The 72089-nt window shown below is 40.5% G+C and overlaps 1 protein-coding gene and 1 pseudogene across 2 annotated transcripts; both read right to left on the reverse strand.

Moving 5' to 3' along the window:
* Nucleotides 1-6458: 6458 nt before the first annotated feature.
* LOC308512026 (KATNB1-like protein 1) lies at nucleotides 6459-7484 on the reverse strand (annotated as a pseudogene). The gene is made up of 2 exons: nucleotides 7061-7484; nucleotides 6459-6921 (listed from the first exon to the last, which is right to left on the reverse strand). The product of its transcript is annotated as a KATNB1-like protein 1 (transcript).
* Nucleotides 7485-53179: 45695 nt separating this feature from the next.
* LOC308511649 (meprin A subunit beta-like) lies at nucleotides 53180-59623 on the reverse strand (the record flags this gene model as incomplete). The annotated part of the gene is made up of 2 exons (XM_081081627.1): nucleotides 53180-53375; nucleotides 59505-59623. The coding sequence occupies 2 exons, from the start codon at nucleotides 59621-59623 to the stop codon at nucleotides 53180-53182; spliced, it is 315 nt and encodes a 104-aa protein (XP_080937753.1).
* Between the last annotated feature and the right edge of the window lie 12466 nt (nucleotides 59624-72089).

The raw sequence follows: 72089 nt of genomic DNA on the forward strand, positions 1-72089 counted from the left end.
TGTTGCCCACCCCAAGTCAATATTACAGCATCCTGCTTATTGTAGGTAGAGAATTTATGACAATCTTAAATTATCTTTTCTTGTTTGTTTGTTGTCTGCCTCCTCTCCCTTCTCTAATATAAGCCCCATGAGGACAAAACCTAATCTAAGATACCCCAGAGTATAGAAGAGTTCTAATCACATAGTAGGCATTCGATAATTTTGTGGTGAATAAATGAAAAATGATATCCAATGAACACGACTGGGTGCACTTTATGCTAAGGACCAAAGAGAATAACACTGGTTCCTTTTTATATGGAGTCTGAAATTCATTTACTGTGACCCTATTCTTTAATGGCCTCTTGATATATCTATCTTGAAAGAAATCCAAGACCAGAAGAGGAATAATGTGAACAATAAATAAGGCATAATGGGTTCTCAATCAGAACCAGTCTACCGATTATCCAAATGCTTTACTTCTATATCCTTCTGACTGCCTATCTTTTGGTACCTTTGTGCCCCCATACGGAAGATAAGAATGAGAAATAAAATCTGATACTCAAACTCATTGGTTATGTTTCCATTTGCAGATTTAATCAAAAGTTTGTTAGAGAAAATATATTCTGAAAGAAAATCTGATTTTTTTAATAGAGATTTAAGATATCCACATTTACCCTTGTGCCACTTCTTAATTAAGACTAAAGATAATTAAGCATTGGGTATTTAAGATCTGGCAAATATTAGTCACCTATCCAAGGAATAAATGAGTCAAAGAAATGGAACGGAAAGAGATCAATAGTCTTCAGCCCCCTGTCCCATGATCATAAAGAGACTGTTTCCAACCCCTCTACATCCCAAATAATAGTCTTTTTCACCAAAAATAGTTACTCTAGACCCTTTTTGAGTTCTTTTGGATCAGCTGTGAAGAGAATTTTAACTTTGTCAGCATTATTTAATTTATGCTAGACTGGCCTGCAAAATTCAGAGAAAAGTTTAACACTTATAACTGAAAAACCCCTCATCCATTAATATATATAAAAGGATTGAAACAACTCATTTGAGAGCACAACTTTAAAGCAATCAAGTACTTATTAATACACAATACAATATTTAAAATCTGCTTTTAACAGTAGCATAATAGAGCCTTAATTTCCTTTAAAAGTTCATGTTAATTAAAACTTTCTAGGCTATGTTTAAATTACCTCTAGCCAAAAGCACAGAAGTCTAATGAAAGTAACTATTTTAAAGATTTGAGGAATATTTGTCTTTATATAAAATATATGCATACACATGCATTTATGTGAGTGTGTTGGAAATTGTATTGAAATATTAAAATGCAGTCACCTCCCTGGGGTTCTAGTAAATACCATGAAACAGTACCCTGAGGTACTATAAACCAGAAAGTGAATGTATCTGGCAAAGATACACATTTTACAACTGTTGAGTAATTTAAATCCTGGGAGAATCTGACTCATGTTAATCACAGTTTCCTCCATTGGCACTACACCTAATAGAGAAACCATATGTTTTAAACTTTTCTAGGGAAAACACTGACTTCTTTTCACTCATACGTGGAATCTAATGAATAAAATAAGCTAAAAAATAAACTAGAAATAAACTCACAGATAGAGAGTAGACTGACAGCTATCAGAGGAGAGGGGGGTTGGGGTAAAAAATGTATAGGGGTTCCAGAGTGACTACCATCAATAAACCAACAAGTAAAAGTGTTGGCAAGGATGAGGAGAAAAGAGAACCCTAGTACACTGCTAGTGGGAATGCAGATTGGTGCAGCCTCTATGGAAAACAATATGGAGTTTCCTCAAAAATTAAAATTGAACTGCCATTAGACCCAGTGATCCCGCTTCTGAGAATATATCCCAAGAATCCCTAAATACCAATCAGAAAGAATATAGGCACCCCTATGTTCATAGCAGCGTTATTTACAATAGCGAAGATCTAGAAACATCCCAAGTACCCATCAGTAGATGAGTGTATAAAAAAGCTGTGGTACATCTACACAATGGAATACTATGTGGCTGTAAAAATGAAGGAGATCTTACCCTTTGTGAAAGCATGAATGGACCTGGAGATTATTACTAGTATGCTAAACAAAATAAGCCAGTTGAAGAAAAACAAATATCACATGATCTCACTTATATGTGGAATATAATGAACAAAATAAACTGATGAACAAAATAGATCCAGAGGTATGGATACATGGAATAGACTGACAAATCTCAAAGGAAGAAGGGGATGGGGAGTGGGAAGAGATTAACCAAAGAACATATATGCATGTATAACCCATGGACATAGGCAATATGGTGGGGAGGGTTTAGGTGGGGCAGCAGCTGGATGGAGGGGACAAAGAGAGGGGGAAATGGGGACATCTGCAATTCTGTCAATGATAAATAAAATAAAGTAAAATAAAAGTAAGCCCCCCCAAAAGGTGAAGGGACTATGAAAGAAAAACACCCTCATAGACACAGACAACAGTATGGTGACTACCAGAGGGAAAGGGGAGTGGGGGAGGTAGTAGAGGGTATAGGGGGAACAAATGGTGATGATAGGAGATTTGACTTGAGGTGGTGAATACACAATACAATATACAGATGATGTATTATATTATTGTATGCCTGAAACCTGTATAATTTTATTAACTAATGTCAATCAAATAAAAAGGGAAATTTTTTCAAAAATGGAAATTTGCTAAATACATTACCTATATAGAATGCTATGCCTATGCAAGTAGTACACAGATTAAAAATAAATAAAATAAATTCATAGATCAAAACCTTTTTCAAATCACAGGTCCTCACTTTTAGGTAGTAAATATAATTGCTATTTATGTATCAACTTTTATCTATAATAATAAAAACATAATATGCAAATTTACCAAACGGCTGAACAGCGGAACTACCATCCGGATGACCTTCTGGACAACCTTCCAGATGAAGCCATGGCTGTGAGGGCTGAGGCAGCCGGGGATGCAAAGGCCTACTCTTTCATGAATTTTGTGCATTGGGCCTCTAGTTTTAAATAATTTCCTACATGAAGCACTGATAAGAAAGTGAGCACAAAACTTAGTGCGTTGAGCCTGAGGATCTAGGGCAAGTTTCTATCATTATTTCTTTTTATTATCCACTAGGGGCCCGGTGCACAAAATTTGTGCACTGGGTGTGTGGGGGGGAGTGTCCCTCAGCCCAGCCTGCCCCCTCTCACATACTGGGAGCCCTCAGGCGTTGACCCCCATCACCCTCCGATCGCCTGATCGGCCCCTTGCCCAGGCCTGACGCCTCCGCCAGAGGTGTCAGGCTTGGACAGGGGACCCCCATCTCCCCCCGATCACTGGCTCTGGCCCCCGCCCAGGCCTGAGGCCTCTGGCCCAGGAATCATGCCTGGGCAGGGGACCCCCATCTCCCTCTGATCGCTTGCTCCACCCCCCGCCCAAGCCTGACACCTCTGACCCAGGCTTCAGGCCTGGGCAAGGGGACCATCATATCCCCCCAATCCCCGGCTCCGCCCCCCACCCAGGCCTGATGCCTCAGCCAGAGGAGTTGATCCTCATCACCCTCCGATCACCAATCACCGGATCGGCCCCTTGACCAGGCCTGAGGCCTCCGGCAGAGGTGTCAGGCCTGGGCAGGGGACCCCCAGCTCCCTGTGGTTGCAGGCTCCGCCCCTGCCCAGGCCTAACACCTCTGGCCTAGGCGTCTGGCCCAGGCAGCGGGGACCTGCAGTGGCAGCGGGGGGCGCCGCGATCGTGGGCTTCGCTTTAGGCCCAGGCAAGGGACCCCTAGCTCCTGGGACTGCCAGCTTCGACCGTGCCCAGCTCCCATCGCTGGCTCCACCCCTACTTCCTGCTATCACTGGCCAGGGCGGCAAAGGCGCCTGATTCTCCGATCATGGCTGGGGGGCAGGGCAAAGGCGGCCCCAGGGCCGCCTTTGCCCTGCCCCCCAGCTCTTAGCTCCCCCCCTGGGTTTCGGATCACTGTCAGTGTCAGGGGGCTTCTTCCTGCTTTCCCTTTTGCCTCCCTGCATTGTGCCTACGTATGCAAATTAGCCGCCATCTTGTTGGCAGTTAACTGCCAATCTTAGTTGGCAGTTAATTTGCATATAGCCCTGATTAGCCAATGAAAAAGGTATCGCCATATGCCAATTACCATTTTTCTCTTTTATTAGTGTAGATGTGCTCTTATTGGGTAGATACAGCTACTCCCACAGTTTGATTACGAGCTCTGTATTATTGGAGACTCACTTTCCTCATTTAAAAATGGGGATAATAATAATAATATTTGCCTTAGAGGTTTCTGCTATGAGCATTAAATGGGATAATGGATATGAAGTGCTGAGCCCAGTGCTTTGCAAGGCATATTTTTTTCATTGGGTCTATTTTAAAGAAAATATTTAATATAGCGATATAGCTTCTTCAATTAGTTATACCATATCTTTTTATCAAGCACTTTTTATGTGTCATACATTTGAGCATAGAGGTAAGTGCTGATATTATAGTTTGGGGGAAGGCACAACAGATAAGCAAATAGTTTAATATCCATATCCAAAGAACAATGAAAGGCTTAAGTTGGCATACATGCATCAAATATTTTAATAATTTAAAAGTGCAACACTATAGTAAAAGACTCCTGGTCACTTATACTTATTCACTTTCTTTTTAAAATGTTTAATTGAATTATAATTTACATACTATAAAATTCATTCACTTAAAGTGTACAACTGAATGCTTTTTAGTATACTCACAGTATTGTGCCACTATCACTATAATTTTAGAACATTTTCACCACCCTCTAAAGAAACTCTGTACCCACTAACACTTATTCATCATTTCCCCCAAATGCTCTCCCTCCTATACGTGCCCTAGAGCACCATTAATCTACTTTCTGACTGAATGGTTTTGCCTATTCTAAATATTTCATATAAATGAAATCATACAATATGTAATCCTTTGTGACGGGCTTTTATCACTTAGTACATTGTTTTCACGGACCATCCATGTTGTAGCATGTATCAGTCTTTAATTATTTTTTATAACTAATATTCCATTATATGGATAAATCATGTTTTATTGGCCCATTTATTCATTGATGGACATTTTTGAGTTATTTCTACTTTTTAGCTATTTTGAATAATGCTGCTATAAACATTCATGTACAAGATTTGATTGGGCAAATGTTTTCAATTTACTTGAATAGCTAAAAGTATAATTTCAGATAATATAAGAACTCCATGTTTAACTTTTTGAGAAACTGCCAAACTTTGACCTTTTTACATTCCTGCCATCTGTGTTAAGTAGGTTCCAATTTTTCAACATCTTTGATAACACTTATTATTTTCTGTCTTTTAATGTAGCAATCCTAGTGGTGTGAAACAGAATCTTATTTTGCATTTCTCTGATGGCTAATGATTTTGAGCATCTTCTCATGTGCTTATTGCCATTTACATATCTTTTTAAAAAAATTTCTAAAGCATTGTATGTAATTAATTAAATCATACTGTAGCAAAAAAAATAGAATTCTTACAAAACCAGATTTTTAAAAATCAAAAAAATGGGAATATATAGTAAATTTACTCAAATGAAGCTTAAAAGATATAGAACTGAAAATATTAGAAATATATATATAATGAATATACATTAGCCAACTATATGAACATTTCCGGCTAAGCACTCATACAAATACATATTCACCTCTTTTACATAGAAATAACACATACATACATGATATGACGATTCTGGCAAAAAAATTCAGAGATAGTAAAAATATTCCCAAGTTTTAAAGATGGTGTGGAATAAGTTTTAACAACAACATTCTACATGAATGGAAACCCCTGATTTAATTCCATAATTTTCATGCCAGAAGCATGGTTGGTTTTACTTCTTTCTAAGAACAGATCTTGGTATCATATACATTGGCTTATTAATAATTAAGGCATTTTGTTTACACAGTATCTCAGTGTGGAAAAAACTTTTAGTATTGATTTTTTGCCGATGTTTTAAACTTTCAAAGCCTTTCAACATAAGAAAATAGCTGCACACATTTGAGTGTTTTCTTATAAAACACAATCTTAAAAAAGTAATGATGATTGGTCTTTGCTTTTCCTTGTAATAAATTTTGTCATATTTTTTCACATAGTATAAAGTATATTCTTATGAAGGGTTGCATTAAGATTCAGTAGTTCTTCAACAATGTTGCCAAGTAACCATATGAATCCCAAATGCAGCAAAGGTGAACAATCTTCATAGCGCACTTTCACCTTATTAAAGTTGAAGCTGCTCCTTTTGGATATTTTTCTACTTCAGTGTGAAGTAGATTGTTAGGGTTTCATTAGTGGTTTCATATGTGGCTTTAAAAGAAAAAGGTTTTGATTTCTTTCACAGTTCACAGTTCTCCAATGAGGCATGTTTGGAAATCATATAATCCAGGGATGTTTTGAATAACCAAATGCTCTTTAGTAGATGAAGTCTTTCAATGCAGCTGTAATAAATAAACATCTACATCCTTAGCTATATTATCAATATATCCTGGAACCAAAGTAAGATGGTTTTCTTGTTCCCACAATCCGCTTAAAATGTGAATATTTCCATCATTTATAATTTCTGTTTTGGATGATAGTTCTGACTTCAACCTTTTGGTGACTGCTTGAAGCCAGTTTAAACCAAATTTGCTTTTAAGTAGTGACTTTACAAGAGGCAACAAGTGTACACAGCAGCCTAGTGAGATGTATTGTTTTTCTCCCTATAAACTATTGGTAAGCACAGGAAGGCAATCCACCACCACTCCAAGGTCTTCTGTCTTCACCAAATAAGTTATAAGTTCACTTATACTTCTCTTTTTCCAGAAAGTTAAAGCTACATTCAATCTCAAATTCATGCTGAACAAAACTTGTGCCATGTTTCATGATCCAAAGAAACCTCAGAAAAAACCCCCACTATTTTTTTTGTTTTTTAATTTATTGATTAAGGTATTTCATATGTGTCCTTATCACCCCATTGCCCCCCACCCCCCTATTCATGCCCTCACCCCCCTGTTGTCTGTGTCCATTGGTTAGGGAGATCAACCAAACCCACTGTATTTTGATGATGCACTTTCTGTCTGTGAAGAACCAGAATCACTGGAGTTAAGCCAAATATGTTTGACAACCATGGTGTAATTTTTCAGGCGGGTGGCCTGAACAAGCCAGTTCATTTTCTTTATTTGCCATGTCACATCCCCCACTTCTAGGGGACTGTTAACTTTTAAAACAAGAATTTGGAAAAGGTAATGAACTTTATTTCTGTGGTAGATCAGCTTACGTAGTTTATCTGGGCTTTTCACAACGTGTCCAACTGTTCTATTTATGTAAGCAGCCAACTGTTTTGGAAATTTCTTAACCTCCTTCATGTTCTTATTAGTGAAATTAGAGATCCTTTTTCTGGGATGATCAATGGAATGATTCTCAATATTATTATAAAATTTCCGCTTTGTTTTAACATTGTGGGTTTCAGATGCCATATCTCTTAAATACCAGCGCCTCAGTCCAGCTCTGGTGCTGACCAGCTGCGCCTGGAAGCCTAGAGAGTCCCTGGGCTCCAGGCTGAGCCTCACTCAGGGCCATTCAAGCTAGGCCATGCGTGGGGCACTGGGATTGCTCCCCCTTGGGCGTCTCTCAGGCTCCACCCAACTCTCCCATTTATATATTTTCTTTAGAGAAATCTGACAAAATTGTAATTTATTTATGCTTTATTTTTTAGTTGTAGGAGCTCTTTATTTATTCTAGCTACAAGTCCTTTATTAGACAGTAGAGGCCCAGTGCATGAAATTTGTGCACGGGGGGTGTCCCTAAGCCTGGCCTGCACCCTCTCACAATCCAGGACTGTTCACCCGCCTGCCTGCCTGGTCACCCCTAACCCCTCTGCCTGCCTGATCGCCCCTAACCACTCACCTGCCTGCCTGATTGCCCCTAACTGCTTACCTACCTGCCTGATTGCCCCTAACTGCCTTTGCCTGCCTGCCTGATTGCCCCTAACCACTCTACATGCCTGCCTGATGCCCCTAACCACTTGCCTGCTTGTCTGATCGCCCCTAACTCTTCTCCTGCCTTCCTGATCGCCCATAACCATCTCTGCCTCTGCCTCTGCCACTGCAGCTGCATCTAGAAGGACGTCCAGAAGGATGTCCAGCTGTCTGGTATAATTAGCATATTATGCTTTTATTAGTATAGATATAATTTACCAAAAAATTTAGGGCTGTCTTTGTACTTTCCTGATTGTGTCTTTGAAGCACAAAGCATATATTTTGGTGATTTCCAATTTAACTATTTTTCTTTCATCATTTGTGCTTTTGGTGTCATATCTAGTAAATTATTGCTTAAACCAAAATCATGAAGATCTATATCTGTTTTATTCTTTGAAAAGTTGTATGGTTTTAGCTCTTACATTTAAGCCTTTGATCCATTCTGAGCTAATTATTGTATACTAGAGGCCGGATGCACAAACTCTGTGCAAGGGGCTTGGCCCCACCGCCGCAGTGGCTGCCTTAGCCCCCGCCCGCCTCAGTGGCCGCCTCTGCCTCAGCTGCCGCAGCTTCATCGGGAAGGTCTTCCGGAAGGACATCCGGTCTAATTAGCATATTATGCTTTTATTATTATAGATGGTGTCAGATAGGTGTCCAATTTCATTCTTTTGCACATGAACATACCGTTGTCCCAGCACCGTTTCTTTTAGAAGACTATTATTTCCCTCATTGAATTGTATTGGTGCCCTATTGAAAACCAATCGACTGTAATGTGATGGTTTATTTCAAAATACTTAATTCTATTCCATTGATGTATATGTCTATCCTATGTCAGCACCTCATCATTGTGATTATGGTAGGATTATTGAGCAATGTGAGTATTCTTTATTTTTCTTTTTCAAGATTGTTTTGACTATTCTCATTCCCTTGCATTTTCATATTTTATGTCATATTTTAGAGTCAAAATGTCCCTTTCTTCCAGAAAAGCAGTTGGACATTTGATAGAGCTTACATTGAATTTATATATCAATTTGAGGAATATTGCCATCTTAATAATATTAGTCTTTCAATTCATGAACATGGGATGGCTTTCTGTTTATTAAGGTCTTATTTACTTTGTTTCAGCAATGTTTTGTAATTTGTAATTTTGTGCACTTCTTTTATTAAATTTATTCTTAAGTATTATATTCACTTTGATGATATTATAATTGTAATTATTTTCATAATTTAATACTAGGATTTTTTATATCCATGTATAGATATACAATTGATTTGTGTATATTATTCTTGTATCCCACTCAATTTCAACCACAAGCTGAATGTAACCTGAGGTTATATCCAATCTTTTGGCTAGTGTGGGCTTGTAGGAATGTGTTGGGTATGCTATGCTTCCCCCTTTAAGAGTTCAACCCCTATAGTTTTTTTCTCCAGTATTGAGAAATGCACATATTTATAAAATAATTTACTTCTCATCCAATATTCATATGTGGTCATAGTGATCTTTGTAAAATGCGATTCTGAAGATGCCCTTAATTTTCTGAGGCCCCACAGACAAAATTATTTTTGGACTCAATCTTACCTACTTTCCTCCAGTTTCAATGAGAAATATGTCCTTCCAAGTCCCACATCCTACCTTCAGTTCTTTGACCCTAAATTTTCTCAGGAATAACATTATTTCTTCAGTTCTTCACACTTGATCTTTTTAAAAGTGTGGACCACACTACCTCCACTTCTTTACTACTCACTCTCTTCTCAGTATCCTACTATCTGCCTCTGTCTTCCACTAGTCTACTTAAAATGTCTAGAGCTCAGAATAATAACTTCCATTAAAATAAAAAATTTGGAAGTCATTTATTCCGATGGTTTTAACTAGCATCTCCATGGTGATGTGTCCCAAATAAATATTTACATCCAAGGCCTTTCTCTTAAGCTGCAGACCTATATATTTAACTATATACTGTATTTCTCCACCCTCATGACCCACAAGTTTGTGATAGTAAACGGGCAAAACTTTTGTCTCCAAATATGTTCTCTTTTATTACCTTGTCTTAGTGAATGATATACCCAGTACCCAAACATTAACCTGAACACCCAGTTACCCAAATCAGAAATCTAAGACTGTATTCTGGACTCTCCCTTAACTCACATCTTATCAGACCTATTGATTTTGTTTACAAAATACTTTTCACCTCTATTAGTACTAAATCATTTCAGACCATGATCAGCTTTTGCCTTGATTATGATTGTTGTCTCTGTCTTCAATCTTTTCAACTATTTCTTTCACTCACATTCAGTGTGCACACAATAGTCAGTGATATTTCTAAAATGCAAATCTGATCATGACACTCTTCTACTTAAAATTCTTCAATTATTCTCCCCAATTCCTCATCCACTGTCAAAATCTTCAGGATGAAATTCCTTACCGTGAGTTAGATAATCTTTGAACTGGACCATGCTTTTTTACCCCAGTGTCCTCTGTGTTCTAAATATATTGAAACTTGCATATATCATATGCAGTTATTAAAATAAGCCATATTTTCACTCACTTCCATGCCTTTTCATGGATTCTTGCACCTTGATTATCTATTCTGTTCCTTTGCCTCAATAAATCCTACTCATTTCTGGGAAGCTTTCCTTAACAATGTCTGGGTTAGGCACATATGAGATCATATAGCATCCTGTGAGTACTTCTTGATTACACAAATGATAACATTGTTTTGTCTCTTTTTTTCTCCCCACCTGACTGTGAGTTTGAGTACTATTAGTCTCCTGATGCTTGCATATCTTTCAAAAATACACAAGTCCCACTAAAGCTACACCATTGCTTACCTTTAACTAAAATTGTTTTTATTATCTTTAGTTTGATTTTCCCACTTTTTAAAGAGTAAAAGTATTAATAGTAGAGTGGAGATCAAATAATTAATATTAAAACTGTTGCCCATGACTTAAAAACACATGTATATGTGTTTTATTTGTGGTCTTTGGTTTATAATTAATTTACCAAATAGCATCTTCAAATATACACAAATCATCTAACATGTACTATAATTGTTGAAGGCTTACTAGGTCCTAGGCATTCTGCTTAGCACTAGGTGTAAAGAATATAGGTGTATATCCTAATGATTCAATGTAGTATACACTATAGAAACAATGTGTAAGAGACGTTGTGGGTGCAAGTGAACAACAACAACAAAAAGACTGGGAGGAGGAACCAAGATGAGATGGTGGCATAGGCAAACACAAGTATTCACATCCTCCAATAACCACATCAAAACTAAAATACAGAAAAAACCATCATTCAGAACTGCCTGAAATCTGGCTGAATGGAAGTCCTACAACCACAGATTCAAAGATGAAAGCACATTGAGACTTGTAGGAGGGGTGGAGGTGCAGAATGGTCTGGTCTGACACCCAAGTGTGGCGTGTTTTTAATTGGGAGGGATATCTTGGCTGAGGAGGCTTCCCGTGAGGAACAAAGGGTCCAAGCCCCAGACCAGACCCCTCAGTCCAGGGTTCTAGTGCTGGGAAGAGAAGCCCCACAACTCCGGGCTATAAAAGCCGGTGGGGTAAGTGGTTAAGTGACATGGAGGCTGCTGGAGACCCAGACAGTTCCTCTCAAAGGGCTGGCACACGGTCTTACTAGGATTCACCCCTTCTGAGCGCCAGCACTGGCGGAAAGGCTTAGTGGCGGTGGGGGGTAACCAGTGACATATGGGAAGGAACTGGATTGCCTGACATTGGGGTAAGAACCTTAGGTCAGCTTTATCCCAGACAGGAATGCTCACAGGGGTCATTGTTCCTATGCTAAGACACCCTACCACAGAGCTGGCTGGCAGGCTCCATGTCTGAGTCTCCATCAACCTGGTTCACACTGTTCCTTCCAACCTGGTGATTCCCTGTGACCCCAGTTTACAGCCCCACCCAAGCTATTTGCAGAGGCTTTTTCATATGAATGGCCTGTTCTGGCTCAAGATTCAGACTTTCCTAAAATCATTCAAGCAAACAGCAGATGGATTTAGTGTGCCCCATATCTCTTGATAAGTGGCACCAGGCCCAGCACTAGTTGAAGCTTGCCAAGGTTCACAGCTTAGCCTCTCCTGGGCATCTCTGAGTCCAATACAAATAGAAACCATCTGCAGATCACTCTGTAGCTTCTGCCGAATGGCCCCAGGCAGGGCACAGGCAGTGGCTGACTTTTCTTTTTTTGTGTGTCTATAATCCATATATTAGCAATACGTGTCCCAACTGCTACTAGGCACTATATGAAGTCCTGTTCTACGTAGGTTCCTCCTGAAAGGCAGGAGTAAGAGTTATTAAGAACTTTTTTTTGCTAAATACACCGAAATATTTTCATCCCTTCTGAATTGAATTAGTTGTCCTTCAGCCAGACCAACAGTGGTCAGTGGTCAAGAGCCCTGTTACAGTGAATGCTGCCTTCGAAAGACGGCCTCAAGGCGTTCCCTGGGTTCACTCACCCATTCTTCCCTCTGGGGCCCTCTTCCCGCTGGTGTGATGGAGCCAGTGCTTCACACTGACCCCTAATGTTCTTCAGTTGAACAGTGTTGTGTTAGTTTCAAGTCTCATAAAACATTGATGAGTATCAACAATTAGGGGGAAAGATGGTTTTGAATCAAAATATAAATTTGGACTATCCTTAGCCCAAGCAATTCCAATTCATTGAAATTTTTTCAACATATTAGTTGAACAAATTCAAAAGGAGTGATATAAAAACTTGTCTAATGCAGACAAAATATGTAGCCAGTATAAGCACTCTAAGACACCACTGGCCTTTTATTGCTGGGGTCCGACCCCAGCAGGTCCAGGGGTCCCCAAAGGTGTGGACGGAGTCGGCGAAGAAGGAATGACACGGAGACAGCGTTCAGTTGATCAGCAGCCTAGCCAGGATCTCTAGCCAAGTTCTGGTCAGGATCTCCAGCGAAGTTCTGGTTAGGATCTCCAGCCAGGTTCTGTGTCCATGTTCTCTTGCTAGGTTCTCCAGCCAGGTTCTGTAGCCATGTTCCCTCGCTAGGTTCTCCAGCCATGTTCTGTGTCCATGTTCTCTTGCTAGGTTCTCCAGCCAGGTTCTGTAGCCATGTTCCCTCGCTAGGTTCTCCAGCCAGGTTCAGTCACCAGGTTCTAGCCAGGTTCTCTTGCCATGTTCTATCCAGGTTCTGTAGCCAGGTTCTGTCTCTAGGTTCTTCAGCCAGGGTCTCTCACTAGGTTCTGTCTCTAGGTTCTGTGGCCAGTTTCTGTCCAGGATCTTTTGCCATGTTCTCTCCAGCGAAGTTCTTCTGTCTCTAGGTTCTGTTTAGGTTCTGTGTCTAGGTTCTGTCTCTTCGTGGCTGACTTTTCACCTTCCAGGAGGCCACAAAGCCAGTGCACCCGGTGGACAGGTTTAGACCACGCCCGATTACAACCCTACTCATCCATGAGAAACATATTCAAGGGACAGACTCAGTGAGCATCAAAACCCCACTGAAGCAAGTCCTGCTCCACAGGGGTGTCCCTTGCACAGCAGCTCTTCTGCTGTAGTCACAGCAGGTCCCCACAGCCAATTGGCCTGGAGGTCAATTCCTCCTAGTGACACCAATAGCAATCAAGGCTCAACTACAACAAGACAGTGCACACAGCCCACACAGGGGCACACATAGAATGCCTGGTTCAGGCTGAGCCACTGGGCCCTACAGGACACCTACTACACAAGGCCATTCTACCAATTCCAGGATACATAGCAGCTCTACCTAATATATAGAAAAAAAACCCACAGGGAATCCTCTGTCTCTGATGTTTGGGTTTTGTGACACTCAGAACCCATTTGCTGTGCTGGGTCAGTGTGAGATAAGATTCTAAGGCTAATGTCCCAATCCACCCTTTTATGAGTAGTCTTTCATTTACTGTGCTGTTTTTCTGTTTCTGTATTTAAGATCTCTTCTTATATGCAAGATTTCATGTTGTTAGTCTACTCAGAAAGAAAAAATATGGGAAATAAAACCTTCTAAACCCCCCAAGTCTTTTTCCTAGAGGTATCAGACCTGTAGACGTGCCCTCCAGCAGGCTGCCTACACAACCTCCAAAAAAGATATTAATGTTGATATTTTAGTATACTATCCCACAGTATTTTGCATAAGTAAATTAAATTAAGCTGTTTAAAATAAATGAATGTTCAGAGTAGCAGCTAGTATTATTGGTATTTAGAAGCCTAAACACAAGACACAATAAAGTTTCTAATATAGTTCTGCCAAACAAAACAAAACAAAAAAAACATCATTCTTGTTTTTATTGGCATAAAAACAGACATATGGATTAATGGAACAGAATAGAGAGCTCAGAAATAAACCCATGCCTTTATAGTCAGTTAATATTTGACAAATGTTATGCTTATATGTATGCATACAAGTCCTTTGGTTGATCTCTCCCCCTACCCCCACCCTCCCCTACCTTCCCTCTGAGGTTTGAGCATCTGATCGATGCTTCTCTGTCTCTGGATCTGTTTCTGTTTCTCAGTTTATGTAGTTCATTATAACCACATATGAGTGAGGTCATGTGATATTTATCTTTCTCTGACTGGCTTATTTCGCTTAACATATTGCTCCCCAGTTCCATCCATGCTGTTGCAAATGGTAGGAATTCCTTCTTTTTTTACAGCAGCATAGTATCCCATTGTGTAGATGTGCCACAGTTTTTTAATCCACTCATCTGCTGATGGGCACTGAAGCTGTTTCCAAATCTTAATTATTGTAAATTGTGCTGCTATGAACATAGGGGTGCATATATCCTTTCTGATTGGTGTTTCTAGTTTAACAAAAATTTTTGAAGACAAAAATCTGGTTTTACTATGCTGTACACCTGAAACTAATACAAAATAATATTGAATGTAAACTGTAATTGAAAAACACAAAATACATTTTTAAAAGAAAAGGAAAGTTTTACACAGATACACACACACAGACAGGAAATACCATGTGAAGATACTGGAAGAAGACCATCTATAAGCCAAGGAGAGAGGCCTCAGAAGAAACCAACCCTGTCAACACTTTACTCTTGGACTTGTAGTCTCCAAAATTTTGAGGCAATAATTTTCTGTTCATTAAGACAGAAAATATCTGGTTTTATGAATCTTTGCAATGTGCCAGCTTTCCCCAAACCTAGTATACTGTTTTATGAACACTCAAGATATATTTTGAAATTGAATTGTAAAGAAGCCTCAAGCCAGTCAATTATCATGCTTAAAGAAAAATGAGGGTGGTAGAAGTGCTGACTTGTCAAATCATCCTTGACCTCCCTAAAACATTTGACCATGGTAACTTAAAGTTATTGAACCTGTGTTTTATAGTTTCTTTTCTATAAAATTCATAGGGTTGTTGTGAAGATTAAATAGTACTGTATGTAAATATTTAGTATATTTCCTGGAACATAAATGCTAACCTATGTTAGTTATAATTACTGTTTTTAAAAATTAGTCAGGAGGCAACTGTGGTTTAGTGAAAAGAAGATTGAACTTAGACTTCATAGTCCTGGTTTTGAATCCTGGTTCTGTCGCTTAGTTCTGTGGCCACATGTGAGTCACTAAATCTATCTTGTCCTTGATTTTCTCATTTTGAAAAATGGGGTAATAAGAAATGCAGGGAAGTCATGAAAATTAAAATAGATATCCTGTGTTATAGATATCATTTTTAAAGTTTTAAAAAATATTTTATTGATTTTTTTAAAGGAGAGAGAAAGGGAGAGGGAGAAACATCAATGTAAGAGCAGAACATTGATTGGCTCCCACAGGCTCCCCTCCCCCATTGGGGATTGAGCCTGCAACCTGGGCATGTGCCATGACTGGGAATTGAATCGGCAGCCTCTTTTTTAAAAATATATATATTTTATTGATTTTTTACAGAGAGGAAGGGAGAAGAATAGAGAGTTAGAAACATCGATGAGAGAGAAACATCGATCAGCTGCCTCCTGCACACCCCCTACTGGGGATGTGCCCACAACCAAGGTACATGCCCTTGACTGGAATCGAACCTGGGATTCTTCAGTCCACAGGCCGACACTCTATCCACTGAGCCAAACTGGTCAGGGCAAATCGGCAACCTCTTGGCCTGTGGGATGATGCTCAACCAACTGAGCCACACCAGCCAGGGGTAGATATCTTGCTATGATAAAGAAAATGCTTGGTATATGGTAAGTATTCAATATGTGTTAGTTCTTTTCTACTCCATTTCCTTCTCATATCCCAGAGTACCTTGTAGAAGAATCATAAGTACTGGAGAGCATCCCCTGAACTGTTTGAAGTTGAAATTGTGGAATAGACGACTATGTTACATTTAGTTATCAATGACCACAATGCTAACTCCAAGCCATAAAGATAGAATCCTGAGAACTATAGGCTGATAATTCTCATTCCTCCATTGTGACTGCAGTGGCTAATTAACAAAGAACAGTATCAACAAATGCTTAAGAAAAAAACATAACCTACTAGGCAAAAGCTATCATACTTTGTGGGAAGGACAATTATGACTGATGAAATAAAGTGGGGTTTTTGACCATTTGGAGTAAGGGAGTTGAAATGATTATAACTTATTTAGACTTTCAAAAAACTTTGACAAGTTTCCACACTAAAGGCCTTTTACAATTTAGATCACGGTGCAGTTAGAGAAAGTGTCCGTTACTGAATAGATATCTCTAAAATTTCTTTCAAACTAACATTTGATATTGGCCTTTTTGAAAATGAACTGCCAATCTTACAAGGACAATCTGCATGGAGATCTCCCAAGGCTGGATGAGTGGGTAGAACTCAGCAGATAAGTTTCAATGAGCTGTTATTTGTTAGAAAACCGGCTTCAAAGAATAACCTTGGCATTTAATATATGACACAGAGTGGAAAGATAGCAAAAAAAAAAAGAGCTCCTTTGATTCTTCAAATATGAAGGAAGATGAAGCAAATATAAAGTAGAATATGCCAAAAAGGATACAGAATCTTAAAGTTGATTATCGTAGAATCTTAGCTGTTATCTAGTCTGCTCTCCCACCTAAAAATGTCACTCCCATCTCATCCTAGCCACTTGTGGAATACTTCCAGTTTTAAGGAGTGTATCTCTTCACTAGAACAATCTATTTCATTATTTGCTCCAACTGTTAGAAAATAAATGTATTACATTGAGCTGAAATTTGCCTCTGATAATCACCAACTTTTTTTGGTTCTTCCTTTTTAAACCATGCAAAATAAATTTAGCCCTTCTTCCACTTAAATTCCCTACACATGCTTTAACTCACCTGTCATGTACAATATATGCATACATTTCCCTGCTCCTGTTAAATGTAGAATATAGCGGGGAAGCAGACATTAAAAAAATAACCACCCAGGTTTTTTTAAGATGGTGGCGTAGTAGGTGGGCCTTTCTTGTATCTCCTCCCAGAACTAACCTGGAAATAAAACTAAATTGGGGAACATTCACCCTGAACTACTAACTGAAGACTAGCTGAAAATGAGCCTTTCAAACAAGGAAGGGCAGAAATCACCGTGAGACTGGTAGAAAGAATTTGGTCCCAAGAGGGACTGCTCCCATGGCAGGCAGGTTGAGGGTGCAGACAGATTTCTCAGTTGGAGGAGGGGGTATTCCCCCTGAGAGAAGTAAGCCCTGGAACCCAGGCTGAGCTCCCCAGACCAGAATGCCAGAGTCAGAAAGAACTGCTATATGGTATCCAGTGATAAAAGGCAGTGGGGTTTCTATCTGCCAGAGAGAGACAAAGCCACTTTTTTTAAAGGACCAGATCATAGGATTTTCATTTGCAGCCACTCACCCTGGGCTTCAGTGGAGGTACGGCAGTGCAGACTAGGATAGCCTGAGGAGAGTCTGGGATGGGAGGCATTGGCGAAAGACTTGGGGGAGTGGCTGCTAGGATACCTATATTCAGTCATCCCCCTACCCAATACCACAACATCTTGACCCCTGCTGAGTAGACAGCCAGCCCCAGAGGCTTAGCCTACACATCTGGGCAGTCTCAGGAGGCCTCAGTAACTGTCTTTGGAATGGGGCTATTCCCTCTGCTTTACTAGGAACCTGACTGGTGCTTTCCCCTAATAGGACAGCTGATAGAAACTCCTGGCTTCCCGCATACCCCACTGGACTGCCTGTGAAGGGCTCCACCATGCCGAGGACAGTAAAATATTCTGGGATAGACCTTGATAGATGGCTCTGGGACAGTGGAACAACCACCATCTTCCCTGAAGTCTGAACAGCACCACCTCTTCAAGGGAGACTCACAGGTTCCATCCTCCCTATTCCACCAAAAGCCTTTTAACAAACAACCTTTTCAGTGACTAAGTCTGACATCTGGTTGGCAAGTGGAGGCAGGTGGAAGCTGACCCCAAGGTGCTTTGGAACATTTACTAATCTGCCCCTGGGCCTCATGCTGCTAACAAGCCAGTCTTGGAGCACAACGTGGCCCCTCCCATGCCCAGCCAAGCCAAGCCCAGTTGTGGCAGCCACAAACTATAGATCACTTGAAGATTCAAAAAGGTTGCCAAGAGCCAAACATAGACGGATTCTGACATTAGCTAACACCAAAGTACCTCCCAGGAGGCCTGGAACCGGCATACGAAACAGTCAGCATCAGTCAATGAATGAGCAGGATCCAAAGGGAGATCTCAGCAGGCACTAAACTCTGCCAAGAGATCTCAATTTTGTGTTTTCTCTCCACTTTTATTTTGTGGGTTTTTTTCCCATCATTTTTTAAAATTTGTTATCATTTTATTATTTTTTCTCTTTTTTTCATGTTTCTGATTTTTCTTTTTCCTTTTCTTACTCCATTTTAAATTTCTCTTTCTCTTCTTTTCCCTTATATTTTCTTCTTTCTCTTATTTTTCCTTTTAATAATTTTTCTTTCTTCTTTTATAGCATTTTCCTTTTTCTATTCTTTATTCTCATTTTTCTTCTCCCTGTTTTTCTTTTATATTATTTTTTCTTCCCCCCTTTTTTCTTCTCATATTCTTTTTCTTTTTTTATTCTTGTTCTTTTTTCTCTTTCCTAATCCTTTTCTTCTTTTTTGTGGTTGTTTTAGCTGCTATTGTTGGGTTCTTTTTTATGTTTTTTATTTTGTTTTGTTCTGTCAACACCTGTACAACAGCTCACATGCTGTGGCAGGGGTTGAGCCTCCTAGCCTGAGGGGAGATCCCACCCATGAATGGGACAACAACAATGAAGACTCAGTTATAACAGGATAACCCACATAACCCACACAAGGGACACACCCAGATTGGGAGATGAAGAAAACTGAAATGCTGGGACACACAAGACACCTTCTACATAAGGCCACCGCATGGATACTGGGAATCATAACAGATCTATATAATTTATATAAACAAACACAAAGAGACAACTAAAATGGGGAGACAAAGAACAACCCCCAAATGAAAGAAAAGGAGGAATTGCCAGAAAAAAATACCTAAATGAAATGAAGGCAAACAATTTATCAGATATAGAAATCAAAGTAATGGTTATAATAATGCTCAAGGAAATTAGTGAGAACTACAAATAGCTTAATGAGAACTATAAGGAACATAGTGGTAACAACATCAGCATGAAAAAAGACATAGAATCCCTAAATAATAACCAGTCAGAAATTAAGAATACCATTCTGACATCAAGAATACACAGGAAGCCCTAGCTGGTTTGGTTCAGTGGATAGAGCGTTGGCCTGCAAACTGAAGGTTCCCAGGTTCAATTCCAGTCAAAGGCACATGCTTGGGTTGTGGGCTCAATCCCTAATAGGGGGTGTGCAAGAGGCAGTCAATCAATGATTCTCTCTCATCGTTGATGTTTCTATCTCTCTCTCCCTCTCCTTTCCTTACTGAAATCAATACAAATATATTTTTTTAAAAAAGAATGCACAGGAAGGCCCTGGCCAATTTTCCTGAGTGGTTAGAGCCAAATGGACTAAGGGCTGCAGGTTTGATCCTAGTCAAGGGTGCATACTGCAGTCGCAGGCTCCATCCTTGGCCCCAGTCAGGGCACTTTCAGGAGGGAACAAATTGATGTGTCTCTCTCACATCAATGTTTCTCTTTCTGTGTCCCCCTCCCCGCCCCCTGCCCTTCCACTCTCTCTGAAAAAAAAGAAAAGAATAGAAAACATATCCTTGGGTGATAATTAACAACAACAAGAAAAGAATACACAGGAAAGGCATTTATCTGAAAGCATTCTTGCAGGGAGGAGCTCCCTGGGGTTTTAATTTGAAAGGTGGCCTGGAGCATGGAGAACCATTAATCATTTCTAAGGTGAACCTGATAATGGAAAGACCTCAAAGGCTCCAAGATGGCTGCAGAGTACCTGGAGGCTCTGTCTGTTTACTCCCAAAACCGTGCCAGATCTGCAGCTAAACTGTGGAGCATTCAGCTTGAAAAAACAGTTTAAGTGTAGCTGATCTGAAGTATTGTAGGCAGGAAAAGGGGAGAAAAGACAGGAGGAGATGCAGAGGGTGAGCGAGCTTCTGTACCTCCAAGGCAGGCATGGGGGAGGTGGATATAAAGTGTGGCAGCAGAATGCCCAAACCCTGGAACCATGGGGTCTTGGCCTCACACAGGGATCTCCAATCCTGAGCAACAGAAAGGGAAGGGGATGTTGCATAACAACAGGCAGTGGGAATCAGTGTGGATTCAGTCCAACTGTGAGTCTCAGACAGAACCAGCCTAGGCAAAGAACAACATCCTTGTTAAAACACCAGCCTGGGAAGGTCTGTACCTATGGGAGGACCATGCGCCATAGATTGGGGCCAGCAGATGTGTCTGATTGGTACACCTAGCAGTGAATCTGAGGAGCCCTTTATTCTCTGGAAGAACTTTGGGCAGAGAACCAGAAGGGATGCACAGTGTGACTAGCTAAAGAGTATCATCAGGCTTGCCCAACTTGAGTGAATGGGCGTCAACGCTCTCCCCATCTGAAGAACAGCTGGGTCTTCCCCATCCTATTGTGACCTGAGGCAAAGGGGATCAGCTCTGGAGTTAAAATCTGCACCTGTATGGCCAGGTCTGATGGAATGGAAGACTCAGATATTTGCCACGTCAGAACCTGGGCAGAGGTCTCACCCAACAGTGGCCAGACACACTGAAAGATTGGAGTGACAAACAGGGATGATTTTTATTGTATGTATGTATGTATGTAAGTATGTATGTATGTATGTATGTATGTATGTATGTATTCTTACCCCCTCCTACTTGCTATGGAAGCAAGGTGGTGACAGGGAGCCAGGTAGAGCTGAGGCACTGAGACCATTTCTCCAGGATGGGCTTTGGACCCAGAAACAGGCATGTCCTTAGCCCTTGAGCTGCATTATGGGGATCTAGAACTAAGCTTCCCAATGAGCCCAGCCAGCACAGCTCTGGGAAGGAGAACAAGCTATGGGAAACATCCCCAGTGTATGTTTAAACTACCCTGGAAAAATCCTAGATAACCAAGCAGAACCCAGTTCTTTGGGGGAAGGGAGAGCAGCTGCAAGCAGGGACATTCATGCTTTGAGACCTAGGGCAGGTGCAGCTTATGGGCTATGGAGACCCCACCCAAGAACTACTTGGGTTCCACCCTGCTGTGCTTCAGTCTGGTTGTTAGGACCAGGCAGGAACATCAACTGACTTTGGCTTGCAAAACTCAATGCCAGGAAGACACACAATCCACTTAACAAATGGGCAAAGGACCTGAAATAGACATTCCTCTAAAGAAGACATATAGATGACCAATAGATACATGAAAAATGCCCAAAGTTACTAATCATCAGGGAGATGCAAACTAAAACTACAACGAGGTATCACTTCACACCTGTCAAAATGGCTACTATCAATAAATCAATAAACAACAAGTGCTGGTGAGGATGTGGAGAAAAGGGAACCCTAGTACACTGCTGGTGAGAATACAGACTGGTGCAGCCAGTATGGAAAACATTATTGAGTTTCCTCAAAAGTTTAAAAATGAAACTGCCTTTTGACCCAGTGATCCCACTTCTCGGTATGTATTATGAGAATCCCAAAACACCAATCAGAAAGAATGTATGTACCTCTATGTTCATAGCAGCACAATTTACAATAGCCAAGATCTGGAAACAGCACAAGTGCCCATCAGTAGATGAGTGGATAAAGAAGCTGTGGTACATCCACACAATGGAATACTAAGCAGCTGTAAAATGAAGATCTTACCCTGTGGGACAGCATGAATGGACCTGGAGATTATGTTAAGTGAAATAAGCCAGTCAGATATAGCAAATACCATATGATCTCACTAATATGTGGAATTTAATGAACAAAATAAACTTACACATGAAACAGAACCAGAGGCATGGGTACATGGAACAGACTGACAAATGTCAGAGAGGAGGGTTTACAGGGGACTGGATAAAGGAAAATAAAGGGATTAGCTAAAGAACATATACGCATAGCCCATGGATACAGAAAATAGCGTGGTGAGGGCCAAGGGAGGGGTGACAGGGGCTGGATGGAGGTAGGCAAAGGTGGGAAAGTGGAGGACATCTGCAATAGTGTAAACAGTAAAAAAAATTCAAATAAATAACCACTCAAATGAGTATATAGTTGCAATGTCAGATGTGTTATGAAAGAAGAAACATCTCCCTACAAATATATAGCAAAGGAACTTAAACTTGACATGGCCATTGTTTCATGGATATTTCTCATATCCTTGTATATCATATGTCATAGCAGGACTAGAAACCAAAGAGGTTTTCGACCAGTAATTATTTTAAATTAACTATTTATTTTGAAATAATTTTAACTTACAGACAAGTTGCAAAAATCCTACAGTGCGTTCCCACATCACCTTAACTCAGCTGCCTCCAATGTTTACATCTTACATAATTGTGGTACATTATCAAAAGCAGGAAAATAACAATGGCACATTTTCAGTAGTTTTGCCACTAATGACATTTTTCTAGTCTAGGATCCAAACCAGAATCCCACAATACAATTACATTTCATCTCTCAGTGTCTTTCAATCTGTGACAGACCCTCATTCTTTCTTTGTTTTTCTTGATGTTAATACTTATGAAGAATTCTGTTCAGTTATTACATGGAATGTCCCTTTAAATAATTTTGTCTCATGTTTTCTCATTATTAGATTGAGGCTACTTATTTTTGGCAAGAAAACCATAGAAGTGATATGCCCTTCTAGTGCATCATATCAAAGGGTAAATAATGTCGATATGTCTTATTACCCATAATGTTAACATTGATCACATGGTTAAGGTGGTGTCTGCCAGATTGTTTTTTTTAAAGCATGGTTTTATTTATTGCATTTAAAAGCAAAGTACTCTTTAAGAATATTTGAGTAATACTTTAAACAAATAATTTCTTCACACCTCTGCCCCCAACCACTCAGTTCCACCCCCCTAACCCTCTAAGCCGTAATCAGTTTTATAGTTGTTTGTGTATTCATCCAGAGTTTCTATAAATATAATCAAACTAGAGGCGCAGCTCACGAATTCGTGCACAGGTGGGGTCCCTCGTCTTGGCCGGCAATCGGGCCAATTGGGGCTTGTCTCACGCAGTCCCATTTGGGCTGATTGGGGATGGGGATTGGGGCCCATCAGGGCTGGCTGGCCAGGGGGAGGGACCCTGGGAGGTTGGATGGCCACAGGAGGTTGGATGTGGGAGCGCACTGACCACCCGGCTGGCCAGGGGGTGGGATGCAGGAGGTTGGCTGACCGGGAGTGGGGGGTGGGGTGGGGGGGGAGAGGGGGGAGGAAACCGGGAGGTTGGTCGGCCACAGAAGGTTGGCTGTGGGAGTGCACTGACCACCAGGGGAAACTCCTGCGTTGAGCGACTGTCCCCTGGTGGTCAGTGCACATCATAACAGTCACTTAGGCATATATATATATATATATATATATATATATATATATATATACACATATATATATATATACACACACACACACACACATAGTAGGTCCTCGGGTTACGTCATAGATCCGTTCCTACGGCACAACGTAACGCGATTTTCGCCGTAAGTCGGAACCCACCTACATAAGCACCTACGTCACTCACATGGAGCACATACACAGCAGTAATGAAGTGAAACAGTAAAAGAAAATTTAAAAGAACAATAACAGGGGGAAAGGAAGATGACTGCTGACAGGAAGGCAGACTGCAAGGTAGTGTGTGAGTGAGAGAACGAAAGGAGAGTGTGTGGACATATGGAGAGTGTATATTTGCGGGTGAGGGACAGCTAAACTCCAAGGGACTATTGGGGACTGCTGGACTGCGCTCCCCTGACCAGGCAGCCTCCACTGCTGCTAGAATCTCTCCTGGAACGACCGACTCTGCCGCGGAGATCATGCCATCTTGAAGGGGAGAGTGGCTGTTATCGGAAGCCTATAAAATCCCAGGACTCTACAACCACAACACCCAAGGACCAGCTTCAAACCCAGGAACATCAGAACTCAAGCAGCACAAATATGTATACTTGGATGACCTCTGCACCTTCTCACAGAAAGGTCAGATTTTGCCTAGGGAAAGGTGAGGTCTGCGATCCAGGCTGGAGAGACAAATGCACACAATGGGATCTAGAGGTTTGGGGGAAGTCTGCGCCCCACAAAATCCGTGGCCGTTGGGGCTAGCATGATCCGTGAATGTGGAAGGGGGTCCACAGGACTGCTGGCAGAAGGGAACTCTAAAAATCAACCCATAGCTGGACTGGGCACAAAAAAGCAGCCTGAATTTTACCAGTGTGCCAGCTGCTTAGTGTCAAGGGGAAAAAGATGTGCACAGAGATGTTCACAGAGTTGTACACAGTGCTGGAGGGTAAAAGTCGTGAGTTTGTGCACTTTGGTTCATTTTTTCTCTTTAAACCCTTGCTTTTGATTACTAAGTCCAGTATATAGGATCACCCATTTGGAGACACTAAGAGACTGCAGGGGAAAGTTGTTTTTGTGGAACCTGGGGATCAGAGCGGGGAATGACAATCAGAGAACCAGCCTTGGGGCAGTCTATTCTCCCAAACCAGTATTAAGTGCAACAGGGAAAACAAAATCTAAATATTGGCTAGAGAGGACTTATAGCCCCAGAGGTCAATCCAGAAACACTGACACCCAGGGGATGAATCACAAAATGACACTTATATAAATACAAATAAAGGAGTCTAAGAAACAAAGAAATACTGCCTGCATGAAAATCAGGACTGTGGCTTACAGAGGAGCAGTGGAACACAGGGAACTTCAATACTGTCCTGACTACCTGACAGAAAAAAGGCATGCCAAACAGAACAGTAGAGGAAGTGAATGACCTTCACTATTGCACATTTTTATTTTTTCATCTTTTACTTAAGAAACTATATTTTTCTTTTTTCCTCACATGATTTTACCTTTTTAATTATTATATTTTTATTTTTAAGCAGTATTATTACTACTACTATTTTACTTTTTGTAAAAAGTGTCATTTTATTTCCTCTTTATTTTATTTTATTTTACTTTGGAATTAGTGTTCTACATTCTATTTTCATTTTTCTGTTAGCATCATTTTACTCTATCTCAACTTTACCGTTATGCCAACACTCTCTTCCTCATTTTCCCCTTTTGTTGTCCTGTTTCTCTTACCCTAATCCTGCTTTAGATTTTTCCTATTCCTTCTTTTTAACCTCTGTTAAAAATTCATCCTACTTATATACCTAATTTCCAATCCCTTGCTCTGAGTCCATACACACCTATCTCTTCTCTTTCTTCACTATCCAAAATTTTTTCTCTCTTCCCATTTTTTTGTTTTGTTTTTGTTGTTACTGTTTTTTTGGTTTTGTTTTTTTTGTTCTAGGTTTTTTTGTTTTAATTTGTTTTGTTTTGCCTTGCGTTCTCTCTGTCTTATTTTTGTTGCTTGCTTGATTATTGGTTAGATTGGTTTTTTTTGTGCTTGTTTGTGATATTGTTTCTCTTTTGTGTTTTGTTTTTTTCTTCTGTTTTTCCTCTCCTCACTTGTTATTAGTTGTTGTTTATAGCTTGCATTTATCTCTGGGTGTTTGTTGTTTGCATTTTTGGGGATTAGTGGTTGTTTTATTGGAGTTTTCTTCCCATATAAATAGATACCCCCCCATCTTTTTTATTCTTTTTCTTTCTCTCTTACTTTTTTCCTTTTCTCAATATCACTTTTGCACTCCTTTTTTTCCCCTGTTCTAATCGCCTAATTCTCTTTTCTCTGGTGGCCACCTTTATTTGGGGTTATTAGTATTGTGAATACATTTGTGTTCAGTGCCTTGTGCGTTGTGCCTTGTTGTGTTGTATTTTGTGCCTTTAAGTCAACACAAGCGAGAGAGAGAGCTACATAACCAGACAACCAGAAAAGAGAGATCATGGGGAGACAAAGAAACAGCCCACATAGGAAAGAAAAAAAGGCATCACCAGAAAAGGAACTAAACGAAATGGAGGCAAGCAATATGTCAGAGAAAGAATTCAGAGAAATGGTCATAAGGTCGCTTAAAAGAATGGAAGACAAATTCAACAATATGTATAAGAACCAAGAGGAAATGAAGAAGAACCAAGAAAAATTGAAAAATGACATCACTGCTAAAAAGAACTCAATAGAAAGCATCAAAAGTAGACTAGAAGAAGCATAGGACCGTGTCAGTGAGCTAGAAGACAAGGTAGAAAAAAATACCCAAGTAGAGCAGCATCTACAAAAAACTTTAAAAAAAGGGAGGAGAGCCTAAGGGAACTTTGGGACAACACAAAATGAAGCAACATCAGCATAATAGGGGTTCTAGAAGGAGAAAAAATTGAGCAAGGAATAGAAAACCTGTTTGAAGAGATAATGACAGAAAACTTCCCTGATATTGGGAAGAGAAAACTCACACAAATCCAAGAAGCTCACAGAGTCCCAAACAAAATGAACCCCAAAAGACTGATGCTAAGGCACATTATAATTAAACTGGCAAACACCAACAACAAAGTAAGAATCTTAAAAGCTGCCAGAGAGACAGAAAGTTGCCTACAAAGGATCCCCCATCAGACTAGCGACTGATTTTCCAACAGAAACACATCAGACCAGGAGAAAATGGAATGAAATATACAGAGTCATGAAAAGGAAGGGTCTGAATCTAAGACTACTTTACCTAGCAAGGCTATTAATCAAAATTGAGGGTGAAATCAGGAGTTTCACAGACAAAAAAGGACTAAGGGAGTTTATTACCACCAAACCATCAATGCAAGAAATGCTAAAGGGTCTGCTGGAAAAAGAAGAAGTAGGAAGCGAAGAAGGAACACAGGCATAAAGAATAAAAATTGTGACAAACAAGTACCTATCAATAATAACTTTAAATGTAACTGGATTAAATGCTCCAATCACAAGACATGGGGTAGCTGAGTGAATAAGAAAACATGACCCCTATATCTACTGTCTGCAGTAGACCCACCTCAGAACAAAGGACTCACACAGACTGATGGTGAAGGGATGGAAAAAGGTTTTTCATGCGAATGGAAATTAAAAAAAAAGCTGGGGTAGCAATACCTATATCAGACAAATTAGATCTCAAAGTGAAAGACATAACAACAGATAATGAAGGCCACTTCATAATATTAAGGGAGCAATACAATAAGAAGAAATAACTCTGGTAAACATATACACACCTAATACAGGAACATCCAAATACATGAAAAAACTTCTGGAGGATATCAAGGGAGAGATTGACAGCAATACAATCATAGTAGGGGACTTTAATACCCCACTATCACCATTGGACAAATCCTCTAAACAAAAAATCAGCAAAGAAACAGCAATCCTAAATGACTCACCAGATCAGATGGACTTAATGGACATCTTCACAACATTTCACCCCAAAGGCACAGTATATACATTCTACTAAAGTGCACATAGGTCATTTTCAAAGATAGACCATATATTGGGTCAAAGGCAAAGTTTCTTCAAATTCAAGAAGATAGAAATCATATCAAGCATCTTCTCAGATCACAATGGCATAAAACTAGAAATCAACTACAATGAAAACAATAAAAAAATCAAACACCTGGAGGCTAAATAGCATGCTATTAAACTATGAGTGAGTTACCCAGGAGATCAAAGAAGAAATAAAAAGTGTCATGGCAACAAATGACAATGAAATGCAACAATCCAAAATCTATGGAACACAGTGAAAGCAGACTTGAGAGTGAAGTTCATAGCTCTACAAGTCTACCAAAAAAAACAACAAGAAACAATGGTAATAAATTACCTAACCCTACAACTCAAAGAGTTAGAAAGAGAGCAACAAGAAATGCCCAGGGTAAGCAGAAGGAAGGAAATAATAAAGATCAGGGTAGAGATAAATGACATAGAGACCAAAAACACAATACAAAAGATTAATAAACCAAGAGCTAGTTCTTTGAAAGGATAAACAAGGTTGATGAACCTCTAGCCAGTCTCACCATGAAGCAAAGAGAGAGGACCCAAATAAACAAAATCAGAAATGAAAGAGGTGAAATAACAACCAATCCCTCAGAAATACAAATGATTATGAAGAAACACTATGAAAAACTCTATTCCAACAAAAAAGGACAACCTAGACAAAATGGACATATTCTTAGAAAAATAACAGCCCCAAAAACTCAACCAAGAAGAATCAAAAAACCTGAATAGGTCAATCATTACCAAAGAAATTGAAACAGCGATAAAAAATGTTCCAGGAAACAAAAGCCCTAGTCCAGATGACTTTACAGGGGAGTTCTACCAAGCATTCAAAGAAGAACTAAAACCTATCCTCCTCAGAGGATTCCTGAAAATTCATGAGGAAGGCACACTTCCAAGCTCTTTCTATGAAGCCAGCATTATCCTAATCACAGATGAAGACACCACAAAAAAAGAGAACTACAGGCCAATATCCTTGATGAACATAGGTGCTAAAAACCTCAACACAATTCTAGCAAATTGGATTCAGCAAATCTCTTCAGCAATTAGAAAGATCACACACCATGACCAAGTGGGATTTATTCCAGAGATTCAAGGATGGTACAACATCCACAAATCAATTAATGTGGTACATCACATAAACAAACTGAGAGACAAAAATCACATAGTCATATCAATTGATGCAGAAAAATCATTTGACAAAATCCAACACCCTTTCTTCATAAAAACTCTCAGCAAAGTGGAATAGAGGGATCATACCTCAACATAATAAAAGCCCTATATGACAAACCTACGGCCAATATCATAGTGAGTGGTCAAAAACTAAAACCATTTCCCCTAAAATGGAACAAGAAAAGGATGCCCACTTTCACCACTCCTGTTTGACATAGTACTAGAAGTACTAGCCATAGTGATCAGACAAGAAGAAGAAATAAAAGGAATCTAAATTGGAAAAGAAGTAAAATTGTCCTTATTTGCATATGACATGTTACTATACCTAGAAAACCTCAAAGACTCCATGAAAAAATTACCAGACCTAATAAATGAATTTGGCAATGTAGCAGGATACAAAATTAACACCCAGAAATCTATGGCCTTTTTATACACCAACTAGTAGCCCAGTGCACGAAATTCGTGCACTGGGGTGGGGGGGAAAGGGGGCCCCTCAGTCTAGCCTGCACCCTCTCCAATCCGGGACCCCTCAGGGAATGCCTGTTTGTGCCCACACTTTTAAGAAATTACAGTTCCATTGCTGTTTCTTTCTTCTCATGCTTAAAACCATTGGAATAAGTAGGTATTCAAGGTACGTATACATTTTGGGGAGACACCCTGTATATCTCTAGTCAGCAGTGAAAGGAACTAACAGCGGATTTGAAACCCCTAGGCAGGGAACCTCGCTCACTCCCCACATGTCTCCCCACTTCACTTTCCACCTTCGTGGGTAGCAGGAGAATCAATGTTTTCTCTCATTAACTTGGAAAAGCACGTCCTGTCACCTGCTGCCCGGCAGGAGTGCACTAGGCCCCACGCGAGCGAGGCTCAGTCAGGGCAGCCTTTACTCATGGGTGCCAGCACCCAAAGTGCACATTCCTCCTCTGCAGTCGCCCCGACTATCTCACTGTTTCACTGAGAGGACGGACAACCGTGCTGCCTCTGGGTCCTTGATCTTGAACGCTGACCGAAGGCACCTCAGCGAGGGCCGCCAGCACTCACCAGGTGTGTCTGTCTGCATCTGCTCCCGCTTCAGCACCTGCATTAACCCCCCAGAGGTGATCTCGTAGCTTCACTGGCCTCCGCGGGAACAGGGCATCACCACTCCGCCCTCTCACTGTCATCTCATAGACGCCCACACTCAGCACCCAGAACACCTATACACTCTCCAAAGAATGTGAGCGTGTCAGAGGGGACATTTGCACATCCTGTAGGGGACATAGGCATGCTGGGGTTGATGGAAGTGCTACGGAGGGGCAGGGGAAACTTGTGCGCACCTTGGTCTGTGACTGTTGCAGGTGCATGAGGGTGACAGCGCATTGGGGGATGTCGCATGCAAGGGAAGGAGGAGAGGATGTGCACACCAGAGGCCTGTGGCTTCGCAGATCTGGAAACCCCTGTGGTGCAGCCAGGAGGACCTCAATCTGGCCCACCATGGTGGCTGTCCCTGTGATCCCACACATTCTGGGCCAGGAGGCAGGACTTGCGCAGCCTCTCCTCTGTGCTGATGGCCTGCAGGCGCTGCTTCAGCTCAGCCCGCAGGCTCTGCTTGGTGTGCTCATGGCAGCTACTGCAGCCATGTGGGGAGTATAGGCGGCCCTCGCCCAGAGGCTCTCCGCAGGCTGGCCACAGGCCCGGAGTGGCCTGGGCGGGGCTGGATGCCAGGCGTCCCACCCCGCCCCGGCTGCTCCTTGCCTCCACACACTGTGCACCGGCCTGGAGCGGCCAGGGCTGGGCAGAAGCCAGGCGTCCTGCCCCGCCCAACCCTGGCCGCTCTGCCCCTGTGCTCGCTGCACACCAGCCCGGATCGGCCAGGGTGGGTGGTGCGGGACGCCTGCCCCCAGCAGCTCGGCACCTGTGCACATGCATGCTACTCACAGGATCGCCATATTTGTCGGGTTAATTTGCATATCACGCCAATTGGCTGGTGGGTGTAGATTGAGAGTAGCAGAGGGATGGCTAATTTGCATGGTTCTCTTTTATTATATAGGTTAATGAACTCACAGAAAGAGAAATGAAAAAAATAATCTCGTTTACCATTGCACCAAAAAATTAAGATACATAGGAATAAACTTAACCAAAGACTTAAAAGAACTGTATTCAGAAAACTACAGGATATTGAAAAAAGAGATAGAGGAAGGCATAAACAAATGAAAGAACATAACATGTTGGTAGACTCAACATCATTAAAATGTCCATACTACCTGAAGCAATCTATAGAATCAATGCAATACCTATTAAAATACCAATGGCATATTTCAAAGATCTAGAATAAACTCTCCAAAAATTCATCTGGAATAAAAAAGACCCCAAATAGCCACAGCAATCCTGAGAAAGAGAAACAAAGTTAGAGGGATCACAATACCAGACATCAAATTATATTACCAAGCCACAGTTCTAAAAACTGCCTGGTACTGGCACAGAACAGACATATAGACCAAAACCAATGGAACAGTATAGAGGACCCAGAAATTGATCCAAGCTATTATACTCAATTAATTTTTGACAAAGGAGGCAAGAGCATACAATGGAGTCAAAACAGCCTCTTTAATAAATGATGCTGGGAAATTTGGTGACATAGATGCAAAAAAAAATGAAACAAATTACCAACTTACACCATACACAAAAACAAACTCAAAATGGATAAGGATCTTGAATGTAAGACGGGAAACCATAAAAATCCTACAAGACTCCATAGGCAGAAAAATTTCAGACATATGTCATAGCAATATCTTTACAGACACAGATCCTAGGGCAAGAGAGACTAAGGAGAAAATAAAAAAAAATGGAACAATGTCAAAATAAAAAGATTCTTCACAGCAAAAGAAACCATCAAAAAAACAACAAGAAAGCCAACTGCATGGGAGAACATATTTGTCTATGTTATCTCTGATAAGGGTTTAATTTCCAACATTTACAGGGAACTCATACAACTTAACAAAAGGAAGATAAACAATCCAATCAAAAAATGGGCAAAGGACCTAAATAGACACTTTTCGAAAGGGTACATTCAGAAAACCAAGAGACATATGAAAACATACTCAAAGTCACTAACCATCCGAGAGATGCAAATCAAAACAACAATGACGTACCACTTCACACCTATCAGAATGGCTATCATCAACAAATCAACAAATGACAAGTGCTGGTGAGGATGTGGAGAAAAAGGAACCCTCGTGCATTGCTGGTGGGAATGCAGACTGTTGCAGCCACTGTGGAAAACAGTATGGAGTTTCCTAAAAAAGTTAAAAATGGAACTCCCTTTTGACCCAGTAATCCCACTTCCAGGACTATATCCCAAGAAACCAGAAACACCAATCAGAAAGGATATATGCACCCCTATGTTCATAGCAGCATAATTTACAATAGGTAAGATTTGGAAACAGCCTAAGTGCCCATCAGCAGATGAATGGATTAGAAAACTGTGGTCCATCTACACAATGGAATACCACACTGCTATAAAAAAGAAGGAATTCTTACCATTTGCAGCAGCATGGATGGAACTGGAGAGCATTATGCTAAGTGAAATAAGCCAGTCAATGAAAGAAAAATACCACATGATATCACTCATTTATGGATAATAAAGAACATTATAACCTGATGAACAAAAAAATAGATAGACAGGTAGAGAAGCATTGAAAATACTGTCAGATTACAGCAGGAAGACTGTGGAATGTTACAGGGGAGGGTAAGAGATCAACCGAAGGACTTGTATGCAAGCATATAAGCATAAGCAATGGACACAAGACATGGGGGAGTGGGGTGAGGGCATGTGCTGGCGGGTAGTGGAGGCCAGGGGAAGGTCAATGGGGAAGAAAAGGAAACATATGTACTACTATTTGTAATACTTTTAACAATAAAATAAAATAAAATAAAAAATAAAATAAAATAAAATAAAATATAGATAACAATTCCTGACCTTTACTTGTGGTAAATAAATAATAAAAAACATAAAAATAATAATAAAAAACATATGTACATACGTCAAAATGACGGAACGGAACTTTTTTTATATATAAATAGTGTAAATGGAAGATGGCAATGTAACCACGAAAGGACATACATTGAGTCTGACGTAAGCCGAGGACTGTCTGTACATGTATTCTCACCTCCTCCCCTTTCTTAAACAAAAGGAAATATGTTATGCTCACTTTATTTCCTGAACATATCTTGGAGAGCTTTTTATATCAATACAGAAATAACATTTTTTTTGGTAAAGTTCCATAGTATTTCATTGTATGGATATACTATAGATTATTTAACAAGCCTCTCTTGATGAGCATTTTTATTGTTCCCCATTCTATCCCATTGCAATTGATCCTGCAATAACAAAATTGTAAGTATACTAATTTGTACCTCTAGGAATTTATCTCTGAGATATACTCTCAGAAGTGATATTGTTGGGTCAAATGATGTATGCATTTGTAATTACCAAAATGCCTTTCCAACAGCCATTTTACTCACAGCTTTTCTAATAGAATACATTATCAAGCTTTTGGATCTTTACTAAAATGATCGTCAAAAATGGTACTTCAGTAATTATAGTTACATTTCCTTCATAATGTTAAGGGATGGTGAACACCTTTTCTTTTTTTAAAAATATATTTTATTGATTTTTTACAGAGAGGAAGGGAGAGAGATAGAGAGTCAGAAACATCGATGAGAGAGAAACATCGATCAGCTGCCTCCTGCACATCCCCCACCGGGGATGTGCCCGCAACCCAGGTACATGCCCTTGGCCGGAATCGAACCTGGGACCTTTTAGTCCACAGGCCGACGCTCTATCCACTGAGCCAAACCGGTTTCGGCATGAACACCTTTACATATGTTTAAGAGCCATTTGAATTTTCTTTCCAGTGAACTGTCCGTTGATCTAATTTGTCCATTTTTTTAAGTTGTCAATTACTTCATGATTATGAGGTATTCACATATTAAGGAAAATTAACCTTTTGTTATATTTATGCTGGATAGCTTTTGTTTGCTTTTTTAGATCTACTCCCCATCTTTCCTGTCCCTTTTTTCTGCCCCACATTGCTTACCCAGATCATATCAATGGGCTTTGTTGGCCTATAAGGTGTTTGATCAATTGGAAGATTCATTAGAAGATAAAGGGTGGGGGCGGGGGTGAAATTGAAGCATTTATTCCTCCCAACCCCTCCCTACCACATTGCCTTGGGATGACTACTTTCCTTGTCCAATGTAGTCTTCTCCAAGCAACACTTCCCTTTCAGGTTTCAGTAACCACTCCTCCTCACTCCTTCAAGTGTAGGGTTTATAAGAACCCTGATTTTACTAGCTCTGAGCTATCACATTATCTATGTGGTTCCTTTATTTACCCTGTCCACACATTTCGAAACAGTCCCTTTATTAAACTCGTTTTGAATAAACCATCTGTTTCATACTCGGACTCTGATTAGTACAATATGAGTTGCAAACACTTTTTACCTAGCTTTATCATTGTCTTTTATCATGTCTTTGGTGATTTAACTATGTAGAAGTTTTGGTTTGGTATTGTTTTTAATGTAGCAAAATTTTGTTAGTCACTTTTTATGTCTCCAGTATTTTCAGTTATAGTTAGAGAGAACTTCCTCATTCCAATGTTTTAAAGGATTTCTCTAGTATTTTCTTTTCTTTTTTTATGGAGTAAAAAATTTATTTAAAAAAGCAACAGTTTAAAAATTGGTTAGTTTGCTCTTAAATAGCATATTAAAAGTTGTAATTTGTACATAGCCTCATTTATCTTGGTGCTTATTTGAAATTTCCATTATAAAGTGGTACATGTATATTTGTAAGATTAATGTCAAATTGTAATTACCAGAAATAAGTTTTATAAAACCTATATACAAAGCTGAAATTGTCTAAAGCATTATCTGATAATACAGAAAATGTCTTGAGTATCTTATTTGAAATATTCCATACACCCTTTTAAGTTTTTCTACTATTTATGATATTCTTTTTTTAAAATTTTGTTTTATTGCTTAAAGTATTACAAAGAGTATTACATCTGTCTCCTTTTTCCCCCCTCTTTGACATTCCCCCGGCCTCCCCTACCCCCTAGTGTCTTATGTCCATTGGTTATGCTTATATGCATGCATACAAGTCCTTCGGTTGATCTCTTACCCCGCCCCCCCTCTTGCCCCCCAACCCTCCCCAGCCTTCCCGCTGTAGTTTGACAGTCTGTTCGATGCTGCTCTGCCTCTGTATCTATTTTTGTTCATCAGTTTATAATGGTCTTAATTATCCGTAAATGAGTGAGATCATGTGGTATTTTTCTTTCTCTGACTGGCTTATTTCGCTTAGCATAATGCTCTCCAGTTCCATCCATGCTGTTGCAAATGGTAAGAGTACCTTCTTTTTTATAGCAGTGTGGTATTCCATCGTGTAGATGGACCACAGTTTTCTAATCCATTGATCTACTGATGGGCACTTAGGCTGTTTCCAAATCTTAGCTATGGTGAATTGTGCTGCTATGAACATAGGGGTGCATATATCCTTTCTGATGTGCCTGCAACCAAGGTACATGCCCTTGACCGGAATCGAACCTGGGACCCTCGAGTCCGCAGGCCGACGCTCTATCCATTGAGCCAAACCGGTCAGGGCTCTACGTTTCTTATTACTAATGATGACTTTTGGTTTGGGAGAGATATATTTTATTATGTCAAGGAATTATCCATCTATTTCTATTTTTATTGAGTGTTTTTTCCATAAATGGTTAGTAATTTTTGTCAATTCCCTTTTAAAAATTTATGGAGATGATCATACTTTTCCTTAATATATATTAATATGATTAATTATATTGTACTAGTGTCCTAGTGCATGGATTTGTGCACATTGAAAGAAATTTAATTAGAAGGGGCAGGACTGGGCAAGATGGGACAGACACTCCCTGAAGCCAACCTCCCATGGTCCCTCCCCGGTCTGCTACACCTGGGGTGGCACTGTGTCTCAAAGGGCATCTTTGGAGTGAGTGGGGTCCCTCCGGCAGGTGGGGTCCCTTGGACTGGCCTGCAGGAATCAGGCCAAAACTGGCTCTCCTACATCCCCCGAGGGGTCCTGGATTGTGAGAGGGTGGTTCTTGGGTAACACACCCTAGAACTGAGTTCCTTCCTCACTGGTTCCAGGGTGCGTTACCTGAGAACCAATGCTGCCACATCACCACAACTTGGCAGCTCCTGCATTGAGTGTCTGCCCCTTGTTGGTCAGTGCACGTCATAGCTACCAGTCGGACAGTTGGATGGTCACTTAGCCTTTTACATATATGCTACATGCCTGATGCACGAAGATTTGTGCAAGAATAGGCCTTTCTTCCCCCGGCTGCCAGCACTGCCTTCGCTTTGGCCAGAGCCGCCTTTCCGCCTTTACCCTGGCCTAGAGCTGCCTTCTGCCTTCCTGCACTGCATAGAGCCCTGGAGCTACCGGGGTGGGGAGGAATCCCTGCGTCATCACCATGGTGACAATGCAAGCGTCCCGCCCTTCCCCTGGCCACTTGGTGCATGCGCACATGTGCGCTGCCCACAGGCCTGCCATCTTTGTTGGGTTAATTTGAATACCCACTCTGGATTGGCTGTGGACAACACGAAGGGATAGTAAATTTAAATATTTGTATATTATTAATATAGATACCCTTGCATTCCTGGAATAATTCCTATCATGAAGGGTTATATTTTAATGTGTCACTAGATAGTGTTTGTTACAATTATTTCCCCAGGATTTTAGTATATATATATTCATAAAAGTAATTTGTCTATGGCTTTATATTTTTTTTTTGCATAAAGAATTGATGTTTTGCCCTGGCTGGTTTGGCTCAGTGGAAAGAGCGTCGGCCTGTGGACTGAAGGGTCCCAGGTTCGATTCCAGTCAAGGGCATGTACCTTGGTTGCAGGCACATCCCCAGTAGAGGATGTGCAGGAGGCAACTTATAGATGTTTCTCTCTCATCAATGTCTCTAACTCTCTATCCCTCTCCCTTCCTCTCTGTAAAAAAAATCAATAAAATATATTAAAAAAAAAGAATTGATGTTTTTTATTTAAAGTATACTTGACATACAATAGTATATGAGTTTCAAGTGTACAGCATAGTTAATTAAAATTTATATTCCTTAGGAAGCAATTATAGTGATAAGCCTAGTAACCATTTGTCACTGTACAAAGTTATTATGATATTATTGACTATATGTCCTATGCTATACATTATAGCCCATGACTTATTTATTTTATAGCTGAAAGTTTGTACCTCTTACTCTCCTTTAGCATTTTTACACCACTCTCTTGTGAATTTTCTTTTTAAATGCTATCTTTTTCAGGTTTTGATATCCATTAAAATTTTGGTAGTTTTTTGTAATGTTCTGAAATAGTTTAAATATCATTGGAATTACTCAGTGAAACTGATGGGCCTAGGGGCTTTGTGTATGTTTTTTTGTGGCTGAGGGGCTTTCTCTATGAGTTCCATGGAAATCAGTCTGTTTAAATTCACTATATTTTCTGTAAATAGTTATATATTCCCTGAAAATTATTTAATTCATCTTTTAAAATATATCTGTATAGAGTTGAGCAAAGTTGTCTCTTAAGATTCTTTTAATTTCTTCTGGTTTTGAAGTTATTTTCCACTTTATCATTTATTCTGTATATTTGAAAAAAAGCAAATAATTTTTAATCTGGAATTTTGAAAAACATGAAAAAATTGAAGGAAGAGAGAAAAAAGCACCTGTAGTCTCCAAACTGATGAAAAGTATAATTAATGTTTTGGAAAATGCATTTCAATAACATGTATATTTTAGAAAAAGATAGTTTGATCCTTCAGCATCTCCAGTTTTCTATTTTCTTATTATTTATGATGTTGGCTCTTCTTTTAAATGTCATTACAGTGACACAAACCAGTTAAAATTTTATCAGAATCATCATAAATTTATAGTGGTGGTACAGTCTTCTGAAAAAATTAACTGAGTCCTTAACTACAGGGTTTCTGTGTCCCCCCCCCATTTACATAACTTTTATTACAGTATGTTGCTATATTTTTTTTTCCCTGTGTTTGAATTTATACAGAGGAGGCTCTCCCACTCCATATCTGGATCATGAACAATGTAAAGGCTAATCACTGCCATCTACTGGTAAAAATGGAATATGTCATCCACTGACTTCTTAAGGCATGGATATTTTATTAGCAGGCAAGAATTCTACCACTGAACCACCAATGCTCGCATGGATATTTTATTGTATAGGAAAATATTTTTAAAATAATTCCAGAAATTTGGGGGAACCAAATAACACATGCATACTAGAGTCCTGGTGCATGAAATTTGTGCTTGGGGGGTGTCCCTCAGCCCAGCTTGCACCCTCTCCAATCTGGGACCCCTTGGAGGATGTCTGACTGCCAGTTTAGGCCCGATCCCTCTCACAATCCAGGACTGTTGGCTCCCAACCACTCGCCTGCCTGCCTGCCTGATCATCCCCTAAATATACCCCTGCCAGCCTGATTGATGCCTAACTGCTCCCCTGCTGGCCCAGTCACCACTAACTGCCCTCCCCTGCCAGCCTGATCACCCCTAACTGCCCTCCCCTGCAGGCCTGGTTGCCCCTAACTGCCATTCCCTGCAGGCCTGGTCGCCCACAACTGCCCTCCTCTGCAGGCCTGGTTACCCCAACTACCCTCCCCTGCAGGCCTGGACCCCCCCCAACTGCCCTCCCTTGCAGGCCTGGTCCCTCCCAACTGCCCTCCCCTGCTGTCCTTATCACCCCACAACTACCCTCCCCTTCTGGCCATCTTGTGGTGGCCATCTTGTGTCACCATGGGGGCAACCATCTTTGACCACATGGAGGCAGCCATCTTTTGTGTTGGAGTGATGGTCAATTTGCATATTGCCTCTTTATTATATAGGATATACATAGTCCATGGACACAGACAATAGTGTGGTGAAGATTTAAGGTTGAGGTCAGGGGGCCAAAGTGGGTGTAAATGGGGGACATCTGTAATACTGTCAACAATAAAAATAAATTTAAAAATTGGGGGACATGATAATATTTAATAAAATTGCAATAAAATAAGAGTAAAAATTAAGAAACTTAGAAGTTTAGTCAAAACATAGTGTTCTTTCTCTGGGCTTTTATTTTCAATATAAATGTTCATCTTATAGATGTACAAAACTAATCTAATCTTACTGCCCCCAAACCAGCTAATAATTCTGTAAAACCATGTTTTTATGTTTAACATTTTCTAAGGTACTATATGGTGTGAACAATATAATAATGGTGGTTTAACATAAGGCAGAGATTGAAATTTTAATTGTAACTACTTAGTTTTTTTATTATTGATTCACATATTTATTTTACTTAATACATGACTATAGAAGCTCTAAATAAGACAGTCAGGAATGGGGAAAGATGGCGACTGGCAAGAAGGTAGAAAGGGAGAGTGTGTGAGAGAGTGAGGGAGCGATAGAGGAGTGTGTGGATGTGTGTTGGGTGTGTGTGTGTGTGTGTGTGTGTGTGTGTGTATGTGTGTGTGAGCTACAGACAGTTAGATCCTGCAGGTCTTCCAAGGGCCTGCCAAATCGGGCAGTCTTAGATGGTGAAACCCCACAGCCACTGTGGACAATCCAGGGGCGACCAGCGTGGGTACAGAGACCATGCCATCTTAAAAAACAGAACTGCTAGAGAGTAGGATCCTAGCCTCACCACCACCCAATCTGGTCTCAGACACAAACCGGGACCCTACAACCACTGTGGACAAAGACCTGAGACCACAGCTTCAGATCCACAGACACCAAGAATCCAGACATCCTGGCTGCAGATTTCTGTCAGTCACAGATCCCACCCCCCTTCCCACAAGCTCGCTGCAGTGCCATAGGAACTGCTGGTCCCACCCAGTACAACCAGGCCTCCTGCCCACACAGGGCGGCTCCGGCTCCACTGCCTGAGTTTGAGCATAGACACGTGGACACTGGGAATCTGTTTCCTGCAGAGACCAGACCCCATGCACACACAGGGTGGCTCTGGCTCCACTGCCCAAATTTGAGCCTGGGCGCATGGAAACTGGGAATCTGATTCCCGCAGAGTGCACTCTTGTGACCAGACCCCCCCCCCCCACACACAGGGCAGCTGCGCTACCTGAATCTGAGCCTGGGAAAGTGCACACTGGGAGGCTGATTCCCACAGCACGCACTCTTGTGACTAGACCCCACACCCACACAGGTTGGCAGGGCCACCTGACTTTGATTGTGGGCAAGCGCACATGGATGTCTGTTTTTTGCAGCATAGGAGTGGACCTCCTGCCAACACAGGGCAGCTGTGCAACCTGGCCCCCCAAGCAGACCAGGGACCCTGATTCTCTCTGTGAGAGGCAGCACTGAGAACCTGTGATTTGACTGTTTCTCATCATGTGTGCCTAGGATCCCTGATTCCAGTGCATGCACACTAAGAGCCAGTGACTTCAACTCTTGGCGCATGCACACACAGGGACCAGGATTCTCAGCATAAGACCACACCAAGCACAGAGACTCTGATACTCAATTCTTAGTGCAGGCACAGGGGACTCTGAATCCTGGCAAGTGCTAGGGGGCTCTGATTTTCGGGACATGCCAGCGGGGTCTCTTTATCAGAGTGGTGCAGGTGGGGTTCCTGATTCTAGGTGCATGCACAAGGCTGCACTGAGCGCTGGTGACTCTGATCCTGGGTGAGCATGGCTCCCAACAACCCACAGCAGCCGCATGGCTTGGTTACAGAGCTCTGAAGTGACACTCAGGTGGTGTAAAGCTCCCACTGCACATGGCCCAGGCCCCCGCAATTCAGCGTTTGAACCTTCATGTGATAGTTAGAATGGGGAGACAATGAAATAATCCCCAGAGGAAAGAAAAACCTCTTTTTCTTTCACCAAGCAAGGAAATAAGTGAAATGGAGGCATGCAACATGACAGAACAAGAATTCAGAGTAATGGTCATACAGTTCATACATCGGATGGACAGGAAAATCAACAGCCTATGCAAAAATCAGGAAGAAATCAAAAGTGATATAGCTACAATAAAAAACACAATGAAAGGATTCAACAGTAGAATAGAAGAAGCAGAGGACCGAATAAGTGAGTTAGAAGATAAGGTAGAGAAACAAGCCCAATCTGAACAGCAGCTGGAGAAAAAAATTAAAAACCAGGAAGAGAGCCTAAGGGAGCTTCAGGACAACACAAAATGAAGTAACATACGTATAATAGGGCTGCCAGAAGGACACGAAGAGTGGCAAGGATTAGAAAATCTATATGAAGAAATAATGACATAAAACTTCCCTGATATGGGGAAGAAAAAAGTTACACAAGTACAGAGAATACCACGCAAGATGAATCCCAAAAGACCCACACCAACACACGTCATAATTACAACAGCAAATGTTAATGACAAAGAGAAAATATTAAAGGCTGCAAGAGAGATACAGGGAGTTACCTAGAAAGGATCCCCCATCAGATTATCAAATGATTTCTCAACAGAAACACATCAAGCTAGAAGGGAATGGAAGAAAGTATAGAAAGTGATGCAAAGCAAAGGGCTGAGCCCAAGAATACTCTATCCACAAGACTATCAATAAAAATTGAAAGGGAAATCAGGAGCTTCACAGACAAAAAAAGGCTAATGGAATTTATCACTACCAAGCCAGCAATGCAAGAAATGCTAAAGGGAATGCTGTAAAAAGAAGAAATATAAAGGGAGGAAGGAACACAGGCGTAAAATACAGAAATGGCTACAACCAAATACCTATCAATAATAACATTAAATGTAAATGGATTAAATGCTCCAATCAAAAGACATAGAGTGACTGAATTGATAAGAAAACATGACCCATATATATGCTGTCTACAGGAGGCGCACCTCAGAACAAGAGACTCACACAGACTGAAAGTGAAGGGATGGAAAAATATCTACCAGGCAAATGGAAATGAAAAAAAAAAGCTGGGGTATCAATACTTACATCTGACAAAATAGACCTCAAAGTGAAGACCATAACAAGAGACAAGAAAGGCCACTTAATAATTCTAAAAGAATCAATACAACAAGAGGATATAACCTGGTAAACATTTATGCACCCAATGCAGGAGCACCCAAATACATAAAAATACTTATGGATGATATCAGGAGAGAGATTGACAGCAACACAATCATAGTAGGAGACTTTAATACCCCATTAACATCACTGGATAAATCCTCTAGACAAAAATATAGCAAATAAACATCAATCTTAAATGACTCACTAGATCAGATGGACTTAATTGACATCTTTAGAACATTCCACCCCAGAACTACAGAATATACATTCTTCTTAAGCATACATGGGAAATTTTCAAAGATAGACCACATATTGGGACACAGGCAAAGTCTTTCCTAATTCAAGAAGATTGAAATCATATCAAGCATCTTCTCAGATCACAATGCCATAAAAGTAAAAATCAACTACAGTAAATACAATCACAAAAATTTAAACACTTCAAGGCTGAATAGCATACTATTAAACAATGAGTGGGTTACCAAAGAGATCAAAGAAGAAATTAAAAACATCCTGGAAACAAACGACAATGAAAACACAATAATCCAAAATCTTTGGACACAAAGGATACAATCCTAAAGGGAAGTTCATAGCATTACAGGCCTACCTAAAAAAAAAAAAAAAAAAAAAAAAAAAAAAAAAGAAAGAAAGAAAGAAAAACTGGTAATAAACCATCTAACTCTTCAACTTGAAGAAGTAGAAAGAGAGCAACAAGAAAAGCCCAGTTTGAGCAGAAGGAATGAAATAATAAAGATCAGAGTGGAAATAAATGACATAGAGACCAAAACAACAATAAAAAATCAATGAAACTAAGAACTGGTTCTTTGAAAGGATAAACAAGATTGATGAACCTCTAGCCAGGCTCACCATAAAGCGAAGAGAGAAGATGCAAATAAACAACATAAGAAATGCAAGAGGTGAAATAACAACAGACCCCACAGAAATACGAAGCATCGTTAAAAAATACTATGAGCAACTCTACTCCAAAAAACTGGTCAACTTAGAAGAAATAGACATATTCCTAGAAAAATACAACCTTCCAAAACTCAACCAGAAGGAACCTAAAAATCTGAATAGGCCGATAGCTATGGAGGAAATTGAAGCAGTAATCGAAAAACTTCTAACAAACAAAAGCCCTGGACCAGACGGCTTCACAGGGGAGTTTTATCAAACATTCAAAGAAGAAATAAAACCTATTCTCCTCAGACTATTCCAAAATATTGAAGAGGAAGAAACGCTTCCAAGCTTATTCTATGAAACCAGTATTATCCTAATCACAAAACCAGATAAAGACAATACAAAGAAAGAAAATTACAGGTCAATATTCCTCACGAACATAGACACCAAAATCCTCAACAAAATTTTAGCAAATCAAATCCAGCATTACATTAGAAAGATCATACACCATGACCAAATGGATTTTATTCGGGGATACAAGGTTGGTACAATACTTGCAAATCAATAAATATGATACACCACATAAACAAACTGAGAGATAAAAACTGTCCTATATAAAAAAAGAGGTAATATGCAAATTGACAATCACACCCTCACACAAGATGGCCACCCCTATGTGGTCAAAAGATGGCCACCACAAGATGGTAGGCAGGGGAGGGCAGTTGTGAGCGATCAGGCCAGCAGGAGAGGGCAGTTAGGAATGGTCAGGCCAGCAGGAGGGCCGTTAGGGGTGACCAGGCCGGCAGGGGAGAACAGTTAGGGCAGTGGTTCTCAACCTTCTGGCCCTTTAAATACAGTTTCTCATGTTGTGACCCAACCATAAAATTATTTTCGTTGCTACTTCATAACTGTCATGTTGCTACTGTTATGAATCATAATGTAAATATCTGATATGCAGGATGGTCTTAGGCGACCCCTGTGAAAGGGTCATTCGACCGCCAAAGGGGTCGCAACTCATAGGTTGAGAACCGCTGAGTTAGGGGTAACCAGGCCGGGAGCAGAGTGCAGTTAGGGGAGACCAGGCCGACAAGGGAGGGAAGTTGAGGGGGTGGGACCCGGCCTACAGGGCAGCACAATTACGGGTGAACAGGCCGGCAGGGGAGTACAGTTAGGGACAACCAGGCCAGCAGGGGAGGGCACTTGGGGATGACTGGGCCTGAAGGGGATGGCAGTTAGGGGTGACCAGGCCAGCAGGGGAGGGGCCAGCAGGGTAGGCCAGTTTGGGGGTGATCAGGCTGGCAGGCAGAAGCGGTTAGGGGCAACCAGGCAGGCAGGCAGGCAGGCAAATGTTTGGGAGCCAGCAGTCCCAGAATGTGACAGGGATCCCAGATTGGAGAAGGTGCAGGCTGGGCTGAGAGACACCCTCCCCCCAGTGCATGAATTCCATGCACCGGGCCTCTCGTATAATCATATCCATTAATGCAGAAAAAGCATTTGATAAAATCCAGCACCCTTTCTTGATAAAAACTCTCAGCAAAGTGGGGATAGAAGAATCATAGCTGAACATAATAAAGGCCATATATGACAAACCCACAGCCAACATCATACTCAATGGGCAAAGACTAAAATCATTTCCACTAAGAACAGGAACAAGACAGGGATGCCCCCTCTCACCACTCCTGTTTGACATAGTACTGGAAGTACAAAACATTGTGATTGGTCAAGAAGAAGAAAGAAAAGGCATCCAAATTGGAAATGAAGAAGTAAAACTGTCCTTATTTGCAAATGACATGATACTGTACATAGAGAACCCCAAAGACTCCATCAAAAAACTACTAGACTTAATAAAATGAATTCGGCAATGTAGCAGGATAGAAAATTAACACCCAGAAGTCTATGGCTTTTCTATACACCAATAAAGAACTTACAGAAGAAAGAGAAATTTAAAAAGCAATCCCATTTACCATTGCAACAAAAAATTAAGATATCTAGGAATAAACTTAACCAAGGAGACAAAGGACATGTACTCAGAAAATTTCAGGACGCTGAAAAAAGAGATAGAGGAAGACATGAAGAAATGGAAGAATATACTATGTTCATGGATTGGTACAATCAACCTCATTAAAATGTCCATACAACCCAAAGCAATCTATAAATTCAATGCAATCCCCATTAAAATACCAACGGCATATTTCACAGACCTAGAACAAACTCTCCAAATATTCATGTGGGAAAAAAAAGACCCGAATAGCTGCAGCAATCTTGAGAAGGAAGAACAATGTTGGAGGGATCACAGTACCAGATATCAAGCTATACTACAAAGCCACTCTCCTCAAAACTTCCTGGTACTGGCACAATTATAGACATATAGACCAGTGGAACAGAACAGAGAACCCAGAAATCGACCGAAGCCATTATGCTCATTTAATATTTGACAAAGGAGGCAAGAGCATGCAATGAAGACAAGCCTCTTCAATAAATGGTGTTGGTAAAACTGAACAGACACTTGCAAAAAAAAATGAAACTAGACCACAAACTTACACCATACACAAAAATAAACTCAAAATGGATAAAGGACTTAAACATAAGAAGGGAAACCATAAAAATCTTAGAAGAAGCCATAGGCAGCAAATTCTCAGACATATGCCATAGCAATATCTTTACTAATACAGCTCCTAGGGCAGAGGTGGGCAACCCCTGGCACGTGTGCCAAACATGGCACGCCAGTAACTTTTGCTGGCACGCAAAACCCTCTCTTATAATCTTCCATTTACAATTTTTGTGAACATTTGAATGACTTAAATGTTAAATTACAAGGAACTGGCAAGACACTTGATGTGATGTTTGGTTACATAAAGACTTTTGAAAAGAAATTGGAAGTATTTTAGAGGGATGTGGATGGTGAGAGATTTAGATATTTCCCAAACCTAAAGAGGCACATCAAAGACCTCCAAAAAGATGACAGAACACACTGTCAAAGCCTTCAAAAGCTTTTGTTAAACATCATCGAGTCAACTATTGAGCAGTTCTTCTCAAGATTTGCGAAATTCAGAGAACTGGAAGAGACAGCAAAATTCATGAGGTTTCCAGACAGCATGAAACTGGAGGAACTGAACTTATAAATGTTTTCATAGATAGACATGGATGACTTTGAAATGCAGTTGATTGAATTTCAGAGTAGCTCAATTTGGAAGCAGAAATTTATTGACCTTAGAGTTGACTTGGAAAACATTGGAAAAAAGCGATTAGAGACAGGAGTACCAGAGAGAAGTGTTGAAAACGAACTATTGAGGACTTGGAATGCCATTCCAGAAAAATTTTTCTGTTTAAAAAACTGCAACAGCGTTACTCTCCATGTTTTCATCCACATATGCTTGTGAATCTTTGTTCTCAGTGATAAATTTTGTTAAGTCTCGTAATAGGAGTAGCCTGACGGATGAAAGTAGTAGCTTGTGCATATTTCTGAAGGTCATGAAATATAAACCTGATGTAAAATCTCTGTCATCAGTGATGCAGCAGCAAAAGTCCCACTGATAATATCAAGTGGAGTCATAAATTTTTCTGTCAGATTATCAGTGTACATGTATACATTTAAAAATAAATGTATTTTTCATCATTATATACTGTGTTTTTGTCTTTCGAATGAATTTTATTATTTCTTCAAGGTACTTCACATATGTAAACCTTAAGAGATATCAAATAGGCGTAACATGTTCTCAAAAAATTTAGGTTGGCACGCAGAAGAATTTTGAGTCAGAGATTTTGCTGGTTTTGGCATGCACTCGCAAAAAGGTTGCCCACCCCTGTCCTAGGGCAATAAAAACTAAAGAGAAAATAAACAAATAGGACTACATCAAAATAAAAAGCTTCTGCACAGAAAAAAAAAATCAACAAAAACAACAAGAAAGCATGGGAGAACATATTTGCCAATGTTATCTCTTTTAAGGGTTTAATCTCCCACATTTACAGGGTACTCATACAACTTAACAAAAGGAAGATAAACAATCCAATAAAAAAAATGGGCAAAGGACCTAAATAGACACTTTTCAAAAGAGGACATAAGGAAGGCCAAGAGGCATATGAAAACATGCTCAAAGTCACTAATCATCTGAGAGATGCAAATCAAAATGAAAATGCGGTACCATGTCACACCGGTCAGAATGGCTATCATTAAGAAATCAACAAATGACAAGTGCTGGTGAGGATGCGGAGAAAAAGGAACCCTCATGCACTGATGGTGGGAATGCAGACTGGTCCAGCCACTGTGGAGAACAGTATGAACTTTTTTCAAAAAGTTGAGAATGTAACTCTCATTTGACCCAGTGATCCCACTTTTAGGAATATATCCCAAGAAACTAGAAACAGCAATCACAAAGATTATATGCATCCCTATGTTCATAGCAGCACAATTTACCATAGCTAAGATTTGAAAACAGCCTAAGCGCTCATCAGCAGATGAGTGGATTAAAAAAAACTGTGATACATCTACACAATGGAATACTGCACTGCTGTAAAAATGAAGGAATTCTTACCATTTGCAACAGCATGGATGGAACTGGAAAGCATTATGCTAAAAAATATCTTGTACTCAGCTGGTGTTGCTCAGTGGTTTTGTGTCAATCTATGAACCAGGAGATCACAGTTCTATTTTTTTGTCAGGTCACATGCCTGGGTGGGCTCAATCCCCAATGTGGGGTGTGCAAAAAGAGCAATGATTCTCTCTCATCATTGATGTTTCTCTCTTTCCCTCTCCTTTCCTCTCTGAAATAAATAAATAAAAATATATTTTTAAAATATTTAAATAAATAAATGAATAAACAAACAAATAAACAAACTGTGGTACATCTACACAACGGAATACGACGCTGTTGTAAAAAAGAAGGAATTCTTACCATTTGCAACAGCATGGATGGAATTGGAAAGCATTATGCTAAGCGAAATAAGCCAGTCAGAGAAAGATAAATATCACATGATCTCACTCATTTGTGGAATACAATGAACAACATAAACTGATGAGCAAAAACTGATCTAGACAGAGAAGCATTGATCCAACCATCAAACCTCAGAGGGAAGGTAGGGGAGGATGGGAGTAAGAGGGAGAGGTCAACCAAAGGTCTCGTTTGCATGCATATAAGCCTAACCAATGGACACAGATACCAGGGGAGTGAGGGCATGAGTGGGGGGGGGGCAGTGGGAGGATAAGGACAGATATGTAATACCTTAATCAATAAATAAAATAAAATATATAAAATTTAAAAAGAAAAGAAAAGGAAGCCCAATCTGAAGCAGCAGCAAAAGTTATTGCTCCCACAGAAGTAAAGATGGCAATTAAATATGATCGTAATAGTGATCTGGGCAGATATAATTATCCCCATGTAACCGAAGTTGCCATCATACTCAGAAACAAAGATAGAGAACCTGCTTTTGAAAGGGACCTGCTGATTCATTGTAAACCAGATCCCAATAATTCGAATGCCACTAAAATGAAACAAATCAGTATGCTGTTTCCTACATTAGATGCAATGATGTATCCTATTCTTTTTCCACATGGTGAACAAGGCTGGGGAATGGATATTGCATTAAGACTCAGAGATGACATATGTATATTATGCTAAGTGTCCATCCCGGTAATGACATCACATAGCATTGCCTGCTTCCTCTCCCTAGCAACCAGCCTCCTTTGAGTTTCTGCAGCCCAAGAACACAGGTGGAAACACTTTACACTGTAGCCAAATGTCTGTGACGTGTTTTCCCATGCCCCATGTCATTTGATCCTCACAGAAGTCTAGAGTAGGTAGATAGGAGACTGGTGGAATCCTATTTTCTTTTCATTAACCAGAAAATGGAGATTTAGAAAGCTTAGAAACTTGACCCAACTGAAAAGTAAGAAATGGTGGACCTTGAAAATGACTTCAGGTTTTCTCCCTGTGCAGAATATAGTCAAACACTGCTGCAGTTAAATATCTTAATCTTTGTTCTCCCTGCATGATCTACAATAATAATGTGCTTTGTGTTGATATTTACTGCTGTGTTGCTGACAATTACCTGATAGAGAAGTTGGGGTGCTTCACTGGGCTGCAAAAAGTTTAGCTAAGTCAGAAAGCAAGTCTAATTAAGCAAGTTTATTCTATATTATAAAAGGTTAAGATGACTTGCACATGCGCAATACATATAAAGCTCTCTCTGGCGCCAATCACACGTGTGTGTTTCCATCTGTCATTGTCAATTCTGAATTTGGTTGACACTTCTATTATAGAGAAAAGGCAAATAGCGATATTAAAATATTTCTTCTAATTAATTCCCTTTCAATGTGCATGAATTCGTGCACTGCACTATTGTTATTTACAATAGTATATTTATCCACAGAATCTTAATCATCTGTTTAAAAAATGTTATATATAATACACATACATATAAATTTTCCTTTCATAGTGTAATTTAAGTCCCAATATTTAACTATTCTGACATTGAGTAGAAAATACCTCGTCACTAGCCTTAATTCATCAACCCTTTATCAACTTTTTTTTCTTAACCTTTTCACAAGTTTCAGTTTTAATTGGCCTTAATATTATTGAGAAGGTATCATACAGGAACATATGTAGAATTATACTGAGACTCAAATTGTTTAAATTCAATGTATATCTTCCTTAAAATATAAAGATCATAATTGGGTATATTCTAGGGTTAATATACCATAACAAACAATGATTTTGTGGTATCTTATTAGTGATTTGTTTGATTTAAAACAATAAAAGCTTTACTGCTGCTTCTGATACTTGTGGTCAATTATGACATCCAGACCTTTCTTTGCATGTAGAACTAGTCTTGAAGTACAATGATTTGGAAAAAATCCCCCACAAATCTGTTTTAGAGGATCTGTGCTACTAATAACATTTTAGATAAAAAAGAGATTTTCTCCTAGTATAAAAAGAAGCCACACGGCTCAGATTCTTGTCCTTTTATCCATATCTTTCTGGCTTACTGCCCTTTTTTAGTTATTTCCTTTCCCCTTTGTTATATGTTTTAAATTTCCCTAAGATCGCCACTGATATGTGTTTTAACTTGGTTTTACCTGGAAACAAATGATGGAAAGAAGAAGTAGAGAGCACTCCCATTGTAATTTGCTCCAGACCTTGCCTGTATTCTACTGATAAATAACCCATCATCAACTATCCCTTATTTGTGCAATTCAATCTTCTGATAACACTTCATTTTATTATTTCTGAATACTTCAATCTCCCAAGCTTCTTTTTGTTTCTGCAATGCAATTCTCTTTTTGGTGTCTTTTGTAAATTTAGTTTACCTGACAAGTGAGTCTTGTGTTTACCTGGCCTTGATTAGGTTGAGAAAGTTTCATAGACGTATCAAAAGCATACGCATAATTATGCTGAGGTTGGAATCCTGATGAATCCCTTTGTTCTCTGGCAAGTTAAATAAGTAAAAACACATAGTTAGTATAAAACACTTGTTTAATTAGTCATAAGTCACTTTTTTAAATGTATATCTTTATTGTTGAAAGTATTACAGATGTCCTCCCTTTGCCCCCCATTGACTCCCTCTACCCTGCTCCCACAATGCCCACCCCCCAGGCCTTCACTGCATTTTTTTATAAACTCATTTTTAACCATACAGAATGAGTTCTCCCATCTTAAGACTCTGTTATTATATGTACCTGAGACCAAGCAATAATAAAGGCTACCATTTTTTGAATGATTTCCATGCTCAAAGTGTTTTCCCTAATCTATCCCAAACAATTTATTATGAAAATTTTCAAACATATAGCAAAATTAAGTTTTACAGTGAATACCCATGAATCTACCACCTCAATTTTATCACTAATATTTTACTATACTTGCTTTAACATACATGTGTCCATCCATCCATCCCTGTATCCCTCCATTAATCCATCTTAGTTTTTTGATGCAATTGAAAGTACATTTTAAATATCAGTTTATTTCACAAAAATTATATTATCTTATTTAAATATTTAGGAAAAACCCTGCAAAATAGGTATTGTTAACTCCATTTTTGGAGATGAAAAAACTTGAGGCTGAAAAATTTTAAGGAAATTCCCCAAAGTGACACAGTCATTGACTTATAGGGCAGAGACTTGAACCCCAGTTTGCCTAGCTCCATTATCATACTTTTTCCACTATACTAAGGAATCTCCCAGAATATATACACAATCACTTTGTCAATTCATAATTGACAGAGGGGAAAAAGGAGTTTAAACTAAATTATATTTTAATTGGAGGGAAATATTAGAAATAAGGCAGTTTAATTTTTATCCCAAAAGCCTATAAATAAGCTCAAACGCTTGTGAACACCACTATTATCCTGATTTATAATCAAGGCTTTTATTTTACCTTTGCTTCTCAATGCAGTTTTCCATTAATTGTTTTATTTGATTCTCATGTCTATAAAGAAGTAGGAATGTATAAAGGAGGAATCAGGGACTAAGCAATTCATTCAAAGTCATAGCCATTTAGTAAAAGATAGATGATTGGAAAACAAATCCAATGTTCTAGAAAGCTTTTTACTAGAAAAGCTGTGGAGAATCCTAAAAAGATGAATTGTTTACAGGTATGATTTCTAATTATAATAATTCTTTAAAATCTCAGGAGGTTTCTAACCTAAGTCAAAGGATAATATGAAATTCTCCACATTAATTACCTTATTTTTTATTAAATTTATTGGGATAACATTGGTTAATACAGTTATATAGGTTTCAAATGTACAATTCTACAATATATCAACTGTCCTATTCACCACCCCAAGTCAAGTCTTCCATCACCATGCTGATTAGCATTGATTTTATGCATATATACTTATGTACCACATTGCATTTTTAAAATATATTTTATTGATTTTTTACAGAGAGGAGGGGAGAGGGATAGAGAGTTAGAAACATCAATGAGAAACATCGATCAGCCGCCTCCTGCACACCCCCTACCGGGGATGTGCCCGCAACCAAGGTACATGCCCTTGACCAGAATTGAACCTGGGACCTTTCAGTTCACAGGCCGATGCTCTATCCACTGAGCTAAACCAGCTAGGGCTACCACATTGCATTTTAAAGAGTATGGAATGATGGTACAAACAAAGGTTAGGATTTTGAAATGGCAGCAATGTTGGCTAGCAAATATCTAAGACTGTTCAAACTGTTGATTTTATTATACTTTGTAAGCCTATTCTTAGAAGTGTGAAGCTTACATTACCAGCTACTTCCAATTTTAAATATTTCAAACTCTCCTCATACTGCATACAGTTTAACATTATCTTGTCACTGGAGAATGATACCTCAAAGTAGATGCTAATGTGAATTAACTGGTATAAAATTTATGAGATTTTACTCTACTGGCATTTACCCCTCATATCTCTATGGTTCTCAGGCAGCACAAAATATAAAGGGTATTGTTTGCTTTTAAGTAAAGAGACAAATGGTATGCAATAGGGCTATGCAGCTTTCAAAGCAATGTTTTGTCTTATGAAATTCCATTCCTATAGCATGGGGGTTAAGGGTTTAGGCTTGGAGCCAGATTGTCTGGGTACATACTTAGCCCTATAACCTCAGCCAAGTTATTTAATCTGTGCTTTGGTACTATCATCTGTACTTTATAGGGTGCTGGTGAGGATTAAATGAATTAATAGGTATAAAACATTTATAATTCAACCTAGCATACATAATAAACCCTCAGTAAATGATTGTTGCTTTCAGTATTATTCTCATCATCTCTGTAAGGTGGGTAGGCCAGATTATATTCTATAGATGAGAAAATGGGAACCCAGTGACATTAATCAATTTACCAAAGATAGAGTCATATTACAGTCAAGTCCGTTGGATTCCTCTTTGCATTTCTCTGACATTGTTGCTGGAGGTTGCGATGAATAGGAGGTACAGCAACCCCACCCTCCACTAGGACAGTATATGTGGTACACACAAATAGAAGGAAGACACTGTAGCAGGACAATTCTTTAGTTAATTACACTTGGGTTTTTATCAGTTTTTTATGTATTCATATTCTGACCAAAATGGATTTGGTTACCTGGACCTTTTTGTTTGAACATAATTAAATGTTACGAATATGAAAAAGAATATACCAGGAGTATGCATGATAAATAATATCCATTATTTCTTGATTCACTTGCTGATCTCACAAGAGATTTCCCATCATTCTACGAGGTATTTAGAAATTTCTTACCGTTCATCATCTATATTCTTCTTTGACTTCTTTTTACAGTAGTGGACAGTCTGGATTGTTACACCAACTATTAAAGCCAGTCCTATTCCAGGCAATGTTGCAACTAAAATCAGGTCCAGAGTATTCCAGAGTTGGTCACATTTGGCCCCCATATACCAATAATTTCCCCATCGACCTCTGAAATTTGGACATCTAGATAGGGATAATAGAAATAGAAAAAGCTCACAAATCAGAAAAATAATGTCTACCCTGAAGGAATCAAACCTTTCATTTTTTACTAAACCATGAGGTTTCCCTTTAAGGACCTTAAGAAATTTATGTTGTCCCATTTTCCACTTGAGCAAACACTCTAAAACCTACAGGTTTGGACACATTTAGTAAGCATGACTGTCAGGCTTTCCCAGCCATTAGCTAATGAAGATGTGGCATGTAGCTAGAAATGAAAAGAAAAAGCCTTACCAAAAATGGCTGTCTCAAGACTGCTTTTAAAACTATTCACATTTTGCCTACTGCTCATACCTCACTTTACTTTAGCTACTTTAGTTCTGTAGTTCTGTGAGTGTTATGAAAAAAATTTGAAACAGCCTAATCTACCAGTTATATAACTGTAGGTTATGATTTTCCCCCACCCACTCTATAGCAATGAATGATGGTTAGCAAACTGCCTCTACCACTCTACAGAAAATACAAGAAGTAACATGAGAAGGTGAGACTAGATTGTCTGCCAGCAATATCTACCCCCATCATTCCCATGACTCCATATTTTCCTCGTCTATTTTATACAAATAAATGACTCATATAGAAATGTCTAGTGTTTTTATAAAGCCCTGGTACTCTGCCAAATAACCTGAATGTAGTTCTCTGGTGAAAAGACAGAACTGGCATGGCATACACCCACATAGACATGTCTATGGGTTTGTGGAGAGGAATAATATGACTTCTCATCATCCTCCATGGGCGTGGCTAATGGTGAAGTTAGTTCTTGTAGTATCTTTAGAGATTGCTTCATTGTCTTCTATAGAATTGGTGGTGGATTACCCAATTACAGCAAATGTCAGATCCTAAATAAGCTTCTCTTGGTTTGTATCATTCCAATATATTAAGGAGTACTGTCATGAATGACATGAAGGGATTGATTAGACAATTATCATAATATTTTATAGCGCTGATAGTCTAGGATTCTATAAGAAAATAAATATACCAGCTTCAAATAAGTAGTAATCTACTCAGTAAGAAATGGTTTCTAAAATGTAACACAATGTCATTCATTTAAGGAGGTCAAAAATATTTAAAAAAATTTTTATCAATCCTCATGGATTTGTTCTTGGGAGGAAAGCCTTTCCCAAGAATATATTTCTTGTTTAGATTAGAAATGAATCACAAATGAATTGTTTATTAAGCAATAACATTCATTCATTTATTCAATAATATTTAGTGGGTACCTACTATGTGCCAATTACTGTTTCAGGCATTTGAGATAGACCAGTGAACAAAGATCCATGTCCTAAAGCAGCTTAAATTGTAGCAGAGAAAGACAGACAACAAAAATAGGCATCATTACTAAATTATCTAGGATGTTTAAAGGTGACAAGTGCTAAGGAAAAAAAGAAAAGGAGCAGGATAAGGGGATTGGCAATGGGGGACACAGATAGTAGGACAGGTTGCAGTGGTATAATGGGGTAGCAAAGAGCAGGTCTCATTGAGAAGTAATATTTGAAGGAACTCTGAGGAGGTGAGTGAGTTAGACAATAGCATATTTGGGGAGAAGAGAGCATTCCAACCAGCAGAAACAGCAAGTACAAAAGACTAAACCAAGAGGGTGTGTGCCTGCATGTTGACGAACCCAAGGGAATCAGTGCTGCTGGAGCACAGTGAGTTAAGCGAATGTGGTAGAAGATAAGGCTGAGAAGGAAGGAGACAGATCACAAAATACCTTTGATTTTTACAATGAATAAAATGAGAAACAATTACAGGTTTTGGAGAAGAGTGATATGATTTAAGTTGTTTTGAAAGGATCACACTCTTTTCTACTGCATCGAAAACAGATTGTATGGGGACAAAGGTAGAAGCAGGGAGAAAGGTCACAAAGCTGTTCAGTAATATAGGCAAGAGGTAAATAGAATAGCTTAAACCAGAATGATAACAGTGATGGTGAGGTAAGAAAAAAAAAGGCTGATTTATACTTTTCTATTTTTAAGGCAAAACCAACAGTATTTCCTGATGGACAAGAATTAGAGTGTGCAAGAAAAAAGAGGATTGATGATGACTTTCAAATTTTGGGCCTAAAGAAATGAAAGGATGGAGTTGTCATCAACTGAGATGGGAAAGACTATAGAAAGAGCGTGTTTGCAGTAGTGGTGATGGAAGTTGCATAGTTCAGTCTTGTACTTGCTGATTTTGAAATAGGTATTAGATATCAAAGTGGAGATGTTGAATAGGCAGTTATATTTCTGAGTCAGGAGTTATAAATTTTCCCAGTTAGAATGGTATTTAAAGACATGAGACTGGATGAGATCACCAAGGGAATCAGTGAACAAAAATTGGAGGGAACAAAGATAGGTGAACAAAGAATGGAGGGAGAAGAGATAATGGAGATGAGGAACTAAGCCCTATGACACTCCAAAATTAAGTCCAAAATTAAGTAAGTGGGGGACCAGAGAAGAGACTAGCAAAGGTAATTGAAAAGTGGACAGTGAGGCAGACGGAAGAAGTAAAAACAGGAGAGAGGGATATCCTGGAAGTCAAGTGAAAATTCAAAGAAGGGATAGTGATCAACTCTGTTAAATGCTGCTGATGTGTAAACTAAGATGAAGGTTGAGAACAGACTATTGGGCTTAACATCATAGAGGCTAGGGAGAAGAAAAGAATTAACTTTTTAGTGTACCTCTCAGCCAGTTACTATGTGATGAATTTTAAATATTTTATCTTATTTAATTCTCCTAGCATTCCTGGGGGAGGGGAAGTATATAAATGTTTTTCTTTCTATCATCAATGGGAAATAAGACCTTTAAATATGAATACATTTGGAATGTAATCTATATATTTTTTCTCAATAACTAGTAAGTATGTGAGAAATGTGAACATTGATTAGGAGGTACATCAACTTTTCCAAATAAAAATAGATTTCTAGAAGAAACAATAGAATGGAGGTTGTTAGAGGCTGGGGAGGGGGCAGGAGGAAATAGGGAATCATTTTTCAATGCTATAACATTTCTGTTAAGCATGATGAATAAGTTCTAGAGATCAGTTGTACAACCTAGTACCTACAGTTAATAATACAGAATTTTATACTTTAAAATATGTTAAGGAAATAGACCTCATGTTAAGTGTTCTTATCTTTAAAAAAGGGGAAGAAATAAAAAAGAAGAAAAGAAAGAAAAGGTACCACAAACAAACACACGTAATGGATATGTTTAGTGCCTTGGCTGTGGTGTTTCTGTCACTGGTGTATGCATATGTCCAAACTTATCAAGATGTATACATTAAGTGTGTGCAATTTTTCTATACTAATTATACCTCAACTAGAGGCCCAGTGCACAAAAATTTGTGCACTCAGAGGTGGTCCCTCAGCCCGGCCTGCGCCCATTCACAGTCCAGGACCCCTTGGGGGATGTCCACCTGTCGACTTAGTCCCACTCCCCGGGGGACCAGGCCTAAGCTTGCAGTCAGACATCCTTCTGGCAGCCAGGGAGCCCTCGGGGGATGTCCGACTAAAGCAGCCATGGGCAAACTACGGCCCGCGGGCCAGATCCGGCCCTTTTGAAATGAATAAAACTATTGAAAAAAAAGACCGTACCCTTTTATGTAATGATGTTTACTTTGAATTTATATTAGTTCACACAAACACTCCATCCATGCTTTTGTTCCGGCCCTCCGGTCCAGTTTAAGAACCCATTGTGGCCCTCGAGTCAAAAAGTTTGCCCACCCCTGGACTAAAGGCTTAGGCCCCCAAGGGATCGGGTCTAAACCGTTAGTTGGACATTCTTAGTGCTGCCACGGAGGTGGGAGAGGCTCCTGCCACCACCACTGTGCTGGCCAGCCATGAGCCAGCTTCTGGCTGAGTGGCACTCCCCATACAGAAGTGCACTGACCACCAGGGGGCAGCTCCGGCATTGAGCATCTGCCCCCTGGTGGCCAGTGTGCATCATAGCAACCAGTCATTCTGCCGTTCAGTCAATATGCATATTAGCCTTTTATTATTATTATATAGGATGTCCCTATTTCCCCCCTTTTGCCCCCTCTACCCAGCTCTTGCCCCCCACTTCTCTCTGGCCATCACCATACTGTTGTCTGTGTCCATGGGTTGTGCATATATTTTCTTTGGCTAATCCCTTCTTTAAATTCACTTCTTTAAATTTTTATTTTCAGATAAATGCTTATAACTGCACTATTATATATTTTCTATTATATCATTTAGAATTAAGATATTTTTAATTGAACCCTTGTAAATTTTATATAATTTTAAAAATTATATATCAGGCATATGCTCTCAGTTTGGCCAATTTTATTAAGTTGTCTCTCTTTAAACATTTTAAATTTGGCTTATGATTTTTTCATTTTTTATATGAATGAAACATTTGAAACATGTGTGTGAGAGAGAGATATTTGCTTGTAGGGATGTGGGTGGTGGTGGTATGTGTGTCCTTAGTTTCAGCAATGCCATTACATTTATTAAATAATTTTAAAACTATTATTATATAATTTTGTTTCATATGTTTAATTCTGACTCGTTAGTACCTAATTCACAATGTCAAAATAACTGACCCAAACCCTGTGGTGTGGTGCTATATATATTTAGTAATAAAAACGGTCCCTTGCCATCAGATAGACATTCAAAGAATGTAATATATATAATGTACAGTCAATTATGCTCCACACTGAAATCCATCAGTAAAATAAGTTGAAGTAACTTGATTGAATCAACTTGGTGGAGAAAATTTTCAAAACATGCATAATGTTAATGTGACAGGACAATTAACACTTGTAAAGATTTGTAAAACAAATGAGACAAATAATTATAATAAGGATTAGAAAGATAAAACATAATGTTGATTAGCTGCTTCCAATATTGGAATAATATTTTCAAAGGTTATCACCAACAACCCCTAAATGCTAAATCTAATGGCTTTTTATCACTTTTCATCTTCTTCAATATTCTTCCAATATTTTGCACTATTGATCAACCACTCCCATTGAAAGATTCATTCAGCAAATCATTGCAGAATACTTTCTATATGACAGGCATTGTTCTAGGTACTGAAGATAAATAAGACTAAGTTATGTTTTTTGTAGCACTTTAAAAAATAAAACATATACCCTACACTCAAAGAAGTTGCAGTAGCATGGGTTAAGTGCTATCTTAGCAGTATGATGGAGCTTAGTCTTGAAGGTTAAGTAGGAATGTATCAAGAGAAGTTGAGCTATGGTGAGAGGAGGAAAGGGGAAGGAAGAGTAACAGAGAGGTTATAGCATATGAACGGCCAAATGTGAGAGAGGAAGTAATGCACTTGAGGAACTGAAAATGCTGTCATTCAGTATGTCATGATGTGAAAACTATTTGCATTTTCACAAACACAAAATTCTCTCAAACCTCATTGTCTTTGTCCATATTGGTCCCTTTGCCTAAATGTGATTTTCTTACTATCAGTTTCCAAAATGCAGTTCAAGAGGCATGGACCCTGGAAAACCTTTCATATACACACTCTTTCTTATTCTTATATTACCTTTTTTCTTAGTCACTCTTCCAATTTTTGACCTAACTACTCTAACTTTTATGGTTGGAACAAAGTAGAAAATTTACCTATCTTTAAAAAAAATTATCTATGACTCAAAAATACACTCTTGTTAAAAAAAAAAAAAAAAGTAAACCTGGAAGTGAAGAGGTCAGTCATAATGCATTTTAATTATTTCTTAAATTACAAAATTTTATTGATACCTAACAAGTTAGATTATTGTCATTGCATAACATGAGACATACCTTGATTTTTCTTCTTCAGAACAGTAAAACAATTTAGTTACAAATGTATAATTTATCTGTAAAAAGTCTGACAAAAGCAGTTTTAAATAGTGCCAACCCCTTAAAGTTAATATATATTCTCTCAGTTAATCTCTTAAGTTATATATATTGTTTATAAAACAGTATATAAAAATATTTTAGGTACTCAACAACAACTGTGTTAAATGTGTAGGAGCCATTTCTGATTAAAATATTATTTTAAAACAAATATTGCATCTGTGGTTTATAGAAAACAAATACAAACTGAATTATTACTCACAATATATTGTGCTCACTCTGCTTTTACAGCATGTATAACCACTTACTTGCAAAAAGGTTCTCCATCTTTGCATGCACAAACAATATTCTTCGGACAGAAATCTGTTATATTCCCTGGACAATCATCAAAGTCAGTCACAGATGTACAATTGGCTGTAAATAACATTCAAACATCTCTCAGCAAATACAGAACAAATGTTTCGAAGTTGGCTAATACACATGTGAAAAGTTTTGCATGTTATAAAACTATTTTTGTTAAAGAGTTTTAAACTATGAAAAAGAACATAGCTATGTGGTACTTTGAGAATGTTCAAATATCATACTTCCAAGTACCAGTATCAAAAAAATCAAGATGAACAACAGACATGATCTCACTTATTATTTGAACTGATAGATTTCACAGCATGGCTTTAAAAACAGTCAATATACAGTATTATAGCCAAAAGGACATCTAACATTTGAAATAAAGTTCTTTTGGACAAAATGTGCATATCATCTTTGGCTAAGGCAGTGGTCGGCAAACTGCAGCTTGCGAGCCACATGCGGCTCTTTGGCCCCTTGAGTGTGGCTCTTCCTAAGCCTTAGGAGTACCCTAATTAAGTTAATAACAATGTACCTACCTATATAGTTTAAGTTTAAAAAATTTGGCTCTCAAAAGAAATTTCAATTGCTGTACTGCTGATATTTGGCTCTGTTGACTAATGAGTTTGCCGACCACTGGGCTAAGGGAAGATAAAATTATCTATCCAAAGACAGAGTCAACATAACCCTAGTTTGCTAGGACAGTTCTAGTTTATGCCTGTTTTCCTAGATTAATTATTAATACTTCTCTACTCTCAAAATGCTCCGGTTGACACAAATTAGTCACCTTACTAGTAGGCAACTGGGGATAGTAGGGACCTCAGCCTCAACTATTAATGACATTTTGATATTTATAAGGATATCCTGGAGAGTCATTCTGCTAATGATATGGCTGAAGTATCCCTCCCAGCGTTGTGGACTAAGCAAATGTTTTCTAGAGTTGGAAAATTAGTGAGTAGAAAAATTTATTAGGAGTTACAGGACCTATTAACATGCACAGAAACTATAAATTCAAGTAAGGGAGAAGTATTTTGACCCTCTGCCAGCTTAAACACAGAGAAGAGATTCAATAGAGTGAGATTTAACATTGCCTGAATCCCAAGCCTCTGAGTATATGTTTGGAGTTGGAGGTGGCTGGAAAGAAGAGAAATGGTCTATAGAATCCAAAGGAAAACTGCACTTTGGAGAACATGTATTTCCTCACGTAAAACATGACACACTGATTTTGCTACATACACATATTTGAGGAAAAAAATGGAAGGGTTATATTAGAAAACATAATAGCAATTTTAAATGAAAACACAATACAGTACTTTAAAACAATTTCAATAACTCTATCCTTTGAATATGGAAACAACCTTAGTTGACGAAAATGGTCCACTGACTACCCAACCTCACAAAAATCCTTCACCATAATTAGTGGATCTAATAGTGCTGCTTGGAGAAATTTAAATCACATCTGTTTTCAATAGGCAGTGTTTAGAAAAAGAATTGTACTTCTTGGCTTGGCAAATATTTTAGGCTATGCTTCATATTAGTAGACATGTGATTTGAACATATTGCAAAGTGAAAATTTTCTGATAAATTAAATACAACCTCTATATGTTATAAAAAACAAAGTGCTTTTAAATATAGTCTAAAACAATCACTAATATTGACACAAATAAAACTTTTAGCTGGTAGCTCATAGAAGTTTTTATATTTATCTCAGAGATCAGAGACAGACATGATAGCTTCAAGAGAAAACAATTATTTATCACATAAAAATAAACACCTTTAAAAAATAAGATACTTTCAGGTTTATAAATGTTTAGCAAAAAAGCCTTTGCTTGGATTACTGTCTAGTCCCTTAGGCTACCTCCCCATGGCCTTGATTCCCTCTCTAATTAAAATCTAATTACTTACATATTCACCCTATAGAAATAAAACAATTTAAAATTTTTCTTACGTTGTGCACAATGTACAGTCAGAAAACAGCAGTAGATGAACAGAATTTGAGTCCATATAAACTTGTAATCCATCATAGTGGAAGCAAGACAGAAACACAGGCAGTCCTCACAAGTGCAATTATGAGAAGTAATCATCCAACAGATTATAGGTGGTTTATATTGGAGATAAGTGACCGTGGATTTTGAACTTTTTCTTTCCAGCCTATACAAATTACTGGTTAACTTTGTGATTGTGCACTTGATTGTAGATTTGCTTCTTCAAATCTACAGTTCCTATATATAGACCATATATAACTTGTATACTTACTGCTTAAGCTTAGACCCAGCTATTTGTTTTTATAAGAACTATTTGTTAGTCATTGTATTAGGTTTCATAATTTTCCAAAAACCCACACCTTATGCTATGCCATGAGTGCAGTTTTCAATCCAGTTCAAAATCAGAGATCTCCATGCTGTCTCAAAGGGTAAGATTTCCTTCTTTTTTTATAGCCAGGTAGTATTCCATTGTGTAAATGTACCAGATTTTTATCCTCTCATCTTCTGCTGGAACCTTGAGCTGCTTCCAAATCTTGGCTATCTATCTATATATATAAAAGCCTAAGCAACCGTCACAACTGAAACAACCAAACGGACAACCAAACAGACTGTGTGGGGTGACCAGGCTGGTAGTGGGGTTAGTGAGGGATGACCAAATGACTGAACAAGCAGGCTGTGTGGGGAAACCAGTGCAGGGGGGTTAGTGAGGGATGACCAAACAACTGAACAAGCAGGCTGCATGGGGTGACCAGGCTGGCAGGGGGGTTAGTGAGGGGCGACCAGGCTGGCAGAGGGGGGCAGTGAGGGGCAACTAGGCTGGAAGGGGGGCCAGTTGGGGGTGACCAGGCCAGCGGGAGGGGCAGTTAGGGGCAATCAGGCAGGCAGGCAGTTGAGCAGTTAGGAGCCGGTGGTCCCAGATTGTGAGAGGGATGTCCGACTGCCGGTTTAGGCCTGACGCTGGGAAAGTTCTTGCCCTACGGCCGCTTGTGCGCAAGAGGGTGTCAGGGAGCTGGGGGTGGGGAGGCACACGAGGACACCAGGAAAGCTCCTGCCCAGCTGGTGCGCATGCACAGGTGCCAAGGAGCTGGGGTCCGGGCAGAGCGTGGACGCTGGGGAGGTGGGGGTGGGGCAGTGTGCGCAGAAGCCAGGGGAAGCTCCCACCCTGCTGAGTGTGTGCATGGGCACCAGCGGAGGTTCTCGCTCTGCAGCCACTTGCGCACACACTGGCGCCAAAAGGCCTGTGTCCCTGAGACAGGCATCCTCAGGAGCCAGGCCACCCCGAGCCTGTAGGCCCACACCAAGGCCCGGAGTGGCTGGGGTCCTGGAACATGACAGAGGGTGCTTGTTGGGCTGAGGGAACTCCCCCCCCGAGTGCACGAATTTCATCCGCCAGGCCCCTAGTATCCTATCTAATAAAAGACAAAAAGGGTAATTAACTGTACCTCCGCTACGCTTTTCATTGGCTAATCAGGGCGATATGCAAATTAACTGCCAAGAAAGATGGCGGTAACTGCCAACAAAGATGACGGTTAATTTGCATAAGTGCAATGATGGGAGGCGAAAGGGGAAAGACAGAAGAATGGTGATCGGCAACCCAGGTGGCAGGGAAGAGCTGGGGGCCGGGAAAAGGCCGCCTTTCCCCACCCCCCAGCCGATGATCACCATCAGAAAGCCGGGCAACAGGCCAGGCAGCAACCCAGACCCCCAGGGGCTGGGGTTGCTGGCTGGCCTGCAGCCTGTGATCGCCATGGTGATAGGAGAGTGGGAGAGCCAGGGCCAGGCCAGGCGGCAACCCAGGACCCCCAGGGGCTGGGATTGCTGGCTGGCCTGTGGCCCCGTGATCGCCATGGCGATCGGAGGGAGGGAGAGCCGGGGCACAGGCCAGGTGGAAACCCTGGACCCCTGGGGGCCAGGGTTGCTGGCTGGCCTGCAGCCTCATGATCGCCATGGCAATCGGAGGGCGGGAGAGCCAGGGCGCAGGCCAGGCAGCACCCGGGCACCCCAGCACCTGACATGCAAAGGTCGGGGATGAAATGACTTTTCCTAACCACATCTTGGAAGGCATCACTGAAGAGTCCACAGCTGTCTTACTTGGCAAGGAAGAAAAAAGTTGGCAACGGAAACAATCCCTTACATCAAAGTTAAGGTCCCTCTGGGTAAAAAAGAATATTTCCAACGTAAAGGAGGGAGCAGGCAAAAATAATAGGTTCTCATGACTTCCACTGAAGATTGAGGATATGACAGAGTCAAAACGAACATACAAATTAAAACAGACAGTGGACATTCAAATGACCCGAATCAACTGCCACTGTTTGTCCCAATAGCAGCAATGCTTATGTGATAATATAGTTTAGCAGACATACAAAACAAGTCACATGATAAGAGAGGTTTGGCTTCTAAAGTAAATTGAATATGTTCTTTTAAAATTCTAATGTCCTTCCCTCTGACTATAATTCTTAATTTTCCAATCAGAAAATTACCCCACGTAATCCAGTAACATGTAGAGCTCCAGTAACCTAACTTATTTAAAAAAACAAACATCCCAACCATTTTTAAAATATTTAAATTGATATTTTAGGATTAAAATTATAGAAGATATTTAGATCCAAATATATTTTCTGAATAGAAAATATTTCAGTTTTTTATTTAAAAAAATAAACATAAAAAATATATAAGTAATACATTTTCCCAAGGAACTCTGAATTAGTACCTTTCCCTCTAACTTTCTTCAAATTGAGAGAATCTGTGGAGTTCCCTATACTGCACAAGTTTTAATGAAAGAAAATAAGACTTTCTAAGAGCATCAAATACATGTTTTCTTATTTGCAAACATATACACTCTTCTCTCTCTTTCTCTCTCTCTCTTTAAAATATATTCTTACTGATTCAGGGAGGAAGGAAGAGGGAGAGAGATAGAAACATCAATGATGAGAGAGAATCATTCATCAGCTGCCTCCTACACACCCCGTACTGGGGATCAGGCCAAAACCTGGGCATGTGGCCTGATCTGGAATCAAACTGTGACTTCCTGGTTCATAGGTCGATGCTAAACCACTGAGTCACACCTGCTGGGCTCAATTCTTATTTATAAATTCATTCCAAGGACATATACAGCTTGAAAAGCTTTGGAAGCAGTTTCAAAAAAAAAACCTAGCTTTTAAGTAACAAGAAAACAGTTATAGAAGAAAGTTTAAATTAAAAGAAAAAAATTCTTTTAATTTATTCAAGAGTGGGAACATCCTCCATGAAAATGTGTACCTTGACTGTGGATGGCTGGGTGGCCTTATCACACCTTAGGAATTCAAAATGCTTTTTACGATGACAAGAAAGAGAGTTTCATCTCATTTCTCTCCCAGGGTAGATGTCTATCAACAGAAGGTGAAGATCAATAAAAGGAGGGGCTTGCACAATGAATCCAGAAAGTCAGCAAACTATGAATAATCCAGAACCCAGTATTTATCTCCTCTGCCACACACCCTCCCTCCCAGCCAGTGAGCAAGATAATTACTCTCAAGTCAAGCTAAGTGCCCCCCAGTCACAGTGGCCCAATGCTGACATACAAAGCATACAAATAATTCTCACTCTGGCATAAAAGTGACAACTTTCTTGGAAGAAAAGCAGATACTATAAATTCCTCAAAGTCTTCCTGAAACATTTTTTAAAGTAATTTTTACTTCTTTAGAAAAAATGCATACATGGCAAACCATCTGTAATAAAAGGCCCATTCTATAAAATTTTACCTAGTCCTACTCATATCTGCAATCATAACCATATTTACAGACAAATATATCTATACTAACAAAAGAGTTATATGCTAATTAGACTGGGAGACCTTCCAGGAGACCTTCCAGATGTTCTTTTGGACAAAGTCATGGTGGCGGGGCCAAGATAGAGGCAGTTAGAGGCCAAGAGGGGAGGGCAGTTGTGGGTGATCAGGCTGGTGGGGGGTGGGGCCGTTGGGGGTAAGCAGATCAGCAGGGGGGCCAGTTGGAGGCAAGCAGGCCATCAGTGGGGGTCAGTTGGAGGTGATCAGGACAGCAGGGGGGCAGTTTGGAGTGAGCAGGCCAGCAGGGGGACAGTTGGGGATGAGCAGGCCAGTGGGGATGGAAGGTAGGGGTGAGCAGGCCAGCAGGGGGGGCAGTTTGGGGTGATCAGGCTGGCAGGGGGGCATTTGGGGGCAAGCAGGCTGGCAGCGGGGGGGAGGGCAGTTGGGGGTGAGCAGGCGGGCAGGCAGAGTGGTTAGAGGCAATCAGGCAGGCAGGCAGGCAGGTGAGTGGTTAGGAGCCAGCAGCCCCGGATTACGAGAGGGATGTCCAACTACTGGTTTAGGCCCAATCCCTGTAAACTGGCAGGACATTTTTCGAGGAGTCCCAAATTGGAGAGGGTGCAGGCCAGTCTGAGGAACACACCCTCCCCCATGCACGAATTTCGTGCACCAGGCCACTAGTCCTATCTAATAAAAGAGAAACATGGTAATTAGTGTACAACCGCTACCCTTCCCATTGGCTAATCAGGGTGATATGCAAATTAACTGCCAGTCAAGATGGCGGCTGGCAGCCAGACAGCTTGAAACTAACATGAGGCTTGCTTGCTTCAGTGACGGAGGACTCCAACATTCCCCGCCTGCTTTGCCAGCCTCTGAGCTTGCAGTTTAAGAAACATTGTTGCAAATATAGAAGCTAAACAAAACCCCAGAAACCTGCTTTCAGCGAGCCCGGGATCTCAGAGCTGGAGTTGATACAGAGTTTCGATTATAGAACCGAAACAAACCAGATACCTGTTTTCAGCAGCAGAGGCCTCAGAGCTGGAGCCTCAGAGCTAAAGCTGGCCCAGAATAAAAAAAAAAAAAAAATAAAGAAAAAAAAGGAGCAGTTGGGAGCTTCAGTCACCCGTCAGCCTGAAAACAGCCCTCAGCCCCTCACCCAGACTGGCCAGGCACCCCAGTGGGGACCCCCACCCTGAAGGGTGTGTGACCAGCTGCAAACAGCCATCATCCCCTCACCCAGGCTGGCCAGGCACCCCAGTGGGGACCCCCACCCTGGTCCGGGACACACTTCAGGGCAAACCAGCCAGCACCACCCATGCACCAGGCCTCTATCCTATATAGAAAAGGGTAATATGCCTCCCAGCACCGGGATCAGCGGAGCCGAGAGGCCTCCTGGCACTGGGATCAGCATGACGGGGCAGCGCCCAAACCCCCTGATCGCCCTGCGGCTCTGTGTGTGACAGGGGGCGGGCCACAACCTCCCTATCCGCCCTGCTCTGTTTGTGACAGGGGAAGGCGCCCCAACCTCCTGATCAGCCCTGCTCTGTGCCTGATACGGGGGAGCTCCCCAACCCCCTGAGCGTACTGCGGCTCTGTGTGTGACAGGGTGCGGCACCCCAACCCCCCCCCCCCCACGGGCCCTGCTCTGTGTGTGACAGGGTAGAGCCATAACCTCCCCATTGGCCCTGTCCTGAGTGTGAGAGTGGCGGTGCCCCAATGCCCTGATCGGCCCTGCTCTGTGGGTGATAGAGGGCGGCACCCCAATCCTCCCTCCTCCCACGGACCCTGCTCTGTGTGTGATGGGGTAGAGCCATAACCTCCCCATCGGCCCTGCCCTGAGTGTGACAGTGGCGGTGCCCCAACCCCCTGATCGGCCCTGCTCTGTGGGTGATAGAGGGCAGCGCCCCAACCACCTGATCTGCCCTGCTCTGTGTGTGACAGGGGGCAGTGCGCCAACTCCCCTATCGGCCCTACTCTGTGAGTGACAGGGGGGAGCTCCTCAACCCCCTGATGGGCCCTGCTCTGTGCGTGACAGGGGGAAGCTCCCCAACCCCCTGATGGGCCCTGCTCTGTGCGTGACAGGGGGGAGCTCCCCAGCCCCCTGATCGACCCTGCTCTGTGCGTGACAGGGTAAGGAGCCCCCCCCCCCCGATGGGCCCTGCTCTGTGTGTGACAGGGGGCAGCGCCCCAACCCCCTGATGGGCCTTGCTCTGTGCGTGACATGGGTGGCACCGCAACCTCCTCATCAACCCTGCCTTGAGTGTGACAGGGGGTGGTGCCCCAACCCCCCAATCGGCCCTACCCTGAGCGTGACTGAGGGTGGCATTGCAACCTCCCAATCCGCCCTGCTCTGTGAATGACAGAGGGTGGCACCCCAACTCCCCAATCGGCCCTGCTCTGAGCCTGACCAGGGGCTGCACCTAGGGATTGGGCCTGCCCTCTGCCACCCGGGAGCAGGCCTAAGCCAGCAGGGTGTTATCTCCCGAGGGGTCCCAGACTGTGAGAGGGCACAGGTTGGGCTGAGGGACCCACCCTCCCCCCCCCCAGTGCACAAATTTTTGTGCACCGGGCCTCTAGTATATATATAAACCCCTAATATGCAAATAGACTGAACAGCAGAACAACTGAACAAACGGTTGCTATGAGGTGTGCTGACCACCAGGGGGTATGCATGGAACATGGCAGGCTTTGGCAGCAGGCGGGGGCGGGGGAGCATGGTGGGCATAGGCTGTGACAGAATGGTAGAGGAGGTGATCAGGGCCGCCAGACCAAGGTGGGGCGCCGGTCGCTGTCATTGGGATGAGCCTCTGATGGTTACTGAAAATTCTTTGCTCCCGCATGCCACAGTCCCACTGCACCTGCTGCCAGCACCGGCCCTGCTCACACTCACTGCTGGTGCCCAGCACCAGCCCCAATTGCTTGGTGCCATCAGCAGTTGTAAGTGGCAGCTGCCAGCCCCAATTGCCCCTGAGAGCTTCTCCACCTCCCCCTGCTCCTGAGAGGTGATTGGGGCAGCAGCCACGACTCACACCCACTGACAGTGCAGGCCCCGCTCACACCCACTGCTGGAGCCAGAACCAATTGCTCCACACCATCAGTGGGTGCGAGTGGAGCCAGCACCATCAGTGCATGGGAGCGGCGGCAGCAGGATCAGGGCTGCTGGCAGACAGGGGACCAGGAGCAGTGGCGGGAGGGTTGGGGTGGGGCACTTAGGATGGTCCGAGTCCCGCCCCTGTGCCCACCGCAGCCGTGCGTCCCATAGTTTCTTCCAAGGTGCACGAATTCTTGTACTGAGCCCCTAGTTGTAAATAATGCTGCAATGAACCTAAGGATGCTTATATTCTTCTGAATTAATTTTTTGGGTTTCTTAGATATATTCCCAGAGGTAGAATCGCTGGGTCATAAGTTAGTTCCATTTTTTATTTTTTGAGGAAACTTCATACTATTTTCCACAGTGGCTGCAGCAATCCACATTCGCACCAATAGTACATGATGGTTTCCTTTTCTGGACCTGGAGAGCATTTTGCTAAGTGAAGTAAGTCAGACAGAGAAAGACAAGCACCATATGATTTCACTTATATGTGGAATCTAATGAATAAAAAGAACAAACAAACAAAATAGAGACACACTCATAGATAGAGAGCACCCACCCCCCATTGTCAAGGAGTAGAGGGATTGAGCATAAAAGAAAAAAGAGAAAAAAAACTCCACATAGACAACAGTGTGGTAATTGCTGCGGGTGGGGGTGTGGAGGTGGAAGAGGATATAGGGGAGAAACATGGTGATGAAAGGAGACCTAACTTGGGCAGGTGAACATGCAATACAGTTTACAGATGATGTGTTGTAGAGTTGTGCACCTGAAACCTGTATAATTTTGTTAACCAGTGTCACCCCAATAAATGCAATTTAAAAAAACACAGAGTGGCTCAAATCTAATTTTCTGGCACACACAAAAATAAATTACTTCCATAAGCTTATCCAAAAAAATAATCAGAGATCTCTGACCCTATAGCCATCAAGACTGCTAAGCAATAATCTGAAGATATTATTGGGTATCACTGGTAAAGAGAAAAGATGAAGAAATAGTGAGAAAAAAAAGGAAGTGGAAGAAGGCAGAAAGAGAAACAGAAGTAAAGAGAGCTGCCAGGAAGAAAAATAAAGAGTAGATGGGGCCTGGCCAGTGTGGCTCAGTGGTGACCCGTGAACCAAGAGGTCGCCAGTTCTATACCTGGGTTGCAGGCTCAATGCCCAGTGGGGGATGTGCAGAAGGCAGACGATTGATGTTTCTCTCTCATCAATGCTTCTGTCTCTCTATCCCTTTCCCTTCTCTCTCTAAAATCAATAAAAATATTTGTTTAAAAAAGAGTAGATGGGGAAGGAAGTAATAGGCAGTGCAATAGACACAAATGTAATCCAGCTGGGACACCAGGCTTTCATTAGGACTCTTCCTTATATTCATTCATATTTACCCCTCACCACTTCTCTTCTTTTTAAAAAATTTATCTTTATAGTTGAAAGTATCACAGCTGTTCCCTTTTTTCCCTATTGACCCCTTCTATCCCACCTTCAGCCCCTGCACCAGACCTTCACCACACTATTATCTGTGTCCATGGGTTATGCATATATGCATATAAATTATTTGGTTAATCTCTCCCCACCCACCCAAGCCTTTCCTCTATGATTCATCAGACTGTTCCATGCTTCTATGTCTATGAATTTATTTTGTTCATCAGTTTATTTTGTTCTTTAGATTCCACATATGAGTGAGATCATGTGGTATATGTCTTTCTCTGACTTCTCCAGGTCCCTCCATACATTTACACCATGGAATATTATGTATCAGTAAAAAGTAAGGATCACCCTTCTCTTCTTAAGTCCACGTTTATCAGGATGTCAGTTCATATATTTCTAGTATTACCTACCACATATATTTCCATCAGGTTATTTTTATAAATGGTTAACTTTGTACCCCCTGTGTAACTCAGAATGTACTATTTCTTCTACCTACTGAAAACTATATTTTATGTACTGTTTCCTGCTTGTAATTTATCCATCATTGTACTTTATTCTCCACTCCTTCTTTCTGATATCCAATAAAATGGTAGTATCATGAGAGCTCCAGGTTGAACCTTCATGCCTCCTGTTAATATCGATAATTTTTAATCTACCTGGCCTATCTTGACCCAGTATGATTTATATGTTTCCAATTATTGTTTTCTCATTTAAACACAATATCCTTGCTTCACAATACTTATAGCAGTAAAAATATGTACTTAATTTTATTAGTGCAATAGTATGAGAATATATATATATATACACAAATACGTACATATATATACATATACATACATGTTTTTGTTGTTTTTTAAAGAGAAACTATAAAATTAGCAATTTATTAAATTTTTAATGTTTAAAATTTACTTCAATGGTTAGGAAAAAAATATGGACAAAGGATCTAAATAGACACTTTTCAAAAGAGGACATACAGAAGGCAAGAGACATATGAACACATACTCAAAGTCACTAATCATCTGGGAGATGCAAATCAAAACAACAATGAGGTACCATCTCATACCTTCCAGAATGGCTATCATCAACAAATCAACAAATCTACAAGTGCTGGCGAGGATGTGGAGCAAAAGGAACTCTAGTGCACTGCCGGTGGGAATGCAGACTGAGGCAGCTGATGTGGAGAACAGTATAGAGTTTCCTCAAAAAATTAAAAATGGATCTCCCATTTGACGCAATAATCCCACTTCTAGGAATATATCACAAGAAACCAGAAGTCTTTAAATATATATATTGTTTAAAGTATTGCATATGTCTCCCTTTTCCCACATCGACCCCTCTTCAGCCACTCCCACACCCCAGAATATGCCCCCACCACCCAATGTCAGCATCCATTGGATATGTTTATAAGCATGCATACAAATCCTTTGCTTGATCTCTTACCTCCCTCTCCCCCCACCCCGACACACACACCCCCTCCCCTGTCTTGGCTCTGGGGTTTGACAGTCTTTTCGATGCTCCACTGTCTCCAGATCTACTTTTGTTCATCAGTTTATGTTGTTCATTATATTCCACTAATGAGTGAAATCATATATATATATATATATATATATATATATATATATGTCTAAAATATTACATATGTCTCTTTTTTCACCAATTGACCCCCTCCCCCATCCCTTCCCAGCCTGGGCAAGCTCCCACCGCCCCAGTGTCTGTATCCAATGGTTATGCTAATGTGCATGCATATAAGTCCTTTGGTTGCTCTCTAACCCCCTCCCCTACCATTTGTCTCTAGATTGATCTATTCTTTTTCATTAAAGTATGTTGATCATTATATCCCACATATGAGTGAGATCATGTGATATTTATCTTTCTCCAACTGGCTTAATTTGCTTAGCATAATTCTCTCTAGATCCACCCATGCTGTTGCAAATGGTAAAAGTTCCTTCTTTTTAATAGCGGCATAGTATTCCATTGTGTAGATGTACCACAGTTTTTTAATCCACTCATCTGCTGATAGGCACGTAGGCTGCTTCCAAATCTTAGCTATTATAAATTGTGCTGCTACGAACATAGGGGTGTATATATCCTTTATGATTGGTGTTTCTGTTTTCTTGGGATATAGTCCTAGAAGTGGGATTACTGGGTCAAATGGGAGTTCTATTTTTAACTTTTTCAGGTAACTCCATACTGTTCTCCACAGTGGCTGCACCAGTCTGCATTCCCACCAGCAGTGAAGGAGGGTTCCTTTTCTCCACATCCTCGCCAGCACTTGTTCGTTGATTTGT

This window comes from Myotis nattereri (genome assembly GCF_964212035.1).
Source record: "Myotis nattereri genome assembly, chromosome: X".
Lineage (NCBI taxonomy): Eukaryota > Metazoa > Chordata > Mammalia > Chiroptera > Vespertilionidae > Myotis > Myotis nattereri.